The sequence below is a fragment of the Trichogramma pretiosum genome, unplaced genomic scaffold (genome assembly GCF_000599845.2).
Source record: "Trichogramma pretiosum strain Unisexual culture from Peru unplaced genomic scaffold, Tpre_2.0 scaffold37, whole genome shotgun sequence".
In the NCBI taxonomy this organism is placed as follows: domain Eukaryota; kingdom Metazoa; phylum Arthropoda; class Insecta; order Hymenoptera; family Trichogrammatidae; genus Trichogramma; species Trichogramma pretiosum.
The window spans coordinates 395234-467322 of record NW_019641622.1 but is presented as its reverse complement, the minus strand read 5'-3'; the positions used below and the strand labels follow the sequence as shown (position 1 = coordinate 467322).

The following is a 72089-nucleotide window of genomic DNA, read 5'->3' as shown; positions in this document are numbered from 1 at the left end:
AGAGAGATCAAAAGCAGGTATATAAATCCGCGTGTATTTTATAGGATTGTGCTTTTGATCAAGGCATTTCCTGTGAACTGCTGCTGCTGCTGCTAAAGTCCGCGATCACTAGCGCACGAAACACTACCCTCCCCGCAGATTTACCCAAGAACGTACACCGGCGGCATGGAGGCTATCGTATTTTTTTTCTTTCTTTCTCTTTTCTTTTTGCTCTACTACAGGCGTATCGTTAAAATATTTCGACGTCGATCGTCCGTAAATGTTTTTTAACCCCCTCTGGAAATAATGGATTTGACAAAGAGAGAAGGGAATATAGAGCGAATATATATGCCAGCGGAAAGAGAGAAAAGATTTTTTCTATCAATTTTTTTTTTACACATAGACCTGAGCTATATGCGCGCCGAAAGGTTCGATTCACAATATTCGCCCATTGAATGGATCTATGCGGCAACAGCAGCAGCAGCAGCAGCAGCAGCAGCAGCAGCGACGGCAGTTGGCTATACCCAATCGTCCGTAAGTCTTGCGTATTTAATTAGCCCGAGCGGATTTTTCGAAGTTATTTAGATTTATTTCGTGGCTCTACTGCGGCCTATATTCACGTACGTTCGCGAAGCTTAATTGCCAATTTTACGGAATGCAAATAGTCTTTTCGAGCGAATAGTCTTTCCGTAACATGAAAATTTCAACCATTATATCTATCCAGTAACGCATAAGAGCAACGGTAATTCCAGCTTATCCCTCTGTAGCTGCGCACGTAAACCGCACATATACTCGTAACTATACAACACTTTTCTCGTATATACCAAGGGTTTTTCCTATAAATATATCGCGTACGCTAAAGGTCAGCTCGTGCAGTGCTGCGCAGGATTTGAGCCTTCTCTTGTATATATCCCGGCGTATAGCGCCGTATTTGCGCACGCGAGATCGGCATGTGTTGGACCTGCGCTGCAGGCAAAAGCTGGCAATCGTATTTTTACACGATTCGCTCAGTGCGCGGAAGTCGAGGAGTCATGTGGCTGGGCGAGAAAAAAAGTCACGTGCGCTCGTAAACTCACGCTAGGATTTTCGCCCTCCTGCATGTGTGTACAGCGCCAGCAACAGCAGCACAATACAGCCGAGAGTGTACAGAGTAGCAGCAGCAGCAAAAAAAAGAAAAAGAAAATAAACTGTGAATACGCGGAGTCATGAAAAACTTTGCCCGCTCGCTCGCGCGCGCATGTCGCTTTTTTCGGCCCTATCTCATTTTTATTTGCCGCGCGCTGCACTTTGATTTGCACTTTTTACAGGTAAGATGTAAATAATATAAATGAATTGCATAAAAGAGGAGGAAGAAATAGGATTAGTAGCGTAAATTTAATATTTATCTGGTGGCTGAGATGTATAACCTATTACACGCTTTTAATAATATACGTCAAGATTGCGTAGCCACATAAGCGAATGCGGTAACTTTATATTTTATCTCATTAACTGCAGTTATATGAAAAAATTCCGCAAAAAAAATCTCGTAGAATTTGAATAAACACGCTTCGTCGTTATATACTTAGCGCAGTAATGAATATTAAATTCACTACTTATGGCGTTCATACTACCGCATAAAAGTTCGGGTTCTCGATTTATAATTATGCATGCTCCGTGGAAATAATCGACGCTCGCTATATCAACAAAATTTTTCATATAATTGTTCCTCTTTGCAAGAAAATCTTGCGCGTATATAATAATTTTGCGACGCATTCAAAGAGCATTGCTACAATGATAATGCTCGCGCGCACACAGAACACGAAGTACGTTCAATTTTAATACTTTTTATGCAACGTATAATCCGGCGTCAAATTAAAGCTCGACAGACGTTTTACAAAGTGGAAAGGAAAACAAGCGTCGGCGGCAACGACGAGTCCCAAAGAAAAACAACAAAAAGGACTCCTTCGGCGCGTGCTATATATATATATATCTATACGCGCGTATATGTATATTAACTTGATGAATTATTCGGCCTTATGCAAATGCGTATACGTGCAAAAGCAAATTAAAAACTGTATAATTACCGGCTAACAATGTGGTACTAATTTTCTCTCTATTCTATAAAACTATATGTATACGCGGGTTTTCGCGTGGGGATTAAGGGCACAGAAGCAAAGATAAAGAGAGAGAGAGAGAAAAAGGGAGAGAAAGGATACGCGCGTGGTCGTCGCGGCGTTCATCCGCAAACGAAAACGTAAACAAGAGATCAAAAGGTCCAAGTATAATTGGCTGTGTCAAAGAAAAATATGCATCTCTCTGCGGTATCTTGCAGGATGGGGAGCAAAAAAAAAGGAAGAAGAAGATGGAGTGGCCTTCAGCGCATTGTCACGTAACGAGGAAAATGATAATAAATTGGAAATACGTCGAGAGCTTTACCTTAATTAATTGTGAGTCGTGCGGAGCCGCGCCGTTCTTTATCGACGTTATCGTATACTCGGGTAAAGGGCGACACTACTGCAGCGCACCGGAAAAAGAGAGATACTGCGCTGTAAGAAACAATTTTTTTGTGCTGCGTCGAGCGCGTGTTATCCTTTCTTTCGCCGCGATAAAGAGCGAAGATTGCACGTGCAGTGTGCAAGCGCGAACTTATATATAGTACAGCGGAGCAGCGGGTGTACATTTTTTGCGCATGATTGATGCTTTTCCGTAGAAAACTTTTTAGCTCGGCACTGCGCTAGCACGAAACTCTCTTTCTCTCTCTCTCTCTCTCTTCGCTGCAGCTTTTAGACTCTCTTTGCGCGATAGTACAGTATAACGCTTTCGTAATATAACAAAAAGGAGTTTCTCAACTTTTTAAATATCGTTGATCCGTATACACATGCACACACTAGCACACCATTTGTACGTCTGCGCTTGCGAGCTTCAGCCGTTGGATTATTATATACACTATCTTTTCAACATTTTTTAATTGCTCTGGCACGCTCAAGATTTACGACTACTGTGCTGCGCAGCACCTATAGTCAGCTCACCCCCTTACATACGCTTTATATATTTATCGCCGCGAAAAAATACCGAGCTTTTTCAATCGTCTTTTATACGAGTGAAATCGATTCTCGGCTCTCGCCTCGTACAGTCGAGTTTTTATGCACCAACACCAAGTTCTTCTTTTTTTTCGTGCACTCTCTCTCTCTCTCTCTCTCTCGCCATTTCTCTCGCCCGACGTATTCAAAAGTGGCGCAAAGAGAGCGAGAGAGCGTAAGCGTGGAGTACGTTCACCCCTTGCCGCTCGGGCTTGCTTTCATTTCGGAGTCTTTGGTTCGAGCTGCTTTTTTTTCGCGCACTCAATTTTCGATAAGCACCCAGCGCGCACCGGTGCTACAACGCTCCAGCGCTTTAATGGATTATATGCATAAGATTTGCCTCTCGTTATGTGTATATGTTACGGAGAGAGAGAGAGAGAGAGAGAGAGGGAGAGAGAGTCATGTTACACGGTGTACAGAGAAACTCGCGGTATATTTAATGCCCTATGAATATTGTACTTAATGAAATTGTCTATGCGCGGTGTGCTTACAAAGAGGAGAGAGAGTTAACAACTATTTCAATGTTACACGCACTCATTATAACAGTTATGCGCGAGGTCACGCGGATACCTGCTTATAAGCGATATAGATAATGAGTCCAGTGGTGCAGACAGCGTGTGTGTAGCTGTACTCTGTGTCGTGGGTTCGCAATTAGGCAAACGATTTTCTAGTTTTACCATTATTTACCTTTCAGTATTTGGAACTGATACAAATTCTCTACAGTTTTCCCGTGTCTTTGATTAATTATATTATTTTGATGTATTACACATCAAAATATGTGTAGGTATATATCATGTGTATATACGAAAAGCAAATGGAATGAATTATGATTTTACGCTCATAATCATACGCTTATAGACGAGAAACTTAGAGAGGTAAGGGGCTTTCATAAAGGGTTATTTTGTGGGTTTCGAACCTGTGCAAACGCTCGCGCTCGCGCGAGCTTGATTTTCCACCCACACGCACGCACGCACGCACAAAGGTTCGAGAGATGGAACGAATTTAAAGGTATGAACGCGCCGCAGAAACGAGTCATGTTTATATATCTGAAATATTTATACGCTCGCGCATATTACGCGTTCACTTTAATATGCACATTTGAATTATACGGGCTTTTGTATACGGCGCTAAATTACTTCGCGCTGCAACAAATACAACGAACAATTTTGTTCTTCGCGAAAATTTTGCACGCGAGGGCGTCGTCGTATATTTGGCTTAAAACCGTTGAGACGCACGCCGATGGATTAATTTAAGCCAATAGTATATATCTGTGGTGGAAAGGCATAACGACTTAAGTCCATTTTTTTGAAAATCGATTTTATGATGAAAAACGTCTATATTTAGTGTCTATTTTAATGTACAAGGGTCATAATAGACGAATATAGCGTCTAGCGTTAGTTTCAGCATCGTGCATAACGACTTAAGTCCATTTCGCGAAGATTGGGAAAAGGCAAAACGACTTAAGTCCACCCTTGCGAGTTTCAAAATGCTATAGAGAGTCTGATTTTATTTGAAAATGAAAGAAAATGATATTAGATGTCAAACATAGCTCCACACTCTTCGAATGTTGTGAATTACACTATATGATTGTTACATTTGATACGCGAGGGGCAATTTTCTCGATTTTCAGTTTGGCCTTTTTTCGTTGCAAGATTTGAGATCTGACGGGAGTATAACGTTAAATGAGCTATCTTACCAATGTAAAATCATTAAATGAGGTTGTGCGAACAAACTGCGCGAAATTATCGATATTGAAAAAAGTGTGACCGCCAAAAGTGGACTTAAGTGCAAAGCGTGGAAAGGCAAAACGACTTAAGTCCATATTTTTTGCTCCCTATCATCGCTATGATGCGCCTTTCAATTTCATAAGTACATTGTTCAAAAGCTACCTCATAGTAGCTTAAAACATCATAGGTTCAGACCTCAACTCGTCCGCGTCTAGTTAGGCTGGCACAATCAACTTAAAACGCGTTTTTCTCGAAAATACGAAAAATGGACTTAAGTCGTTATGCCTTTCCACCACAGATATTATACATCGGTATACGTGTATCGTATATATGTACATCAATGCGTATCGAGGCGTTGGACGACATAATGCATCTCTCCTCCTCGAGGCTCGCGCAAGTGTATGACAACAAGCTCAGCCCCGTCAGCTGCGCTAATGCGTCTTAGGTACGATGTATAGACGTATACGCCACGGCAGGAGCCCAGCGTGTATATAACCAGCACGCGCGCACACACACACACACACACACATGTATATTATGGGGATGCATACAGGGAGATCGAATGGGGCCAAGTTACGCGTGAATATCGCAGGGCTGCTAGCTGCTTGTCAGCTGGATATGCAGCATAGAGCGAGAGCAAAATTCAAAGTATTCCGCGTAGCGTGTGCAGATTGATTAAGATGAACGATGCGCGCGTGTGTTAAACTCGATAGGCGTTTGATATGCGCTGAAATAATCTACCATTCGAGTGAAAAATAATAATCATCGGATATAAGTGTATACGTACGAAACAAATTCGCAATTATAGATTTTGATAGGAGCTTATCGTTCGCTATACAGGTTGTGCGCATCACGAGTGGAATGGTTTTATTGAAGATCTCGAATTATCTATTCCCAAATCGGCAACGGTCAAAATTGACAATATAAGTAGCACGAGAGCTCGATGTATGATTGTAAACGTTGATGAAACGTCGCTTTGGCGCGCGAGAGATAAATTAATAACATTATCTGTGCCTGGATGGATATATCGACTTGTTATACCTACCTTTGTATCAATCGTAGCCAAACCATCGCAATAAATAGTTTAAAATATAAAATACGTGGTGTATCAATGAAATAGCTCTGTAATTTTCGAGAACAGCAGATTGTAACTTTCGAAACCTTGACACATCTACTTATATAATGATTTGTATTTTGCTACTTGCGAATTTACAAATAAAAGTACTCGCCATTTAGTGGCAAAGGCTCAAAGTGATATTATCGTATTTGAAGTTGTTGAAAACTGGTTTAATTTTTTTGAAACAATTAACTTTTCTTAAAATTATATGGTTGTGTATTTTAAAACATTTTAAATGGTAATTTGTTATACATTATGTCGTTATTAATATCGAGTATTTTTACCATAGAGTAAAAGTTGCATTAAATTAGAATAGATACATAAAATGTTCCCAATCGTAGTGCTGTGCTCTCGCCGAAATTGAATTAAATCATTGCATCAGCATGGCCCAAAGTATTTGTTTTCAAATCGCGAACCTTGGTTAACTTTAGCCCTGATTTTTATCACAGCAATGTACAATATACAGCATGTGTACCGAGAAAATATAATTCTGTAATTCAAACGTTTTTGCACAATCATTCCAATTTTTATACTAGCGCGTACACATTTTCATCGTCCAAGCACATTTTTGAGCACGATTTTCACGCTCTCTTAAAGTTTTCATCGCTTAGTATAAAAGTACCATCTCTCGTTTGCTTGAGCACCTTGTTTCTCTCTCACAGATTTTGAAGGATAATTCGACGCGCTCAAAGGAAGAGCACATGCATCGCACGCTAGCTTTTTCATGTTTAATGGAAAGACGCGTGGAAAAAAAAGAGGTCTCGCCGTGTGTCTTACATATATAGTGCCTGCGTAAAATGAAATTTTTACTCCTCGTGGTCGTGCGCACGCGCGCTTAAGATGCCTATATGAACTGTGCCAAAAGGCGAGGGGGGGGGGGGGGGGNGGGGGGGGGGGGGGGGGGGGGAGAGAAAAGTTTACGCGAAATTGTAATTATAAGAAGAAAAATAAGAATTCGCCGCAACGTAAAAAAGTTTCAATATCTGCAGATTTGCTCAAGGATCCGTCGTTGCAGAGCTCGGATATCCGCTCTTTAAAATAGCAAAAAAAAATAGAAAGAGAGGGGCAAAAAGAGAAGCGCTTAAAAAGTGTCAACGTCGTGAAATATAAAACGAAAACGACGAAAAAAAACAGACAACATCCATTAGAAGCTTTGTCGGATGCCGAGAAGTCCACATCAGGACGGGTAAGCCGAAGGACGAAAATAATAAAAATAAAAACTCGTCCTGTTTCTCTTTCTCTCCCCGCACCTTTGACACGTAGAGAGAGAGAGAGAGAGAGAGAGAGAGAGAGAGAGAGAGAGAGAGAGCGCTGTGTGCATCAACGGGGCAAAAGCTGCTGCTGCTGCTGTTGCGCTGCCAACGGCCTTTCGTTTATTTTCACTCTCTTTTGCTTCCTGAATCTCGAGCCATTATAGCGCGTTGTGCTATTGCTACTTATTTTTTCGTTGTTTTTTTGCACATTCCCACCCGTGAGCACATTGACCAATACGCGCTTTAAATTTTCTTTTTTTTTTTCGAACACGTAATTTTCGTAATTACATATAGAGCAAATTACAGGAGAAAAATCCGCGAGCTCGCAAGAGTCAAGTTGTTGAAATGATTAAAAATTAAATCGATTGAAAAATGCGGGGAAGGCGCGCGCGCGCGCAAAGCACCTCGTAATTAAAGGCTTTTTCATGTTACTGCTGCTGCTGCTTTTTCCCTCATTCTTTTTCAAGTGTGCTACTTGAGTTGAAAATCATTTGAGAGCTCGTGCGCGGGTTCTCTCTCTCGTGTGGACATCGTGTTATTATTACGCGTACCCACTCTCGGCGTAAATAATTGTTTCATCATCAACGACTTCCATAGCAATCTGCATGCTTCTATACCTGCATCGTGTACAGAAAAAAGGGCGTTATCGTTTAAAAATGATTCACTCGATTGTATTTTGATTTATGTATTGTGGCGATTAACAGCGAATCCCACGCACGCGATTAACAAAAGGAACTATCAAGAATCGATTTACAAGTCTCTCGTTCTCCTCGATGACTTCCATATAATAAACACAAAACACATATCCTTGAGCGAGGTTTTGTGCCGCGCTCACTTAGAATTCATATTATACCGGCTATGGCGTGTGTAAGAGTTCTCTTCATTCATCAATAAACGTCTTCGCGTGCGTACATTCTTATATATTTTCGCTCGACGAAACAGTACATAGCACATACCAGCTCAGCACAATATTATACACATGAACTTCGAGCCATCATCTATCCTTGTCATTCTTTTAAAGGATATATAATATACGCTATAGCATGCGTGCATGCAATGTACAGTATACACAGTCAGTACCAAATAATCGAGCCTTTCAATTGTCCGCGCTCAGCTCTCTTCCTCTCTCTCTCTCTCTCTCTCGTACGGGGGAAATATTGTATATAAGCGTCGGAGCCAGCGGAAACACATCGTTAAAAGTGCATTAAGCGCTCACGCGGGCCGCGGGTCGGGGCCAACGCTGCCGCGCGCGCATCGTCGTCTACTCGTGATCGTATTTTAATTTGCCCACGCGAAGAGCTTTTTTCGCGCCCTACACTGCAGCAACAGCGGCGCTCATAAGTCAAGTGAAATTGCTGCCGCGAATATACCAAGTAGTAGTAGTAGTAGTAGTAGTAGTTGTAGTAGTAGTAGTATAGGAAGTAACTAAGTAAGTACGAAAAATGACGTCGCGCCGCCCGCGTAAATACCGCGTGGGGATCTGTGAGCTTTTGTAATGGTTCGATGATTGAAATAGACGTCGTGCTGCAAGCCCGCAAGAGCTGAGTAATTATTATCGTAGCTTGAGAGATGAGAGCGCGGATGGAATTAAAAAGTTTTAGCGAGAGCGTTAGCGCGCTAGGATTCGAGAAGGAGAAACGTTTTGACAAATCGAGAAAAAAATTGAAAAACATCCCTTTTCGAAAACGATGACGCGGAAAGATAAACATAGAAATATAAGCGAGATGGAGCAGAGAGAGAGAGAAGAAACTTATAAAGCCATCGCGCTCGATGGCCTAGATATACATAAGAGCGCTCCCGAAAAAAGATAGAGTACACACGCACAGTAGAGTGCAGCATAAACGCGTGAGCCCGAAAGAGAGATGATGGGTATATGAGGCGAGCTGGTGCGAGCTCGGAGAAAGTACAGCGAGGCAGCAGCTACACTAAGCGCGCGATAACTTTGATTGAGGCGCGAGTTTTACGTAGTAATTTCGCGCTGCAAGGCTCGTGCAGCCAATTAAAAGTTGAGCGCCAGCAGAAGCATCGGTAGCAAAACTAGTAACGACATTAGGCGAACTTCATCCTCGAGCATTTCAGCACACACTCGTGCGCCCATACGCTTATGCTCTGTGCACGGTGCAGCAGCACACACATGTACCTTTAATTGAGCTGTGCTGCTTTTGTGAATAAAGCGAGAGAGAGGCTCTGGGCGATGTTTGTATTTTTGATAGTTTATTATACACATCCGTATATGCATAAAGAAAGATGAAACGCTCGAAATTAGCTCGGGTGCTTTAATTCAATTAGTGCGAGACGTGTATGTGTAGCGCGCAAAATATGGTGCGCGCGATGACACATGCGCGACTCCTTTACGAAGGAAAAAAAAATTGTAATCGACGGGACATATTTGCGTAACGAAGTGGCCGTAAACTCCTTGTGCAAGCTCGAGGACCCGTTAGTTATATATAATATCCAATCAAGTTCGGGCGCACACATCGCCGAACAAATCCAATCGACGCGCTGTATATGAACGAGCCCGTTAATAGAGATTCTACGTGCGCGCGACGATCGAGGCCGATGCAGTACCTAACACACACACACACACATATACACACATAAACTTTTTCGTAATTCAATCGAGAAAAACCTTTCATAGCTCTGGGATGCGCGTGTGTTTGCCGTTTGGAGCCGGTGGGCCGGTTGGTCCGATTGTGTTATATACGCATATAGCTTCTGTCATTACCGAACGATTGCCCGAAGCGGATGGATGCGATGCGTGTTGTTACTGCTGCTGCATACACGCAATATATATTGCGCGCGTTTATTATTATATTGGACAAGAATATGACAGTTGGTACGTATGTCTGGCCCTCGGGCAATTATGCATAACATGTATTAATGTAATAGAATCTTTCTCTTAATTTAATTAACGCGGATGCGCGCGGAGAATCGACTCTTGCTACTAGCTAGCCTCCACGCTCCCGAGCGCGCGATTATACCCATATTTATCTCAGACGCGCATTCGTAATTTATCGCATCAAAAGTTTTTTCTTTTCGTAACAATCTCTTTGAGTCTCGCATTTTGTGCGCTTTACATATTTTTTTTCAATGTAGCAAGGTACTTGACCTTTTACATTTATTTTACTTTCACGTAGACTGGTAATTCTTATGCTTGTTAAAAGAAAGCTACAGAAAGTAAATAGAATGTATGTAAGTAGAAAGAGAGAGAGAGAGAGAGAGAGAGAGAAAGAGAGCCTTTGAGTTTTGATGTGCAGTCGTTTCAAAAAATAATAACAGCTGAAAAGCTGTTGATGTTACTTAGTATTAACATTTGGAACATCAAATGTTGAGAAGAAAATAATTAATCTTGGCACCGGCGTATTTCGAAAAGTTTGAAATTCATCAGCTTTAAATTAATCGAGTTTTACTAATTTGAATTAATTTGACATTTAGGGGTATTTATGCAAAAAAAACTTAAATGCAGGCCTTTTTTAATGCAATTTTCATAGTTCTACTTGTCAAGTTTCATTAAAATATTATAGAACCTACTGTTGATGACTTTAAAGCGTAGTTGACATAGAAAATTTTATTAGTATCACCTTTGCTTTTTAATTTTGGATGTATCAAAACTTTACGGATAAAAATGTTTACATTAAATTAATGGAGGAGTTGAGGACTTTTTCTTCGCAAAAACAAAATTTTATTTTATGTAAAATCGACGTAGAAAATGTATATAATTAAATTTTCGTGCATTTTTTGCAGTTTATGTAAAATATAAATCAGTTCTAATTAACTTTTTATGAAGATTCCATGCATAAGTACCTTAAATAAAATTCAGTATCAGTTTCTTTAATTCTAAAATCTGTTTCATTAATCCGCATAAACAAATTCGAGGTTTTCTTACAAGCTGAAAGAATAATTCCTCAGGGTAAGTCATGAAAGGGGACATGTATTTGGGTCAAAATAATACTTTTTTACAAAACCGTGCGCACGTATGTCACCGATCTTGACGCGCTTTTGGTATGTTATAGTACATGGTAAAAAGGTCCCAAAAAAAATTTTTAGACCCCCTCCCCCCTCCTACCCCCCACTTCCGGTATAAACGTCCATTTTCGATCTATATTTTTTCTGAGGACATGAAGCAATTAAAAAATCTGAAAAAATTCACAAAAATACTTTTCAACAATCCAAACAACCTTGAATTTTTTCAGATTTTTTAAGTGCTTCAGGCCTTCAGAAAAAATCATTGAAAATTTTGAAAATCGAGATACGGCGATATGAGCCGATATAGTTAACGGACATTTTTTCAGTTTTTTATTACATTGAAAAACATAACCTCAATTTTTTTCAGATTTTTTCAGATGACCTAACGCACCTTTTGAAGCCAAAAGCCGCTTTTTTTGACGAAAATAATTTTTTAGGACGGTGTGGAGCCTCGAAAAATCTGGAAAAATTTTTTTCTCGTTTTTTTCATCAAAATACCTAACCTCAAATTTTTTCAGATTTTTTAATTGAAGGCGATAGCTTCTAGAGCCGAAAAATGCTATTTTTAACAAAAAAAGGTTCCTAGAACCCGATGGTTCCGGTGAAAAAATTTTAAAATTTTTTTTTTGAATTCCTTGTCAAATTTTAATAAATTTTGACTCTTTCAAAAGTTTGATTGGAGCTTCCTAGCTCAATTTAGAGCATCAAAATAGTTTCATCATTTCTTAATGTGTCTTCAGAAACGTCTTCAGAATTTTGCATTAATCTTTGTCCTGCTCTAGATTGAGCTAGGAAGCTCCAATCGAACTTTTGAAAGGGTCAAAATTTATTAAAATTTGACAAGGAATTCAAAAAAAAAAATTTTTTCACCGGAACCATCGGGTTCTAGGAACCTTTTTTTGTTAAAAATAGCATTTTTCGGCTCTAGAAGCTATCGCCTTCAATTAAAAAATCTGGAAAAATTTGAGGTTATGTATTTTGATGAGAAAAACGAGAAAAAAATTTTTCCATATTTTTCGAGGCTCCGTACCGTCCTAAAAAAATTATTTTCGTCAAAAAAAGCGTTTTTTGGCTTCAAAAGGTGCGTTAGGTCATCTGAAAAAATCTGAAAAAAATTGAGGTTATGTTTTTCAATGTAATAAAAAACTGAAAAAATTTCCGTTAACTATATCGACTCATATTGCCGTATCTCGATTTTCAAAATTTATATAGATCGAAAATGGAACCGGAAGTGGGGGTAGGAGGGGGGAGGGGGTCTAAACATTTTTTTTTTGGGACCTTTTTACCATGTACTATAACATACCAAAAGCGCGTCAAGATCGGTGACATACGTGCGCACGGTTTTGTAAAAAAGTATTATTTTGACCCATTTTTATACTTGCGTACGTTCCAAAAGCTCAGATATTTTTTTGGAGAATTTAGTTTTTATCTGTTTATAATGTATGACTTTTTATTTAATTGGCACAATCTCTGGCTTCGTCAATTCTTCTCTGGCGTCGAGGCACTTTTAAACTTTCCAAGCAGCAAAATTATTTTCAGATCCGCGATGCCACGCTACTATGTACAAAAAAGAAGGAGAGACAGCGACCGAAGGAACAAGGGATAAAGAACCGGATGCGTATCTTTTGACAAGAGGAACAAAAAAGTAATGCGCTGAAAATTCGTCTATTTTGCAGGTGCGAAAAATTCCTTACTCAAGGTAAAAGAAAAGCCTTCTTCCGCTCCTATAAGGTGAATCTTTCTATTGTCCTCGACATTATTTAAGTGTTCAAGAGACAATTTCATGACAAAGACTATAAAAGGTGTGACACTATTATGCAGCGTGCCATAAGGTACTTATCGAGTGGCAACCCCTGCTTTTTTTTGAAATTACTTTTCAAATCATCTTTTAAAACAAAGCTTCTTCTGTAAAAAAACCTTAAATGTAAACTCACTATCAAAGCCCAATAAGATGTTGACTTATTGCAAATTCAATCACTTACCCTTATTTTGGCACAATGAGAAAAATTGAATATTACATTTGACCTTCGGGAAAAATTGACACGTTTCATTCGGTAAAAATACCCGTATATTTAAAATATTTTTCTGCTATGCACGACGGTTGTGAATCAGGCAAAAGTTATTTTTTGCTCCGAGCACGTTGCACGCATTTCTTCGGCTATTTTTATTTCATCGGGTGAAGAGAAAAAAAAAGTAAAAAAAAAGGAATAAAATGCAATATCCGTATTTCACACTCAAAGTATATTGTGTTACGTGCATTACGTATGTGCACGAGTGAGTATAGTCATGTTGATCGCGCTGCGTCCGTGTTTTTAGAGGCAAAAAATCTTTCGTCCACTTTGCTATAGAGATTTCGGTGTAAACTATCAGGTAACGAGAGAGAGAGAGAGAGAAAGAGACGAGTTATACGGCTACGTCAAAGTTAAGTTAGCATGGCGTGCAAAAGCTCGCACTACGCATCTCGATATATGCAGCGCGATCGTGAAGTGCTTTCACGAACCTAAACTTCCAACTACTATAATTTGATGAAAATCATATAGCTAACGAATCAGTGGCCTGATGAATCGATATAATTTGAATAAAGGATGGTGGATATCTTAAATTACACATCTTAAACGAGGTGCTTTTAGTGCAGCGCAGCGTACGGTGAAAAAGCGATGATAAGTTAAACACGTAGAAGTAATTCATCGCGCGATCGGCACTGCCACGCGCGCGCCGGCGGTCGGAAACGCGCCATAATCCCGAGGATTAAGATGTGCCTCGCTGCTGCAGCTGCAATTCTGAAGAATCGATTGCGGCTCTCTCTCTCTCTCTCGCCGTATCCAGAGATAAAATATTCACCGCAGCTGCTGTGAGTACAGTAATCAAGGTATAACTCGAAAAGTAGCTGCATACGCTCGCACACCCATACACACACACACACACACACACACACACACACACACACACACATACATACTCGCGTTTACACGATTACGCGCTCACGTGCACGCGCTCGGGCGCGCAAGAAGTGCAGCAGCCCGGGTTATTCTTTCGATCGTTACTGCGCGCGCGTAGATATATATAATGCTGTATTCGTTGCGGGTAAGAAAAAGATACATCACCTTGCGGCTGCTACGTTACGAGAGAAAGTGAGTGAGAGAGAAAGAGAAAATTGAATTTTCCAAGACCCGGGTGTGTTACGATTATTATATATTCACATACTCGGAGCGGCTAAAATTTCGAAAAATGGCAAGATTGCACGCGCGCAGTCATCGCTCTCTCTCTCTCTCTCTCTTATGTACATACACACCATAGCCAAAGTCTCTCGTTACGTCCTCGGGGATGTTAACAGAAGAGAAAGAGAGAGAGAGAGAGAGAAAAAATAAGCGAAGAAGAAAAGAGCGTCGTCGGGTATAAGGAAAAGAAGGTCTATAAAAAAGCATTCGATATTCTATATGCTAGTCAGGAGAAGCGCGAGCGAGCAAGTGTATACTATATAATACCTCACATATATATACGTGTATAACGGGGCGCGGGCGCGTAGAACCTATACCAGGGAGAAAAGATAGAGAGAGAGAGAGAGAAACCCGGAGCCGAAGCAACACTAGGTGCTCTTCTAGGTAGTAGTAAGCAACCCCCCTAGGGAAGTTATACTCCACCATCTCTGCTGTATATATACAAGCACCATCGTAAGAGTAATACCGAGGAAATTGATAAGGAGGACCTGGAAATGGATGATAGTATAGTGTGCTGCTGCTGCTTCTGCTGTATGGCTTTGCCCACCGTACTACTATGCATAGCCGCACCGCAGTTATATATATATATACGACACAGCAAGGTATACGGCACACCACCGCCCAAGTATTTGCGGAAAACGTCGAGGACGATGTAATTGCGGTTCATACAAGAGATACGAGAGAGTGAGAGCGAGTGAGGCACGAGACTTCCAAATCGTTTTTCGGAGATTTGTATGTATACAGGCGCGCGCGCGCGCGATAGACGAGGGGCGGTACGCGGTGTGGAGCTATATACGTAGTCCTCGGGTGTGTGTGTGTGTGTGTGCGTGTGTGTGCAAGTTTCGAGGAAATGAACTCGCTGCTACTTCTATATTTACACGTTTCGCGCGCAGCCATAGACGCGAACGCGCTTCTTTTCGCAGGCAGACACACGTGAATCGCGAGAATTCATTTTGATTTACGCTCTTCGCAATTCGGAGAGCGAGAAAAAGAAAAGAGCTGCAACATTTTTACACGATACGTACGGCATATTCCCCCGTGTATAGTATATATATTAGGGTGGTCCACTTTTTCAAAAATTTTTTGTATCTCGGGGGATCCATCGGAATCAGAAAATTTGAGGTTTAAAATGAATTTTCCCATAAACTAGAACTCAAAAAAATGATTTTAGATGGTGTCGATGAATTTTTGAAGTTTAAAAACGAGCTCCAAAAAAGAAGCAAAATCGGGCTATCATTCGATTTATTTCAAACTCTGTTTAGAGTGTAAAAATAATCTTGACAATACATTTTCTTATTTGTTTTTGTCAGCAGAATTGAATGCTGTAGTCAGTTTTGACCTAGGAGCACAATTTCATTCAAAAAAATACACTTTTTCGATCGTTCTTTTTCGCAAATTCCGCAAAGTTCATTTTCGAGCGAGTGGCAAATGAACAGAAAAAATCTAGAAAATTTTTTGACACCACCAATATTTAGGATTTTTCATGACGAATCAAATGGTATAAATTAGTATACACTTTGAAATTATTTTAATGCAGAAAAATACAACTTTATCCCAAAAAACGATATTAAGAAAAGGGAAAAATGAAAAATTATATTCGTTTCTTCAAGAAAATGGCTGAGTATAATCACTCATGAAAAAAATTGCATGCAAGTATCTGATAGGTTTTTTTCTCACCTTTCCAACGCCGGTTTCAGAAGTTAAAAATTCGCAAGATTCGCTGAGATACAGCTATTTTTGTACGATGCATTTTTTAGCTTAAATTCTGCTTCTTTGGTTTTTTAATGAATAGAGCTAGCTCAGAATTATTGAATTTAAAGCCTAAAAAATGCATCGTACAAAAATAGCTGTATCTCAGCGAATCTTGCAATTTTTTAACTTCTGAAACCGGCGTTGGAAAGGTGAGGAAAAAACCTATGAGATAATTTCATAGAATTTTTTCCATAGTTGATTCTACTTAGCCATTTCCTGGAAGAAACTAATACACTTTTCGATTTTTCAATTTTTCGTAATGTCGTTTTTTGGGATAAAGTTGTATTTTCCTGCTTTAAAATAATTTCAAGGTGTATACTAATTTATACCATTGGATTCGTCATGAAAAGTCCTAAATATTGGTGGTGTCAAAAAATTTTCTAGATTTTTTCTGTTCATTTGCCACTCGCTCGAAAATGAACTTTGCGGAATTTGCGAAAAAGAACGATCGAAAAAGTGTATTTTTTTGAATGAAATTGTGCTCCTAGGTCAAAACTGACTACAGCATTCAATTCTGCTGACAAAAACAAATAAGAAAATGTATTGTCAAGATTATTTTTACACTCTAAACAGAGTTTGAAATAAATCGAATGATAGCCCGATTTTGCTTCTTTTTTGGAGCTCGTTTTTAAACTTCAAAAATTCATCGACACCATCTAAAATCATTTTTTTGAGTTCTAGTTTATGGGAAAATTCATTTTAAACCTCAAATTTTCTGATTCCGATGGATCCCCCAAGATACAAAAAATTTTTGAAAAAGTGGACCACCCTAATATATATACGTAGAGAGGCTCTCGCTCGTTGAAGCGCAGCGACGAGAGACGCGCGCGCGAGATTTTGTTTTCACGAATGTGAAAGGTACGCGTGCACGAGTGTCCTATGGAATGCTCGCGTTGAAATTCGGCAATTGACTTTTCTAACGTACATATGCGCGCGATGGGCTCGAGAGAGGGCGATATACATCGCAGGGTGAAAAGAAATAACATATAGTGAAAATAGTTTTTCGTACTGAACGCGCAAAGCCTTTTTAAAACGGTTCACGGATTTTTCGTCGCTTCGTTTTTCAATTGTTTTTACTTTTTCTTTTGGCTGCTGCTACTATTGCGATTGCTACTACTACTACTACTACTATCCACTGCCTCGCTCTCATTAAATTCGCATGAAATGCATCGCTGAGCTTTTTTCCTCCTTCTCCCTCCCTCCCACTCTGCAGCTAGCTACGGACGAGTAATAAAGAACGTACTACGCGCGCGGCTTCGACGATTACTCAAAATGGACGACTTAACGTTCTACGAAATTGATGTAATATATTATCAAGAGCCTTTCGGCTTTCGGCCCAACAAGTGGTTGAGCTTTGCGCGCGCGCGCACCGCCTGGAGAGTTCATATAACTATAATAATATGTGTATGTATGTGTGTGCGTGTGCTACTTAGCAAGCTCGACACGATTCTCTTATAAGCAAGTTAGCGCAGCAGCAGCCATCAGATCGAAAGCTCGCGTGTGATGTTTTCTAAATAAAAAAAAAAAAAAAAGAAAAAAGACAACAAAGATGTATATGAATGTTCTCTTTTTCATGAGATTGCGCGTGATTTCTGATACACAGGCTATAGAGTGGAAAAGCAGTGGCGTACGGTTGAAAATGGAATACCCTATCCTCTGAATTCGGACATAGCGATAGGCAAGTTGATGCACGTATGCACTCTCGACTAGGTAAACACGGGAGCGCGGGAGATACACTGCAGTTTGTGGCATTCAAACATTTTGCTGCGAGCCCTATCTCTCAGGCTCCACTCTCCCAACTCTACTCTTTTGGTACATCTGTACACAACAGTTGCAGCGACTGTTGCTGCTGCTACTGCTGCTCGAGTATTACGCGTAATTCCAGAAATTTTCCTGATGCAGTTGCTAATTTCCGAGAGGCTATTTACATGCGGCTTTCAGCTGCTGCCACTACTGGTGCTACCGCTGCTATAGCCTTTGTGTGTACACAACGGAGCTGATACATATACGTATAGTTGAGAGAAAGAGCGCTAGGTTGAGCCGCGGGAATCCAGCAGGATTGAGAGAGAGAGAGAGAGAGACTGCGCTCTATATAGAGCCAGCCAGAGCACCATACGGTGGCGGACGAGCGGCGGGTGGCGTCGATGCGTATTAGCAAGAATTTCGTTCGGTGTCATTTGGATTCGGTGCGTGCGCGCGGATTGTGTGCAGCCAAGGCGAGTGCAGCCCACGCGTGTTTGCGCATACGCTTCGAGGATCTAGCCGCGCCACATACTGCTGCTGCTACTGCATCGGCTTTCTGCTGCTAGCACTGATGCATCGACGTGACTATGCCTTTGGAAATGTTCGATGAATTAGGTCGCGCACAGAGAGATAATTGTATCCCTCGGATACCGTCAGGCCACGTTCACGTACATACGTATGTATATATGAACTGTGACGCTTTGTCGCACGCTCAGTGGTATATAAAGTAGTAGGTATACTCGTGCAATCGAGTGTTTGCTCGCACATATACTCGCTACTCCGAGGATTCGCACTCGAGACAATTTTAAACTGCAGATAAACACACGAGTTGATGGAAAAGTAACACTCATGTATACTGGTGTCTAGCACAGCTGCTGCCGCTGCCCGCGCCGCCCCACATATAATCTCTCTCGAGCTATATGTATAATTTATGCAACACCCAAAAAAAAGACGTCCAGCGGTGAAGAGAGGAAGAGTAGTAGCAGCAGCAGCAAGCGCCGCGCTACACCCCGCCACGTCGTTTCTTCTAGCCTCATAATTTTCAAGAGCTTTGCCCCCGAAAAATTATTTCTCCCTTTTTGAGTGTGTGTGCGTGCGTGCGTGCGTCTGTGTACCCTTTTCTCTCGGTGTCTAGCCCCCAGTCCTCATCTTCTCTTACTCTTTCCTGTTTTTGCCTTCAGCTACTACGCCAAGCACGTGGGTGTGTATGTATACGCTCGTGTCATACCTTGTTCTTTTTTATCATCGCTTTTCTAGCAGTTTATTGCCTATTTTTTTGCTCCCAGCTTACGTTGCTAAAGGAAAAGAGCTCACTATATGACTCTGATGCTGCCCCGTGAGCTCTCGTGTGCCTCGTATGAATTTTGAGAAATAATTTTTTTCTTTTTTCTCGAGGCTAAACATTTTCCGTACAATTTTGACTTATGCTCCTGCCAGCATATAAATTTCCGCCCGGCTAAATTTAAAAATGATTAAAAATTACATTTTTTTACGCGTGAGCTCGCCTGCTCAACTCGTATATATGTGCACTACGCGTGCGTTCGTTTAAAAATTAATTGATTCATTACGCTTGCGAGCTTAATTTCACAACCTTTTTTTCCAAGAGAGGATTATGGATTACACGTGTTTCAAAGTATCTCTTTCACAAGTTACACCAGCTGTTGCCGCGCTACTGTTCACTAGTGGTGCCATAATCGCCGCGCACCAGCATGTAATGTAAATATACATCATATGGCTTTTTTGACGCAAAACATCTACAACAAAAATTAATATCATCGAGGAGCGCGTAACGAATACTTGACAAAATTAATTTGATTTCAATAATATCATAGTCAAGTAAAATTGGTAATGGTGCACAATTTGAGATTATAAATTTAATACGGAAAATATTTTAAGTTAGATCGAACTATGAGGATCAACCTGACATACTTGCTCTTATATATGTTCTTTTGAAAAAAAAATTAAAACGATTTTGCATTATTTTATTAGTTTGCTTACAGCATACATACGAAATTTATGTTCGTATTCCAAAAAATTATTTTACTCTCACTTTAGGATCAATGAAATATAGACTAATTACGGGCGAAGGAAAAGTATAAATTTTTCAGTTATTGAGAAACTAAATTTTAGTATTGGCAATATAACAACCTCGTCACTTTAAGTCAAGCAAAATGAGATCTTGATGTCATTGTCAATATACTACATAACATAATACCTGGAAAAGCACAGGCTATCAAGCTCAATTTCGAAGTCACAATTAGGATTTCTGTGTTCGTGCAACAAAGTAACAGCTACTCTCACCAAAACTTTTAAAAGTGCTAACCGCCGAAAACGTGCGATTCAAAGTTGTAAAAATAATTATGTGAAAATTTTAATGAAATAATTTTTTTTTCTTCTCTATAAATCATGAAAAATGATATCAATACGTTTTTCAATATAAAATCATTCTAATTTTCTTAATTATTTACTCATCTACCTCAGTTCTTATGGGAAAATACATTGGGAGCATAAAAGCGTTGCATTAAGAGATATATAAGTTGTTTAGCTGTTGATATTGAAAAACTTATTGATATAATTCTTCATGATTTATAAAAAAGAAAATATAATTATTTCATTAGAATTGTTATGTATTTATTTTTAAAATTCTGAATTGCGCGCTTTTAGCAGGTGCCACTTTTGAGAGCTCTAGACTCTCACTCTGCAAATTATGCATACAGCACCACAGACGGCAGCAGCCGCGTAGCAGCGCGAACTAAACCGCGACGCTACGTCAGTCTGACGACTGACTGCCGAGTCAATTTCCTCCTAATTTTCGCCGGGGACGATCGACTATCACACTAACAGTTCAAAATTTTCAAGTGTTTTTAGTAATAAATCAAAAAGTTGTCATCATGTGCGAGATCATCCTCAAAAATATCACTCCTTGTATTTTCGATATGGACTGATTGTTGCTTGGTAAGATTTTTGCTGTTTTTTGCCCTTTTGACTTAATGTGAGCTGTTTCAGTTGACACATATATAGATATAAAGGTAGCTTTTTCTTTACGGGTACACACCAGTGTTAAATTTTGTAAATAAAAAAATATGAAAATAAAATGTTAAAATTGAATTTTTCGTTTTAGATATAAAATTATGTTTTTCAGTATTTTTACATCAGAAAACATGTTTCTAGTACCTTTTATTATTTAAATTAGTTCAGCATGTACCCATAATGACTTATAATTCAAAAGCCCTATGTAGCATGAATCTGAATGGAATCTTTGACCAATCTTGATCCTACAGGTCTTGACATTTTTTTAATAACATTCTCGTACACTAATACATACTAAAATATAAAACAAATTTCAAAAATAGCTTTTTTCCAACGCTTATTGCCAGTTTTTGAGACTGGTAGATTGAATAAATAATTTAATCAAAAATCTGCTTCACTTAACCCATTAATGACGAAAATGCTTGATTTTTTGTTGGTTTTCGCAGCTATTTTTTTATAGTTTTAGGCCTTAAAAAATTTTCGCATGGACCTATTTCGATGTAAAATTTAATGCCTTTTCAGAAACTAGGCTCAAAATTTTTACGTCTTTTTTGTTCAAGTAGCTAAATTTTTTTATTACGCAAAAACAGTTTCTGTAAGGGCATTGAATTTTACATCGAAATAAGTCCAAGCGAAATTTTTTTAAGGCCTAAAACTATAGCAAAATCGCTGCGAAAACCAAAAAAAATCAAGCATTTTGGTTGTTAATGGGTTAAGTGGAGAACAATGTTATTTCAAAAATTTTAAAACCTTGAGGATCAAGATTGGTCAAAGCTTCCATTCAATCAGAACCATGAGTCATTATGGATGCATCCTGAACTAATTTAACTAATATAAAATGTACTATAAACATGTTTTCTAATGTAAAAAGACTTAATAAAACGTAATTCATTTAGACTTCATATTTCCCGGTGGGTAACGCGGAGAGTTTCTGCAACGTTGCTGCAACGTTATTAATTATATCAATCGCAACGTTTTTCTACGTTTATGAAACGAATTACAGTTGACGAAATATTGCGATAACTTTCCGTGTTGTCTGGATATAGACTTTGCGATAACTTGCAAATACTTAAGATTTGTTGAAACTATAATTAGATTATTATTGATGTTTGTGGAAAATTTCATGAATATAAAAGTGATGTCATATTTATATGTATTTAAATTAAAATTATGCAATAGTATGACGAAAAATGTCTTTTTTCGCACATTTTTTAGTGCGCAAAAAGCGTTTTTGGACACGTGTGTGCGGTAAATTGTCTCATTTTGGACACGGGTGTGCGGTAAAACGCCTCATTTAAATGAAAGTATTTTTCGTCTCCTATTGCATAAAATTTTGTATGCAACACGTGCCCAGCTTTTTGCGCACAGTGTGCGCAAAAAACACCCACTCGTGCCGGCATAGCCGGCACTCGTGTCTTTTTCCACACACTCGTGCCCAAAAACGCCTTTTGGGCTCTTGTTACATAAATAACTATTGTTATCTTAAAATAGGTCCTGAAAAGTTGTTGAGACATTTAAAGAAACACAATATCCCCATTGCTTTGGCCACAAATTCCAGTAAAGAGAGTTATAATTTCAAAACAAAGCATTTAAAAGAAATTTTTGATTTATTTCATCATAAAGTTCTAGGTGGTTCTGATCCTGATGTGAAATTAAGAAAACCAAATCCTGATATATTTTTGGTAGCAGCCTAAAGATTTCCTGATTGCCCTGATCCATCTAAGGTTTGTATTGAGATTTGTTAAAAATCTGTTTGACAAAAAGTACTCAATATTTAATATTGAATTTTAGTGCCTTGTTTTTGAAGATGCTCCTAATGGCGTGCAAGCAGCCGTGAGTGCTGGTATGCAAACTGTTATGGTACCTGATCAAAACCTACCAAAAAAATTGACACAGAAAGCTATAATTGTTTTAAATAGTCTAGAAGATTTTAAGCCTGAACAATTTGGTTTACCAAAATTTGATGTAAAAATTAGTGAATAATAAGAAATTTAACTTAAAATATCCCAGACTATCTGTCAATAGTAAAATTAATTTTGTATTCACATTAAAAAACTATATAAATGAAATTTTTAGAGGAATGCTAGCTTCTTAGTAAAACGTTATAGTTGAAATAAAATTTGTATCCCTTTAAATGCAATTTTAACCAAGCGAAACTCCACATCGGGCCTTAGTCCTACAACAACCTAGTGACCCAAGTCCATAGCCGAGTCGATAATCAGTGGCAGTCGAGCCTACGATCGCATTATGTGCTGATGCCTGGTTGCAACAGCTGATGTGAATAACTCTGTAAATTTCCTCTCGCACAAGCATATAATAATTTTAATAACAATTCCCTCGCACGCAGTGAGCGCGCGCCTTTTTCGCCTACTATATCGAAATATCTATCGACACTAAAGTTTAATAAATCATCAATAAAATGTAGAATTTGATTATTCCGCGTATATATACGACAGACTCGAGCTATGTGACGCACCCGCGAAAAATTATTGTGGTCGATTCAATCGTATCTCTCGAAATTAATATTATTCGCAATAAATCAACGTGATTTAGAGGCCGCAAGCAGCAGCAGCAGCAGCAGTAACAGCACGCGCGCACGCCCCAACCGACTGTCTTCGTGCGTGCTTTAACTCCGCAGCAGCATCCGCGTTATCGCGCGTCTAAAATTTCAATTCCAAATTTGCCAGCTCTGCTCGCTTGTGTGAAATGATCATATTCTCACGCTGCAAACGCTGAAAAAGAATCGATATTAAACAGATATTTATAGGTTGATTTCGAGATTAAATGGCTCATCGATTATTCAAAACCGCACGCGCGTGTATTTCTCGCGCGCGCACGCAAGATTCTCTCAATTGATTTTCGGCGCCTATACACGAATGTTGTGCGATGTGTATAACGTGCCGAGAGGGGTTGACTTATCTCGAACTTTTTCGTGTCGTGACACACACAGCCCCGCGCGCGCGCGTGTAAAAAGCGACGGGATATCCGTAGCTGTATACAAGGGTCGAAACGAAATGACGTTCTAGGCGTTGAGCAACCCCCTTTCAAGGCGGGTTGTTGCAGCAAAATTGAGCCGTATAAAGGATATAGATAGCGGCATATATGGTTGATTCTCCTGAAATCTGCTTTTTGCATGTCTTTATGCCATATTCTTAAACTAGTGAAGATGAGCCAAAACTGGCTCGGTCATTCATTCAATATTGTTGTATTCTTCATGATAGGACATAAAAATTTCAATTTTTTAGAGCCAGTTAAATTTGCCGTAAAGATATATATGCCAAATGTCACCTCCGTGGGATGTCTACATCTCAAAATCAACTCTATTTGCATGTACCATGCATTCTCATTAGCACCTGACCCTATAATAACTATGAGACCAGCTTCTATACATCCAGAGTAAAGTTTAAGTCTATTATAGGGCTTTGAAAAATGTTTTAAAAAAATTTCCCACGCAATTGAAAAATGTCTCGGATTTTAATCATGCTTCTGAATAATTTCAAACCTACCGCCTGCTTTGGGTCGCTAACTCATTTTTGATGTCGCTAGATACGTAAATGTCAAGTATTATAGCCCAGCTTTCGATTGGTGTAGGTTACGGGTTCAAATTTTACATTTTATCGATGCTGCGATAATTATTCTATTGAAAAATTCACGTGTGTCAAAAAAACGGTCACCTCCGTGGACATGAATATCTCGAGCTATGATCATTCTTTTTAACCGCTCGCCCCGTCAAAAGACTCGTTTTTCATGACCAAATTTCGGGTTGTGCGGAAAATTTTGTGCGTTTCTTATTTTTCTTACATAGTTGATCAAAGCAGCGATTTGTCACCTCCGTGTGTGTCACCTCCGTAACCGAAAATAGTCGATTTTAAGCATAAAATCGGACATAGTTTTCGTAAAACGAAATCTCAAAGCCCCAGATTCAATAATTATTCATATTTTATGGTTTAAAAAAGGGTAAACTAGTTCGCGCCGTTCAATATGACAAAAAAATTTTCACCATTTTTTCGTTTTCCATACCCGAAAAAGCAGATTTCGGGAGAATCAACCATATACGGAAGAGAGAGCAAGAGAGAGAGGCTCATAGGCCGGAGCTTCGAGTGTTATTTGTATTTAAGCTAGGCGATACTTTGGGAATTTTCATCTCGAGCCTCCCAGCGGGACAACACGTGCATCCATGCGCGAGTCGAAATAAAAAAAAGAGAGAGAGAAACGTTATCGATGGAAATTCACAAGACGTGTCTACAGTGAAACGAGCGAGTACTCTTAATTCGAGAGAACTCGAAACTATTTTTTTTTATCCGACCCCTTTCCGTGCACGCCTCTCAGGATGTACGCGGCGATCGAATATAATTCTCCGCGGAGCACATATTTCTCGAGAGCCATCGAGTGTGTAATAACTCCGAGGTGTATGGGTGTGTGTGTGTGTGTGTGTGAGTCAAGCGGCGTAAATCAAACGTCGCGCAGGATCGTCAGATTTTTATCCGCCACACTGCAGCAGCAGTGGCAGCAGATCTCTGGTATACGCGCGCAAAAGATTCATATAAAAAGCTTTTGGCACTCGTGCTTTTTTACAGAGTTTGTGAAAAATTTACCCCCAAAAACATCAAAGCTTACATCGCATGCAACGAATGTATACACCAAGTTTGTCCTGTATGTACACGAATTCGTGCGCATGCTGGATGGATTCTCTTTCTCCCCCCGAGGGGCTTTTGCACATCGAGAGAGAGAGAGAGAGAGAGAGGTAGGTATAGGTGATCGATCGGATATAACCAGCTAATGGTTGTCGAACAAAATGGATTGCCTTTAAACGGTCATGTGCTGCTGCTACACGTGCAGCTTCGAGTTCCGGCGAATTGGGACGATGCGGATCGTACGCGCAATGCATCCACTGTGTGTGCAGTGCAGTGCAGCGTACGTCGAAGACGAAGAATAGATTGATCGTTACATCTGCAGCTGTGCGTATACGTGGCAGTATGTATAATCCAAACGTAGCGAATGTTTAATCGCGTGCGATACGTCAGAGAACTTTGCCTCTCGGTGTATGAGGGTTTCGCCCATACCCACACATTCATACATAGATATACAGTAATACGCGATTGTTTTTGCCGGTGAATTATTCAAAAAGCTCGAGAAGCTCCGTATAGTCGATATTATATATAAACGAGCGCGTCATGCATGTGCTGCTGCTACTGCTGCTGCGCGTGCTGCGGTGACGCCGCGCTCATAACCGCGCGCCATACGTGAATTAATCATATATGAAAATCGTACGCCCATAAAAGATCGCTGCTGCCCCCGAAATTGCCTTTCATACTTTGTGATTAGATTGAAGAAGAAGAAGAAAAGAAGGAAAAAAAAAGAGAAATCGAAAGAAGAAAAATTCAATATTCTCGCTTATATCAGGGACGCATAAGAGCAGGAAGAAAAAAAGGAAAGGGATCGTCAACGAATATCGCGTCCCATTTTACGAATCTGCCATAAATAAGTCGACGCCACCGGTCGTACTGTACATGGGTGCGTTGCTGCGTCATATAACAATATAGAAAATGCGCGACGCGACTCGCGCACATGCGAGGGTTAAAGGTCACCCTGATTTATATATAAGCAAACATCATCCGCTTCTTCTTCTTTTTCCGTCTCGTATGCGCGTATATGTTTTTGCTCTCTCTTTTTTTTTCATCGCATCAGTCTAATACACTTTATTAGGTATAAGTGTAGCAGCAGCAGCAGCAGCAGCACGTCGAAGACTGTGCGCACCGAGATTTCAGGTAAATATAGACACGACCCGCGCGAGACGAGATTTTCCGCGCATATAGCATGTAATCGAAAAAAATAGCAAACAACGCTATGGGGGTAGGAGGAGGCAGGCAGCCAGGTACTGGAGCCTAGTATAATAGTCCCGTATTATGTGCTTTTAATTTTCTTGTCATTCAGCTCTCTGTATACCAACTACTACTGCACAAGCTGCCTCGAGACGCGCGCGAGTACAAGTTATATATATATGTGTATTTTTTTTTGCTGCAGTAGCTAACATTGTTTTCTCGGGTGCCTACACGCTACTGCTGCTGCCGCCGCCGCTGTCGCGTCGTGTGTCCGCTGAGATGAGAGTATCGCCGTCGTTGCACGGCTATGCTCCTGATTTCCCCTGTGACTGCGATGCGCTAATCTTCGTCAGGAGATGTGTCTCGAGGCTCTCTCTCTCTCTCTCTCTCTCTCTCGCTCTCTTTTTTCTCTCTCTTCTCTCTTTCTCTTTCCCGGCTTGGATGTAAAAATCTTTTCATTTTATCTCAGGTATGAGAGGTGTAAGTATTATGTAAGCTTCGTTCGTTCCCATCTCTACCTCTGCATTCCTCTTAAAAATAAATATCATTTGTATTGTTTTTTTTTCTGTGCCCTCGTTTTTATTGATTCTTTCCAGATATTCCAGAGTTACGATTATAATACAGATAGCGCTCTTTACCCATAAAATATGTCGTCTCTCTCTCACTGCTTCAGTGGAATAAGCTTTTAAAAAGTGTCAGTCTGCGTTCGAGGTAACAAGAAAAAAATTCGGACAGTAGCGCAGCTACGCTACTTGGACTCGATCCAAACGCTATCTATATATACCAGACGGCCACGCGCTGCATATAACGCAACCGGTGCCACGTACTACTACGGTGTGTGCTGCACCGCTGCTCGGCCCCGTTCGTCTATTATATAGGACATCGTTCTTTGTTCCAAAGTGCCACCCCCGCGCGCGCGCACGTATTGAATTCCGTGTTGTACATACGTGTGCTGATGCTGCTGCGGACTTTGTCTCGCGCCAGAAGCAGCAGCAGCAGCACTAGCTTTTACAATTCGCGAACAAAACGTGTGTAGATTACATCCTTTACACGGAAAAATTGCTACATCGTGTAGCTGCGTGGTGAACTAATTTCACCACGTTATATGCCGAAATCAAATTACATACAGTTGCGACGACTATACACGCGCGTGCACACGGGCTGGGAAGAAGCTTGACTTTCTAATTAAGAAGCGTTTAATGCTCGTTTAATTAAAATCGATTGCTGCAAATCGACGCGCAAGTAGTAGAGAGTGGCACAGAGAGTTTCGGGAAACCTAGGGCGGGTGGGCTGGAGAGAACTTGAAAGTGCTCTTATAAATATTCCGTACCGCTAAATAAGCTCCGCGGCGCCGAAAGCTCTGCTCGAGCTGTGTTGCTGTTGCAAGTCTGCGTAAAAACGTCAAACTTTAATAGCGTTCGTCGTGCGGCGAAAATATATACATTCGACGACGACGAAAAAAAAAAACTGTAGCACATTGAAAAACGCACTCGTGGGAAAATCTTTGCTACTGCTGAGTGCTGCTGCTGCCGAGCTTCGGGGGGCGAAAAGCACGCCGCGAGAGAAGAGGAGAGAAACATCTTAGCTCTATCGTAATAGAATCTAGCTTGCTGAGCTTTTTATTTATACGTGTGCGCTTGTGTGTATGTATGTGATACGTGTATACCTGTGTATACTATGTACGTACTACGTGTAGCCTAGAGAATTATGCGCGCGAGGTATTCATTGCCGTCGAGAGGCGCATACTTGAAATATCACGTGTAAAGCGTGCTGCTCTCTAGGCCTTGGGTATTATGGCGCGCGCGCGCGCACAAAAATACGTCGGAGAGTTAACATTTTCGTTGCGAAATTTAACTCGCGAGTTATTGCCGTCGTGGTGCTGCTGCTGCACACGAGCCGAGAGTGTATCACCACCGATACTATATTCTGCAGCTTGTGTAGCAGCAACGCTGCAGTACCGTGGTATAACGCAATAATATAAAGACCAGCGCGCGCCCGCGCAAACTTTCCGAAATGGCATTAAGAGTAGTACTGCCGCGCACGCTATACTATATATAAACCGAGCGAGAGAGCTGCAAGCTCTAGAGGAGCGCCGAACAACACCGCATGACCACGTTTAAACAATAAACCGCCATAGGTACCGAGGCGAAAAGGGCCGAGATAGTACGCAGTATTATACAGGCACGCCGCTGTTGCAGCAAGTCGTGAGGGGTGAGATTCTCCTTGAACCTCTTAAGGATTATTCTATCAAAGTTTGTCGAACTTCGCCGCCAGCGGAAAATCTCTCCTCTCTCTCCTTTTGAATCCTGCAGATATACACATTCGACCGTGTGGTAAGCGCAGTCGAGTGTTAATTGTCGCTCTCTCTCTCTCTCTCTGTTGTCGAATCGTCAAAAGAGTTATCCCAAATATTCAGCCAAGTTAGAGCAGTAAAGAAATCGTGTACTTACGACTGGATGACGAAAGTTTATTGTGTACACGATTCCACGAGCCCAAAGCCATTGCTTACCTGTAAAATACAATAGAATAATCAAGTTAGATATGCTGGTTATAACGTATTATGCGAGAACATTAAAATACGAGTTCAACGATCTGTCTGGCTAAAGAGTACGTCTAGCAGGCAGAAGTGCTTTCAAAGGAATCTGCTGCTCGATCGACTGCGAAAAAATTATCGCACTTCGCAGCGGCGAGCGAAAAATTAATCATAAAGCCTTTTTAGCGCGCCGATGCACCGCTATGCGCGACACACTGTGCAGCAGCAGCAGCAGCAGCCGAAGTAGTGCTGGTTGCCGCTGCACATAATACGAGTCATATTCTCAAGCGTCGTTGTCTACGTCGTCGTCGTCGGCGGGCGACGAAAGCACAAAGCTCGAAGTGATAGAGCGCGCGAGGTAATTAAAAGTAGGCGTCGCACTTGAAGTCATTAACGAGTGTCGATTCTCACGACTCGGGGATATATAATACGCGAACGCTTCTTTGCCGGCCTGAACTTCGTCTTTTTCTTCTCGCGCTCTTCTTCTTCTTCTTCTTCCGCTCTTTGATGCTTAATTATCCGAAGGCTAGTGGGTTGATGCGCTGCTGCTGTAACTATATATGCTCATTTTGGAGGGCTGGTACCAGGAGAGATGGTACTTTTTTACGACAACAACAGCAACAGCAGCGTTTAGCCAGCTAACGGAGTATAGTTTTTTGGGAGAGAAATGTTGAATTTACCCGGATATTTTTATGCGCATTTCGTCGTTGCAAAATATTAGACAGTAAGAGTTTAAGTGAGTTTTTTTTTGTCGAGCTGTTTGCTTATTTTTATTATTATGTGTGCCCAGCATGAAATTTTCACAAGAAAAAACTACTATACTAATTAGTGTTCAAATGTTACAAGAAACTTATGATGAGTTTTAAAAATAAAAATTTGATACTTTCGTCCGTTTCGAGACAGAACAATAATAATAAAATCGTGACTGTAATCTAATATATAAACAAAAATATTGTCGAAAAACGGGCTTGTGCTTTTATCCTAGCTAGAATCCGATCGGATGTGTTTACTTTCGAAACGAAGACTCAGTACAGTTATAACAGTACTCGTAACGAGACACATTTTTGTTCGACTTTCGCTAGTGTGAATCCGTTCTTAATGATAAATTAGCCAAGATAAAGAACTCCAAAGAAAATATAAAAAACGCTACAGAAGAGATGAAGAACGCTAAAGAAGAGATGAAGAACGCAAAAGAAAAAATGAAGAACGCTAAAGAAGAGATGAAGAACGCTAAAGAAAAAATGAAGAACCCCGAAGAAAAGATGAAGAACAATAAAGAAAAGATGAAAAAACCCGAAGAAAAAATGGAGAATTCTAAAGCAAAGATGAAGAACTCTAAAGAAATAATTAAGAACCCCGAAGAAAAGAAAGAAGAAGTAATATGCACGTACTGCAAGGCCACCTTTCCAAATAGTCACGAAATGTTGGTGCACTATGCATCTGAACATAAGTATAAAGGTCCCAAGTATCGATGCAATTGGTGTTACGAATTTTTCCCGACGTTAAAAAAGTTGAAAAAACACGAGTCGACCAATCACAAGGCAAAAACATTAAAATGCGACGAGTGCTACAGAAAATTTGTCTCGATAACGTTGTTCCAGCTCCACGTAGCCTTACATAAAAAGAAGTACAAAGAGTATTTATGTGAGACTTGTGAAAAAATATTTCCTTCAAAGAAAAACATGATGGATCACAAGTGTCCAATGGACAAGGCCCCGGTGTTGTTTTGCGACTTGTGCGGCGTATCGCACATAGGAGAAGGGGACTTTTACAAGCATCGAATGCAATGTCACCCGGAGGACCTCTACGACTGTGACATTTGCTCCAATTGGGCACCGCACGTCGGTGCATTCTGCGACAAAAAGACTCTGGCGCATCACATACGAGATTCACACATCAAGGTATACGAATGCGACATGTGCTTCGCGGAGTTCGGCAACAAGCGTGATTTGGCTGTGCACTGTAACTCACTGCACAAGCAACTAAAGTGCCCGTCTTGCGACGAAGTATTTGAGAGCTTTCGGGTCTACATCGATCATCGAGATGAAGTGCACGGGGGAGAAAAGTATCGTTGCGATAGATGCAAAAAAATTTACTTGACACATAAAGGTTTGAGACTGCACAAGGCAAATTGCACCGCTATATCGTGCACTCTGTGTGACGAAGTTTGGGATAACGAAATGGATATGTGGTTGCATCTGCACAGTACGCACGGCCCAAAAGCCAAATACTCGACAAAAGAAATCTAGTTCATAAGGGGGATGTAAAAATTGATTGTATCAAATACAATATTATTTTACTTTTTTTAATTTAAAAAAAATGTATGTTTTAGCGAATTTTCCAACGTTCTTTGCAACGTTAAAATTAAATTCATCGAATACACATGCGAATTCTAACTATCTGTACGATTCTCGATGTATCCAATAATTTAATTTTCTAACATTTTTATTAAATTAATGCAAAGTACTTCTCATCTGCAAAATTCATTCGTAAAACTGATTTCCCTCTTGTCGGTCTCGAGCGGCCACGCAGCGTCGGTGTGTTAAGCAAAATGACATCCAAACGCACACCTGCACGAAAAGAATCAAAAATTATGCGCGAGCTCGCGCAAAAATTGGTTTTTACTCCCAGAAAATTAGAACGAATTTCTGAAAAATCAACGCGCAAAAGTGCCACGCACCAGCGAGGGCAAACTCACAGGCATACATGTAGGATATAATATTTGAGCAAAGCAAGGCAGAATCGTGACGATTTTCTACTTGTGGCAGGTCGACAGACGCGCGCCATCGTTATATTCGCAAATGTGCGTTTGCCGCAGCAGCAGGAGCAAATTAATGACTCGAGACTCGGTGCCGGCTCGCGACTCGTTATCTCAGCAGTCCGACCCGGCGCTGCTCTCATGCTGATGTATATTTTCAACCTACAACCTTCACTGTTTGCCGAGTGTCAATTCTTTCTCTCTCTTGCTCTCTCTCTCTTTAGGTATAACGAGAGACAACGAATATATATATCGTACATATCCACACGTCTTGCCACTGCAGCAGCAGCAGCAGCAGCAGCGAACGGTATATACACTCGTAAATTTTTTATATTTCTATTCGCCAACGAACGAAGAAGTTTGTTCTCGAGATTCCAAGCGCGTTATTACTTCCTCTCGTCTTCTCTCTTTCTCTCATTCTCTCTCCTTTTTTTGTCATTTTCTTTTTTTCCGCAGTCTTGCACCTTTCTTTTTTTATTCGACACAGATTGCTCACTCTCTCTCTCTCTCTCTCTCTCTCTCTCTCTCACGGGTGTATCGTTCGATGCAAAATTGAACACATTGTTGATAAAGCGAGGGCGTATAAAAATAACGCGAATGTATTACGGCTCTCTCTTCTTCGTAACGCCAAGGCAAGGTATATAACCCGCCAAGCAAAGAGCGAGAAAATCCAATAACCATCCGGAAAGTACGACTCTTAACTTTATAGTGTGACCAATAGTTACGTATGACTGTGTATGTATGTGTGTGGGCGCGCAGGTATGTGCTGCGCTGCACTAGTGCTGAGAGAGGGAGAGATGGTTATAAGCATGGAATTGCTTCATCCTCGCGCGCGCAGCCTTGCAAGTGCCGTAGAGAAATAAAGATTTTTATGAAACACTTGGACGCGTCTTGTAATGGTGTTCTCGAGGTTTCTCTCGCTCTCTCTTATGTACGTTATAACACGTTATATATAGCTGCTTCTCGTAAGGGAATTTATATTCACGACGAATGTCGCACATATTTGTAATGTTTGCGAATAAATAGAATGGATGCACCGATTAAATTAGAAAACACATAACATTCACACCCCTTGAGGTCCAATCAACTTTTTTCGAGAATTTTTTGAGAATTTTAAAATGAAATCTTCCTTATATTCCGTTAAATTTAAAAGAAAATATGAATGATTGATAATCATTGACTTTTAATTCGCACTCGTAACAAAGATGAACAATAATATACATTGTTGTTATTGACTAGTAAGCTCACGTATGAGCATAGACTTGAAAGTTTCGTCGACATGAGTCTAAGAAACGTAGTTATACATAGTTGTATTTTAATTTAAAGCTATAATTTTTTTATTTAACATTTGTTTTCAGGTTAATTTCTCATTTTTAAATTTTTTGCGACTATCACGATAATTAACAAGGATATGCGTTTTAAACACTGAGCACTAAGCACATTTCGATTTCTTTAAATGGAATTAAGAAACGCATTTATGCACATGCGAGCTTTTCACTCAGTCCCTGGTTCATAGACTTTGACCTACTTATACTTTCGCGTGCTGTTTGTCGCTGAATTTTTAATCCAATTTGAATAATTGTCTCGTGAGACAATTTCATTCGGCACACACACATAAATGTTTAATAAACATCACGCGTGTGTATAAAAGATAAATTCGTTGTATGTGTGTATGTGTCTCTCTACACTTCGCTATCGTCGTATTAACCTACTTCAATCCCACTGCATAGAGATGCGCGTCGAGTTTGTATGCGCGTAAACATTTGATGCAGAAAAGATTTCTTTTTCATGTAAAAAAGACATCGAACGAAGTATACTTTCAAACTTGAGACACGCATCTTGCGCACATATGGTTCAAACGTTTTAAACAAGTGCTATTGTCTCGCTATATATACGACAAACATGTATCACAAAATGTATATTTTGGGAGTAATCATCATACACTCGAGGATGCATAAAGACATTGCCGTGAAAATTTCACGCACTTCTCGGGATATCATTGAAGTAGCAGTAATGATACGTAGAGTACACTTTTATAAACCGGGAAAACTTGAAAAAGCCTCTAGCCTTTTTTTTCGAGTTGGCTCCAACGAAACGTTTCTTTTACTGAAACAAGCTCTATTCTCGTTCATTCCTTATGCAGCAGGGCTGTAAAAAATAGCTCGCATAAACACTCATGTGTGCGCATATCTCGTAGTATACATTCAGGTAAGAATTAAACAGGGCGTTGTCAGATGGTCATAAATTGGTCACTTCGACGAACAGTTGATTTGAAAAAACTGCAAGCACGTGTATCTTATGTATTAAAAGTAATGAAAGTACTCATAATTAGGTCGCAGTGATGTAAAAAAAAAAATTATCGTGATGAGGTGAAAATCTTCGTGCTTTTAATAAAAGAAGCGTTTTAATTTTACAGTTTTAATTTATAAAAGAAGTATTGAAATTATATCTTTATTGTGGGTGCTGCAAAGCTTATAAAATTATTACGAGATGTGTTGTTTTAGATTGCAACACGAACTCCTAAGGGGATGCGTTTTCACCCTTTCAAATGCCTAAAGCAAACTGATGAAAAATTTTTCTATGAAAAACTTTATGTTGTCTTAAAATTAATAATACTCAGAGACTTTTTATTTAAATTTTAGGAAACGTGTTATAAAATATTTGTTTGTATACTCTAGTTTAAAAATCGCCTTATAACTTACATGAGTCTAAAACTTTGCAGGATCCAAAATCAAATATCAGGACTTTTATCAATAGTATTTCGATCCACTGCACTACGGGCAAAGAGCGAGGGAGATGGAGAGTAGAGAACAATCTAATAAATCCTCTCCCATACCAAAACGGATCAGAATTCAGCTGAGCAATTCACCGAGCTACCTCTATACATATACGCAACTCGCTAAACCCTAAAATCTCTATCTCTCCCTCTCCCTCTTGTCCAACGAACTTTGATCAAACTTTGCTCTCTGAAACCAATGATTTGACACTAACTACCCCCACAGCGTCGAATATCAATTTGCCCAACCTATTTTGGTTTCATGAACAAACGAATATAAATACATACGGCCATGCGGCGGTGCTGCCAGAGATTGTTGAAAATCTCGAACATCAAAGGTGATTTGCGGGCCGGAGCTTGTACTTTGTGATATTTGTATTGATTGGGATTAATCGAGGTAGAGAGATAGCAAGAGTCGAATACTACTATTTAATAAGCGTCTAAATTAAAGAGTGCGCATATGGGCACGTTTATGTATAGAGAACAGAGATTCTAAAGTAATTTGATACACGTGCTTTGGCTAGATTTCACGTTACTCTCGAATTTACATTAAAAAAAAAAATAGTATACAAGATACGTTTCCCAGCGATTAACCGCTTTCAATCAGTAATAAATTACCACCCGCGGGTGTGCATGGCTTTTCTCTTGTTACATAATGATTGGATATGGAAATAAAAATGCACAGTTACTCTATACGTTGAATGAAGAAGAAGGCGAAATCGAAATGGCCCAAGGGTTGGCTAACGATAAAATTATACATTTTCTGTGTCTCATTTGATTAAGTAAACGCAAACTTTATTGAAGCTTTTTATTTGCATGTTTATGTTATTTACAAATAAATTTTGCTCAAAGGATGACTTACTAATTGAATTTTACTGATAATAAATATTTACGTATGTTTGATTTATTTTGATATATAAAATTATTCATTAAATATCATGATAAAGGTGAGAAGATTAAATATAATAACTACATTCAACATCAGTTAAAATCAGTACCAAAGATGATGATTGCATAAGTGAGCGACAATATTTGCATGGTTATATTATTATTTTATTTGTCTTCAACCGACGTGGAAAAAGCCAATGTTCGGATTCAATACTTCGTAGTGATTTCCATTTTTGATGATTTTGTAACCCGCCGGCGGCTTCCAGACCATCTGGCAGAAACGTAATTTCTAGAAAGAAAGAAAATAACGGATCAGAGATAGAACCTCTTGACATAAAAGAAAAGAAGACTTTAGCGTCTATTACTACGCGTGGCACAATCGAATGAACAAAAGAAACCGGACGACAAAAATAGAGTATCGTAATCTGGACGCACACACGGCTCGAGTGTGTGCCCAGGATTAATAAACGCCACGTTTATAAAGTGCACATTCAAACAATTTGCGAAACTAGATCTGGATCCCCTAAGTACAATTGGCGCTGCAGCCGACGTGTATATGTAGTACATCGTGGCATCTCTCTCGAATAGAGTGCCCAACGCGTCATGCAGGTCATCAACGCGTGAGTGTATTTTACAACTTAAAATCATCAATCACGTGTATCGCGCGTATAGAAAAATAGGCACTTAACAAACTGGCGTCCTCCATTTCGAGAGCGACTGTGACGTATCGTACCAGGAGGATTTCCAGTGCTCGAATTTAGATTATATTTTTCGTGCCCTCGCGTAGCTGCAATAATAAAAAATTATAAATTTTTGTTGATTGTAAATACGTACTCCGCAAACTTTGGCGCTCTGCATGTCTTTGCAGTAGGCGACGGAACCTGCGCGGCAGATCGGCGGTCTCTCCGCGTTGATCTGGAAAATATTTTCATTTTTTTTTTGGTTCAAACGATTCAATGAAGCTCTGGCATCGAAAAAATTGATTAAAACAAAATAATACCTCAACGAAACATATGGCTGAAACTGCTACCAAAAATAAGCACAATATCGATTTCATTTCGGCTCGAAAAAAAGTGACGGATATACGTTCAAGAATTTGCTTTTTATGCTATTGATCCTTGACTAGTTGACATCGGCAGTGGAAGATTGAAATCGAAAAGCTTTTTGCGTTATGCAAGCAAAAAATCTTCAAGTTATTCCCTTTCTCATTGGACCAAATATTTCACGTAAAATCTGTGCAACGTGCAAGAGAGAAAGATAAAAATGTAAAAAATAAATAACAAGCTCGAAACACGAACGAATTTCTGAAAAATAAATCGACTTACCTGAATCGTGCCCACAATCCGCAACGCAACAAGAAAAACTGTGTGTATGATAACAATAATAAACGATCGACGGAAATCCCCAATCTCGGATGCGCAAGAATCGATCCTAGCGGCTCGAGCGATGCGCAATATACTGTCGAGTGCGAGTCGCAAAGATCATCACCGAGCTTGCAGGAGAAATAACACGATCGCTCACGTACTGCACGTAGGCGAGGGGGGAGTACAGGGCTCAAGTAGATATAATAATATGCGTGCTCGTATGCAGCCCAGAGTGTAAGAGAGAGAGAGAGAGAGAGAGAAACCTCAGGCCTCATTAGTCGATCTCTCTCGCTTATTCACGCACACTCACACAATGACACGTTTGTGGCGCACGTATAATGCGGGATATCCTCTCGCTTGATGGCCTCTGGGCAACCTTCCACCTTCGTGCGCGCGTTCAATCGTGTTTATTTCTCGCTCTTCTTCTTCTTTTTTTTTTATTATTTAGTGCAGCCGTCGAACGCCGGCACCGTCCTCCCGCTGCGTATAGTCTTTGCCGCAGTATCGACTAGTGCGGACGTACATGTTTCATGTTGTTGTTCAAAATAGTGCACATGAAAATATTCAAAACATTCTTTGTGCCCCTGTACCTGCCGTTTCAAAACACTTTTACCAAGGAATCTATGGAATTTTTCAAGAATTCAAATGGAAAAGGAAAATTCTCGAAAGCCGACTCGATTGTGTCCTCGATAATTGCGTGGAAAAATTCATAGCTGGAATGGCTAATTTCGAGCTCGAGCTTTATCGCCGCGCGTAATGTACTTTGAAAAAGAGGACAGCAACACGCAAATGAGGAAACTGCCGCACAGAGATCGTAAAATGTACATATTCTATCTCACTTCGGATGATTGGACCATGTAATTTGCTCTCTCTCTCTCTCTCTACGCAAAACAGATCACTTGTGTATACAGGTTATCGTATAATACGTATAATATATGCATCTACAGGATATGTATCTATATAGATTCGAGCGAGAATCAAGGCTGCTGCTGTTGCTGCTGCAGCTGTCGATAGGTATAGACGTGACTGGAATCGTGCAAGCGGGAATTATTGCTACAAGCTTGGCGCGAAACACACGTCAAAACTCTATAGACGCATCGTGGCCGTGATTGTTGTTGCTGCTACTGCTGTTCCTCCTCCTCACGAGGGTATTATATTTTAACAAATGAAAGAAGCGATTATAATACCAACTTGCGAATTAATAGGATTTTCCTTAGCTTTAAGGCTATTATACGTAATATTTTCCAGCTTTGCGCGAGGGACCAGAGAGAAAAGGCAGAGCTCTCGAGCGCCGCCGCCACCGCCACGATGAATGTAACTAATCTGTATAGCAACATATTCGCGTTACTCCAGCCGGGCCGCAGTCGTTGCAAGCTCGTTGCAAGCTCGCTCGCGCGCACCCGAGCTTTAGCGGCAATTCGCATCGAGTGTAATATAGTGCAGATTTGGGCAAGCCGCACCACACGCACGCATACACACACTTTACCCGGGGAAACTCTCCACAGGACTATGCGCAAGTAATTTATATTCAGCTTTCCTAGCGTCGCAATATACGCGCGTGTGTATACCGACGCGACTCTGCGTGTGCGTCTGTATATATACGTGTATATAACTTTTCTGTGCAGCGCACGCAATCAAATATGAATGAGAGTTTAGCACTTCGTTGTCGCCTTATGCACTGAGAGAGAGAGAGAGAGAGAGTGAGAGAGTCAGAAACGCCGACTTTCCAACAGACTCGCGCGCGGCCGGTCGCTACTGCTGGCCCTGTGCGAGTAAATAATTGTATTTAGCTCTCGCGCGAACGGCCATGTTTATTTATAATATTTCGACGATGATTAAATGGAAAATGTAAACGACAAGTTTTACCAAGTTTATTAATAATGATTTTCCGTGTGGTGGACTCTTAATTGTATACGTTCGCTCGACTGAGAGTTGCGACGATTGCCACGTGTAAGCACGTGCACTTTACGCTGCACAATAATAATCCGCGCGCTCGCGGGTGCGCATTACGATGATTGGCGACGATGAAAAAGAAAAAAACGAGAAGTTGTCGAGGTAATCGCGAAAACTGCGCAGTGAAAAAATATACACCGGCAAGTTTCTTATTCTTTTCATTCCTTTATTTTCTTCCTATTTTTTAATGCCATAACCAACTGTATTTTAAACTTTAAAGTATGCAGTTAGCCGGGCATTCAACAGTTTGGCCCGGAGGTAGTAAAAGTCGCGGAAAATGATTGTGTGTATAACGCACGAAATACGAGGCCGAGAGGCAGGCAGGCAACTTCATTTCTAAGAATGGTCGTAGTCGTCCTAGAAGCTGCTGCTACTACTTGTATATATCCGGACGAGTTTTGGTGCGCGCGCGTGAGCGAGAAACGATGTTATTCTCGCCTGGCGAGCTTCGTTGTCGTTGTCGTCGTCGTCCGCACGTATATATATATGCTACACGCTGCAAATGGAAAAAGTTCCAACTACTTTTGTCGAGTCCACCAGCGAATCAAATTGTTATTTCGCCGCGCAAGGAAGGAAGAAGGAGCGTGTTCATAAGAGAAGAGAAGAAAAAAATAACTGATTCGTATAATGAAACTGATGAAGTGCAAAAAGACCTTGATGATGGCGTATAATAGAACGAGCTTTCGCGTGCGTTGAAATTTTTTTTTTTCTTTTTTTTTTCTTTTTTGTAGAGAAGCACCGATACACGCCAGGATGAAGGATCATTTGGTTTTTTTTATTTTATCTTGAATCTTTCTAACGCTTGCAATGAGAGAAGAGTTTCCTTGAAAAAAAAAAAAAAAAAAAAAAAAAAAAAAAAAAAAAAAAAAAAAAAAAAAAAAAAAAAAAAAAAAAAAAAAAAAAAAAAAAAAAAAAAAAAAAAAAAAAAAAAAAAAAAAAAAAAAAAAAAAAAAAAAAAAAAAAAAAAAAAAAAAAAAAAAAAAAAAAAAAAAAAAAAAAAAAAAAAAAAAAAAAAAAAAAAAAAAAAAAAAAAAAAAAAAAAAAAAAAAAAAAAAAAAAAAAAAAAAAAAAAAAAAAAAAAAAAAAAAAAAAAAAAAAAAAAAAAAAAAAAAAAAAAAAAAAAAAAAAAAAAAAAAAAACAATGAGAGCCGTGCGCGCATACGTTAAAAATGTTCTAGTTGTTGAAAGGTCGATTAATTAGCCGAGTATTATCTTTACCCGAGGCCATTTTTCTTTAGTCCTAAGCATTTCGAATAAAAAATTTTTTAGCTTACCAAAGCACATAACTTTTTTTCTAGGTTATCGACATTGTCCTTTGCGAGTGCAGATTTATCGCGATTAGAAGAATTCTTTAATGAGATTATTTCCTTTTTTTTTCTATCTCCCTCCCTCTCATTCTTTCTTCCTCGGTGAATGTTCGAGCACTCCTCCTGAAAGCCTGAATTTATGTATGGAGTTTTTTTGCATGCGCCCTGTAGATGAAACATTGCAAAGGGGTAGGAGTATTGTAGTATACGTATACGAGAGAGAAAAGAGAGTTTTTTTTTAATATTTGAACGCGTACTCGCGTATGGAAAAGGCTTGCGGGCGGTTGGTGCGCGCGCGCTGCACTGGGAAAGTAAAAAGCATCCCGCCGCTCCTCGGCGTTATCCTTTAATGCAAAAATAGCACGGAATGCTTTTAAGTGATCTTTTGAAAGCTTCGTTGCATAAAGCACATTTTAGGCGGGGTTTCGCCTACTTGTTGGGTTAGAAAGTAACGTATTGTAGTCTCGCGCTTAGATTATGTTCGCGGTGTTTTTCTGGCTGACGTCGCGGAATTGAAACGATGAAGCACGAGTAGAAAACCTTGAAATTTTCATTTTTTACCTACCACTCGGCATTATATTAGTAAAGACTACAAAAAAAATCTGTTCATTAAGTATTAGAGTTTAGAAAAAAATTCGATTAGTATAGTCGAATGGATTGAGAATCGTTTATCGGCACCCGCGCAGGAGATTGACTTTTAAAAATGCAGCAACAGCAGCAGCAACACCCTAAGTTCGTGTCGCGTCAGAAACTATCATCTGTCAAGCGTAATGAAGATTGTCCCCTCGATCAGTGTTGCCGCCGATACATCTCTAAATTCCTGACTGTTCTAATAATTCATTTTCTACACGTACGAGTACACTCGAACGTTCGCAGCAGATGTTCACACGTACCAACAAATATTTATCGTTTACCGGCGTAAAACGATTTCATTATTATTTTCCTTCTTTCTTTTTCAATTGGACAAGTAAAGAGAGACGTTTCACAAACGATTGACATTTTTCATCGACTCGATAAATAATATGTGTGTTCGCAGTTGAAAATAATCCCCGAGTATCCGTGGCCTCGGCCAACTAATTGATATTCATGTAATCTCGGGAATTGACTTATCAGAGACGAGGGAACACAAAGCAACTGATGCGGATTTACCCGCAAAATCCAATGATGGTTTCAGAGGCACGGCTACACGACGCGCGAACGAGAGGGAAAGAAAGCCTTGACCCGGAAAGCGCACACAACTCGAGGCTAAGGGATCAAAGGGTCAAATAATCAGAAAGAAATCTCGTATTCGAAACGAGGTAAATAAGTACGTATAGATCTATTCGAATAAAAAAGTGTAAAAAAGAAGCATTAAATGAAGAAACATCTCTATGTTTGTGTGCGTGCTTGCAGACATCCACACCGACGTCGAACTGATTCAGGAGCTAGTACACGATAATCTTCCCAGATAAAAGAACGAGACGCAGCAGCAGCTCGGTCGAGAGCTGCAAAAAAAGAGGGGAAGAAAAAACTCCAGGGATTCGAGCTCGAGCGAGCTATTGAAAAGTCCAAGAAATGCGAAAAACAAACGAGAATTGCTCGAGGCGTCTGCGGCAACCCTCATATATACGCGCGTGCGGTCGCTCGGCGCTATTTAACGCTTTATTTTAGCAGCGTCATGCAACCGTCTCCTATATTACTGAAGGATTTGAAAGAAAAATAATAAAAAAAAAAGCCGCGAAAGAAGCCACGCTTGGAAGCAAACGTACGAGTATTTTTTTTCACCCACCCTCTATCTCTCTCTCTCTCTCTTCAGTATAAAGAGGGATATCTCCGCGCAATTGGTTCGTCGAAGACGCGCATACAGCAGCTACAGAATTTAAGCTTTTAATCTTGGAATGGAGCCCCGGGCTGAGTTCCAAATTTTTCTCCGGATATCCTCTACGTATACGCGAGCATACCCATAGCTGCACACGCAGCTAGCAATGGGAAAACATACACACACACGAGTACACAGCTAGACGAGAAAGATGAGGTTGAACATCCTCTCTTCTCTCTCTCTCTCTCTTCTTTTTCACGTGGCAGAAAAACATTCGATGTCTTGTCAGAGATTTATTCGCATGTATCATTTTCCTACTGTTCTGTTTTATCAGTTCTTTCAAAACAACATGTCATTTACTCCCCAGATCCAAGATATATTCGAGACACCTATACGTAGAAAAAGAAGTTGGAAACAAGGGTATTGGACCTTATTCTCACTCCTGTATCTCGCGACTGGATACTGTCATCCTCGCCACCGTGTTATATATATAGACGAGCTTGAGTCGCGGGATCAACACACAGCTACTACAGAGTAGAAGACAATTTAATTTCGACGATCGAGCTACACGAAGGCAGAGAACGAAGCAATCGACTATCAATCGCACACGCCCGACATGTATATATCTGTACATATCGATGGGTGACTAAGGCAGTAGAGGCTGTAGCAGCAGCAGCAGCAGTAGGCAGCCAATTTGTCGAGATAGCTTCCGCCTCGAATGCAAATTCTTCATGCTAATTAGAAGCAGCCGAGCCAGTTCCCTTTTCTCTTCCATGCAATGTCGTCTATGCGATCCACTGCATGGATGGTACAGATATATATTATACGCCGCGCTGCTGTTGCTGCAAATCTATAGGAGGCCATGAAGTGAAACAGAGAGAGAAACCAAGTTGAGCTGATATATATGTGTAGGCAGAGAACGACGACGACAGAACGTATCTCTCTGTGTCTCAATGAAATATTCCTAACCGCTGCGCGCGCGGGATGAAAGAGAAAGAGAGAATGAGAAAATTCATGTAATTGCTTGGACCTGCGTGAATATTCCACACTGGATATATTCGTTCTTTTCGTCGCTCTGCTCTTGATATGTGCGTGCGTAGAGGTGAGAACATAGGTGGCTCAAATATATTTCACTTTATGGCGTGCAATATGCTCTCATACTCTGTGTCTCTCTCCCTCTGCGGGGCCTTGGCGAAAATTCCGAAAATTCTTTTAATTGCATGCGGTGGGCAATTTAGCGCGGTGGTAGTGTACGTGTAAGCGCTGCAAAAAAAAAGCATCACCACCCGATGGAAAGTCGAAAAAATTTTTTTATGGAAATTTTAGCGCGGAAGAGCCATCGGCCAGATTGCAACCTGCAATAACATTATATAGCTTTCACGAGCCCCGTGTGTATCTGGGCAGTCAGCTGCTGCTGCTGCCCTCGTCGTCATTTTGCTCCGATAAAGAATAATGTAACAATTTTCGCATTTTTGCAATTCCTCGATTGCATATAAACGCACGCGTGGTAGTCTTTCCATAAGTACTTGCAAAAATTATGCTAAAAAATAAATTAAAGCTCGCGCTGTGCGCTACAGGCTCGTATGTTTGAGATAACTCGCGACGAATGTACAGCGAACTCGATGCAAATTAAAACAATAAATGACGTACGAAAAAAAGAAATAATAATAATCGAGAGCGCAAGTCGTATATTAAAAAATCCATGGGAGAGCTTACGCACACGTTCGCCTCGCCGCAACGAGCATATTTCGGAAAAGTTTATTCATTTCTGTTCTCTCTCTTTCCCTTTTTCTCTCTCTTTTACATGTAAAAGTGAATGCCAATGTTATATAAGCTGGAAAGTTGACGCAAGTTTTCGGCACAATACTGGGTTATATACTTTTACAATGTGAAAAGAAAAACAACAATTGAAATTTCGGTTGATCCAACTGCGTGAAACCAATTGTTTCGAGTTGATTTGCATTTTCAGCGCATACAATGAACTCGAGAGTGACCCTTGCTCTCTTTTTATTTATAAGTGGTCGAATGTAATGTTGGGACATGCAGTCGTAACGAGACAGCACGCGCCTTTCAACAGGTCGCCCGGCCAACACGTACAACGGCGTCCAAGCCTGTAAGTAGGCTTCGCAGGGCACGTAAGTAGCGGTATGCAAGGTTACGACGGCAAAAACTATACTTTAGAGCGAGCATACCGTGCGATGAGTTTTAGAATCGAGCTTCGATCAACCTCAGCCTAAAGAGCTCATTCAAGGCCAGAGCTTGTAAGACGGTCGACTGAGGCGATTTGGAGGCGGGCCTTTTTAAAATTATATACACTGACGAGAATTAAAACTCTGAGTTCAGTTGTTGGCAATCTTAATATAAAAACAATCTACGAACAGTAGTTTGTAAATCCATGTTATCGGCGATCTAAATTTAATTGATACAAGAAAATCGTTAACTCTTAATATAAATATTTAATTAACATTACGTAATTTTCAATTTCGTTTTAACGACTTCTACAATGACATGCGTAGAAAAGGCTCTAATGTTAGTTGATGATTGTACATGGCATTGAATCTTGAAGAGTCTAGAATTAAAGATTATTATAGGTATGAGTACATTTATAAATTTAAATTTCAAAAATTAATTGTATAAAATCACTAATAGAGAAGTTATTAATTTTAAAAATTCCTTTGATAAACGGCAGGTATGAAAGTCAACATAGTAGTTCTATTTATTGTCACTACCTTTTACGATGGGCAATTTCATTTCTATCAAGGTACTTTTGTTTATTATCCAAATTTACATCAAAGCAGTAATTAGCATTGTATCTATGGGCAATTTTGAATCTGCCCGTAAAATAGTAAAATTTTTTGTTTTGGTATCAGAAAACCGAAAATAATACTTTTGACTTTTGTGTTGTTTATGCTTAGGAGCTGCTAATGCCCATCTTGGTCTTATCAGCGGACTCAATGGCAATGCCGGTCTCAGTGTAACTGCAGATCTTTCAAAACCCAGAAGAATTTTGGGTGGCATCTTCAGCCACATAGGAAACAAATTAAGTTCAGGCAGTGGAATTCAAGCATCCGCAAACTTTGGGTTAGGTTCAGGCGGTAGCGGAAATAACGATTATGGCTTTAGAAGAGAATATCAAAATTCTATGCCAAATGAGTATCAATGGAGACCCGATATTTCGTATTCTGGATCGGGTGATTTTAGAGCAGATCTAACTCAAACACATCAGGACGGTAATTATCCTCGTGGACTCGAAACACAATATCAACCTCCTCCACCAAACGAACACCAACGGAGTAAAGAAATTGCGTATCCTAGCTCCATTGATTTCGACATCGATCGAACTCACTCATATCGGACAGGTAATTATCCCAATAACCGCAGAAGAGAACAACAACGTTCTCCATCGCACAAGCATCATTGGAATCGAGAAAATTCGTATTCTAACACCGGTGATTTTGATACCGATCTGACCCTCACTCATTCGATGAGGGATCATAATCGAGTCTCTGGTCATCGTCGCTACCCCCATTTATCTGATCTAACACTTCCAGTTATTATCTTAAACGATGTAGACAGTGCTAAAGATAAAACCAAACCTGACGAGATCGAAGGCATTGTCAACCAGATAGAACAAACAGGAAATGAATTAATTAAGGCCGGAGAAATTACAGCATCTGCTTACAATAATTATTCTCGTGGCTTCAGAAAAGAGGATAAAAATACTCCACCAAAAGAGCAAAGAAAAAATTACGAAAATGTTCCTTCTGCTAAATTTAACGTAGATCTGACTCACTCTCATAAGATGGATGATCACGACAAACCCAATGAAAACCTTGACCATCGTCACCGTTTCAAATTACCTGATCTATCAGAGCTATCGAGTCCCAAAATGTCAGTTTTAACTTCAGGGAGAGCTTACTTCTCGAAAGATGAGATGAAACAAGCCGAGATTGAACCACCTAAAAAGTCTGGTGGAAGAATTTTGGGCGAGTATGTAAGTCAGATGGGACAAGAATTGAGAAAAGCCGGTATACTTAAGCCAATCGCAGACGATGATTATTCAAATAACCGTACAAAAGAGAACCAACGTCCTCAATGGAACAAGAATCAACAGAATCCCGAAAATGTAGATTCTTCTTTCAATTATTTAGGAGCAGATCTTAAAGCAGATTTGAGCTTGTATCGTACGATAGGATCAGTCAACGGAAATGATAGGAATTCGGAAACAAGTAAGAATCTAAAATTACCTGATCTACCAGATCAATCGATTCCAAAAATGTCAATTTTAACCTCAAGCAGGACAGACACTTCTCAAGACAAAGTCGACTACGACGATAAAGAATCAACTAAAAAGGCTAGTGGAACGTTTTTAGGCGGTATCGTTAGTCGAATCGGCAACAAATTAAGGGGAGCCGGTGGAGAGCAAGCACCCAGCGATGGTAATATTTCTTACGACAACCGCAAACACAATCAACAAAATCCCGGAAATTTCGATTCTGGCTCTAGTCATTTAAAAGCAGACCTTGAAGCAGATTTGACCTTGCCTCGTCCCACAGGCAATATCAACGGAAACAATCGAAATTTAGATACACGTCAGGATCTAAAATTACTAGATCTACCAGATTTATCGAGTTCCAGAATGCCAGTTTTAACCTCAAGTGGGGCAAAGAATTCCCGAGACCAAACTAACTACGACGAAAATGAAATGACAAAAAAGGCTAGTGGAACATTTTTAGACGGTATTGTTAGTCGGATTGGTAACAAATTAAGGGGATCCAGTGGAGATCAAGCATCCACTGGTACTAATATTCCCCCTAATCGCAGGAAAGACAATCAACGAAATATCGAAAATTTCGATTCTGATTCTAGTCATTTCAAAGCAGATCTTGAAGCTGATTTGACTTTGTCTCGTCCGATAGACAATACCAACGGAAACGATAGAAATTCGGATACACGTCAGAATCTCAATTCCCCTGATCTAACGGATCTATCAAATCCCAGAATGCCAGCTTCAACTTCAAGTAGGGTAGACACTTCTCAAGATAAAACTAACTACGACGAAAATGAATCGACTAAAAAGGCTAGTGGAACATTTTTAGGCGGTATCGTTAGTCAAATTGGCAACAAATTAAGGGGATCCAAAGGAGACCAAGCATCCACCGATGGTAATATATCTAACAACCGCAGCAAAGACAATCAACGAGATCTCGGAAATGTCGATTCGGGCTCTGGTCATTTAAAAGCTGATCTTGAAGCAGATTTGACACTGTCTCGTGCAAGAAACAAAGCTCATAGAAACAATGGTAATCTGATTAATCGTCATCATTTAAAATTTTTTTGAACTATCAAAACATTTGAGTCCCAACATTTCAGTTTCAGCATCAAGCACGGCTGATATTTCCGAAGATTCAACCAACCCCAACGAGAGTGAAGCACCTAGAAAGACTGGTGGAAGATTTTTGGGCGGGATTGTCAATCGTATTGGAAACAAATTAAGTAGAACGGGTGGAATCCATGCATCGGCCAGCCTTACGATAGGTGCAGGTAAAGGCGGTAATCACGATCTTAAATATAATGAAAACTCAGGTCATCGTCATTATCACAAAATCGAAAATTCTAATAACTTCTTAAATACAGGGTCTGAAGAGGCGGAAAATTCTCGCAGTACTCATGATGAACCGCAACATAAACTTCACATCAGTAAAGTCTTCAACGCATTCATTTAAGGGGCCTACCGGTAACAATTCAGTTTGTAATAAGCGGAGCAATTACACAGCTCTTAAGAGAAGTTTAAAATAAAATAAAATACCAACAAACTAAATGTTAAATTTGGTCGAGTTTGTCAACATTTTGAAAGCATTCAATTAAAATAGCGTCGAAACTGTATGTATGTAACTCAAAAAGTATGTATTTCATTGTGCATGTACGTGTGTATCGGAATATACCCGCAGTAAAAGTGTTATATCTATAGATGGTATGCAAGCTTGACGAGCGTAAAACTTGTCTCTCTCTCTCCCTCATCCTCGCGCGCAGCAATTTAACTTCTTTGAAAGTTTTCCTTATATACAGAGGCGCGCGCGCGTTGTCGACGAAGTTTCACGAAAGAGAGTCTAGTGAGTGTGAGAAAAGGGGAGTTTGGGGATACGCGTTCTTGCAGATTCTAGTCGACAAGAACAAATGTCGAGAAAAAAAAGACGAAGAAGAAAGAACCGAGCAGACGAGTATGTGTATGATATACACACATAAAGTTGTAAAAAAAACGAAGGAAGAGCTCGGTACCGGGTGGAACTATATTGAGTTACTTTTTTATGGGTAACAATTATATGGTGACAAAAGACCCATCCGCCCGGGTTGAAAGATGTATTATAGGGCATTAATTAAAACTAGCTTAATATGAAGCTGGTAGTGCTTCAGCTAAGCTCAGTATACGTGAACGCGCTTGCATCGTCGGAATTATATATCAAAGTTTTCGTACCAACCACTATATATAGCTCAAAAAGGCGAATTAATTTCTGACTATATGTGCGGTTATACTTTTGTTGCAGAGACGACATGGCAGAAGCTTCTGCTCGCGCATGTACTAATAAGTTATAGTTACATTGTGATGCAGACGGATCATCATTAACGTATGTAGGCCTCGCTATTCAAATTTTCGGGACCGAAAGTTTTATCCAAGTACATCATTTTCAATGGAGCCGTGCACGCGCATGGGTGGTGGGCCATTGTTCGAGCATTAACTCGTGTAAATTCCGTTTAACCTTTGCACGGGTTATCCATACGGAACACTTATATAGACACGAGTTACATGTGCAATTATCCGGGTAATAAAATGAACGGCGCTCATATTATGCATCGAGTGCACAAACATTTCTAGTGTAATAAATATCGCGATCACCGCGCTGGAAAAAAGAGTCTTTGAGTTTTGATCCCCGAGTCGATCTCTTGCTCTCTGTAGCAGCCGTAATGTACATTGTATCGTGGCATTTACACCTGCAGTATGTACGAGTTGCTTTCGGAGATATCTACTCGTCTCGAACTTCGCCGAGCCAACTAACTCTTGCGGTCTCGAGTAAAAGGTAAAAAAACCGATGTACTTATGTACGTGGGGGGAAAAGTTTTATCGTACAACCGAAGCTTTTCCTCAATTTTCGAAGTTTAAAAAAAAGGTATAAGAAAAGGAAGGAAGGTGCGAAACTTTTACTCCCCACAAAACAACGATTATACGTATACACGCGCGTTGTACACATGCAAGGGATGGGTAGTATACAGCAGAGAGATAGAGAGAGAGAGAGAGGAGCACATGGACCAAGTGGCGTTGAACTAGCTTATTCGAAGTTTGAACGCGCGCGGTAATAGCTCGTCGCGTGTAAAGAGGGCAAAATTAATCGCAGCGTGGGCCCGCCCGAGAGCGCAGGAGTGAGAGAGATTTCATTGCTCCGAAGCAGTGATTAATTGTCATGTTTTTTTTTCGTTTCTTTTTTTTTCAACGGGGAAATTTCGTACACGTGCCTCGAGTACTAATTATAACCGTTTAAGCCGTCACGGCTCGCTTAATAATCCTCCCAAACTCGTGAGTAAGGGCAGAAAATTCATCGCACAGACAATTATTTTCATTTAACGTTACGTACTGGGAGGATGAAAAATTATTCAAAAAATGACCATTATTACACGGGGGGTCCCTCTTACAGAAAGGATCGCACGCGCGCGCGCATCGCTCTCAAAGAAAACGTGTTGGCGCAGAGATACGCTCGCCCTGCGCAGTTCTCTCAGAGCTCTTTATGTGTACCGAGTTCGAGACCAGAAAGAGACCCGCACGGACCCGGGCGACGACGACGACGACGAGCCGTCAAAGAAAATACGATTAATCCGCAGAGAAGTCGGAATAGAACGTATACAATGCGCGGCAGCAGTTTCTAACGCGGAAACGGAGAAACTTCAGAGCGTTGCAGCACACTCGAGGTTTGTTCAAATGAACGGAGGAGCTGAATTTGGTAATTGGGCGAGAGAACGCAAGAGCCAGGGCTACGTTTTGCGCGCGCATACTGCAGTCCACGTCGTAATTATGCTTTATATACACTACTACTGCTGCTGCTACTGCTGCTGCTACGTGTAAAGAGTGCGAGGTAAAGGACAAAGGCTTCTGAATTAACACCGCGCGATGCTGTAAAATCATGCGAATTTTACTCACACCAAATTAGCAATTGCTAAATTTCATCAAAACTTGATAAAAATTAAAACGTACTACGACACAGTTATTAATGCAATGTAATGATACGCACGTATTTACATGTCTAAGCGCTCAGTGCGCAGATGTAACTTAGTAATAGTCGAATATATAAAATGATCGCGGCCATTAAGATGAAATAATAATGTATATTGACGCAAAGAGCCATAATAGTGCATAATTTTCGCTTTCGGCTTGGACGCACAACGTGTAATACACGGCGAACGTTTGTCGGATAGTGAGACAAAGAGAGAAAGAGAGAGAGAATCCAAGAGTGTATTTGTGCGGTACGATATTACACGCGGCAAACATTTCTGCAAGCACACATGAAACTATATGTGCCATGTGCGTAGTATAATGAGTCTCTATGCGGTCGTCGGGCGGCATTTATAATAAGGGCGTACAATATGCACTAGCACGGGCCGCCACTACTACTGCTGCTGCTTTTGACTCTCAAGGAAATTGAATTCGTTGCTACGTTGATAAGGTTTTGCGAGTCACACGCAAAAAAAATTCTTGATGCGCTGCCTCGTTGATACGTCAGTAAGTACTCGTTGTCGAGCGAGCTCCAAAAACCCATATTCACGCAACCAATTCGAGGTACTTGGCAGCAACCCTTTGCATCTCTCTCTGCTCGTCTAGCTCTGTCTAGCTCTTTTTCTCCTCTCGTTTATCAACGCACGCGTGTAGCCCTACTATATAGCTGTCAGAAACTAGTTTCTCTTCTCTACTTTTTTATTCATATATAAGAGAGCTCTGGCCGTGAAAAGCTGTGGGCTTTGTGACGCGCGTATCTCTCTCTTTTGCTCGTGGTATATTAAACATGAAGCAATGTCATGCAAATCCGATGCGCAAGCCGCAACCCTACGTGTATATTTACATATACACACACTTTTTCCTATTTGTTTCCTTGCCTCTCATCTTAGTGTGTGTGTTTTTTTAAAGTCTCATGCTGTAAAGTAGTGGTGCGACGGGGATGATAATAACAACAAACGATGATCGGCCAGGCGAATCGTTCCAACAATTATAAGTACGCACAGGTGCTATTACATGAAAAGAAACTCTTTGTTATTTTAGGTTTATATGTGTATAATATATAATAATATAATCTGTGTACAGGGAGCGGATAATCCTTTCTATATGACTTGCCAAACGGCCTCGTTGAATTTGTGCGTGTGCACACACATAGAGAGACGCGTATACGCATAGATTGTGGTCGTTGTTACACGGTAAAACACATCCACCGCGTTAAATATTTTCCATGTGCAAAACTAGTGTGTGGGGTGAGGTGGTGGTTCCCTGCTCCCTTCTCTAATTCTGACTTTCTGGCGATATTATCGTTCTGCGTGCGCGAGCAGCACCCGGGATTTTACTACCATCCTATATACCATGTACCTATACCTATAGCCGCACACACAACGTGTGCTGTCTCTCTATGAGCCGCCTTATATATATATATATATATATATATATATATGTGTATGCCGCCGCTGCAGCTTGTGCTGTTCAATCGTCCGTGCGTGTATCCATGTATTTACACGGCCGCAGATGCTTATCGGCAAATTAGAGCTTGGCTTGCGCATATAATACGATTTCGCGAGTTCTGCATACGTATGTGTGTAAGTATATCCGAGTTTTTGTCCACGATCGATTTTTGCGCGCACCCACCCGCAGTCGAAACGAGCGCGACGGCCATAAGCGCACACGGACTGCGTCTGGCTTGTGTTTTTTTTTGTTCTCCTTTTCATTGCTGTCGAAAATTCGTTATCTCTCTCTTTCTCTCTACTTCTGCGAGCGTACGTGCGCTTGCACGTTTTCGTTTTCATCGCGGCGAGTATACATGTACAGGGAGTCGCATTGTGTTCGCGTATCGCCGCGCGTGCACTATACCATGATTAGCAACAGACACGGTGTATATATACGTATATAATACCGGTTTCTGCGCTTCATCAAAGAGATAAGACGATTATACAATGGTCAAAACACGGCGTTGTACAATGTATAAATCTAGGATAACGTATGAATGGACGATGTAGCCTCATATACACATCGAATGATCAGCGCCTGTGTATTAGTTGCACGATTCTCTTGCGATCAACCGTAGAGATACGAGTGGATCCGAGCTCGAAAACGAGTGTGGCGCGACGCGGGCTATATTACATCTTACTCATCCGTAATGAGCTGGGTATGTATGCCTATAATGGGTGGAGAGGGTTCGAAGAGGATGTGTATTACGCGGGAGGATTCGTCATATAATGTGTACGCCCAGGCCCGAGTACACGGCAGTCACACACTCGGCACATTCGTATACAGTCTCGGGTTGTTATGCACATTATGGTATTTGATTCGATTTCAGATAAGAGCGTCGGGCGGCATATAAACAAGCGCGCGAGGAAATAACAAGGTAAGCGCACAGTAGAGGGTCGCGTACGTTGCTGTTGCTGTTGTTGCTGCGAAACACATGACGCGGCCTGTGTGTGCACTTATACTCCAAGGGTAATCCAAGGGACATATCTGCGAGCGAAAGAAAAAAGAAACATATATAATTGCGAAGCTGCAGATATAATAGTGTAGAATAGAAGGCGCGCCGAGCTCGATATAAGTCCTCGCTACTTCGCATAGATCAGGGGTCGTCGTTGTGTCTCTGGTTCATACGCGTCGTAAGAAGACGACACGGTAACGATCGCGAATCGATGCTGCCTCGCTTCTTTTTTTCTTTTTTCTCCTCTTTACACTTTGGCCTCTCGAAGCGAGAGATGACTGTAATAGGAGTCGTTTCAAGAGAGCGAAAGAAGGGAAGAGCAGCTCCATCGCCTCTATTCATCTTATAGCGCGTGCGCTCAGGCTCACCTCCCATACGGAATCGACAAAAGCTTAATATTATATTATAGATATATAAATCCTCCTTTCGTTCGAGCACACATCATTTATCCATCTATTTCTCCCTTGCCGCAACTTTTTGTATAGAAAAAAATGTAAAAAAAAGAAAAAGGAAAACAAACAAAAATAACGAGCGTGCGTTGCGTACGCAGTTCGCTCGAACTAGACACATTTTCATCGATTGTATACATATTTTTTTATATAAATATAATTATATTGTATATTGTACCATAAGTGAACATGCAATGAAACTCGGCCTGTCCCCTGTCCGAAATTCGATTATTGTTCGACGGCACCGAATTGCGTTACGCACTCGAACTCAGCGCCATAATAAACGGTGCTTTTTCTCAGCAATGCGCCAAACGAAGAAAGAAGATCGAGAGTCCTACGAGTGGAACTGTACTGCACATTTTGAGGTCCAGGGCTCTCTCGCCGGTCTTGAATTTTTTCCGCACGAGCGCGTACACCTAAATATAGACGACTGCTTCACGGTTCCTAAATGTGGCGCGGTACACGTAAAAAGATAGAGGCACGTGCTCGTGGTTGAATCGCAGGGGAATATGTGTGTGAGTATGCACCCCGCGTACATGCGGGCCCCTTTTAAGCACGTGAATTCGACGACCTTTTCTCTCGCTCTTATCCCTTGTTTGTACACAAACGAAATATTGACTTTTCTCTTGATTAAAGCTATACTCGAAGAAGTTACAAGTTAAGATTTTGCGTAATTACTTATAGGATAATAAACTTGTAATTTGTCTTGTTATTCATTTAATAAAATTGTTTTTATTAGGCATTTATTTTTTTAAAAGTTATAGTAGAGTATTTTTATTAATAACGTTCAAATTGAAACTTACAATTGTGTACATGGTTAAAAAACCATAAATTTAATGCAGATTTAATTTGAAATCAGACATAAAAATTAAACTGATACTAAATTTTATTTAAGGTTCTTTCACATGAAATTTTTTCTGAAATTTAATGTCTAAATTTTATAAAATGCCACAGCAGTTACAGCCAACCTTCATCACTAGATGGCAAGTACCTTAATCTGTAAATCTGCAAGCGGCTAATTAAAAATATTTGTATAAGACGAAGCACGATTTGCACAAAAATTGTGTTAACGTTAACATTAATGTTATAAATTTTAAATAAACAAATTGAATTGAATCGAAGTTTTACATTTCAATGTGTTGAAAATTAAAAATAACTACATAAAAATTGACGAAATATGGTGGAAGGAAGTTTCTATTACTGATTTGAATCTAATATTATGTAAAACAATAAAAATTTACGCTATTTAAATCAAAGTCAAAGAAATTTAAATTGGATTTATTGAAAAATTCATATTTAATGATCCATGAAAAAATTTGTTTACTTTACAATTATTTCAATGATTTCACAAGAAGTATAATTCATACATGTCAAGAAAAAAACTTCCGTAAAAATTACCGTAAACCTATGATGATAATAGTCGAGACTTCGAACCTACCTCGTAGCTGAATTCAGTAAGCAGGAAATACAAAAAATATTTCAAAAAGATTTTTGTATGAATTCAGTATCAACAACGTAGCATTCGATATTTGTTTATTCGATCAAAATGTATATGCCGTGGCGCATATATTTTTCATTTTTATTTCTGTCGTCCCATCTCGCAAAATGCACAAACGTCCTGCGCGTTGCTCTCTTTATGCTTCGCACGCACGAACGCGTGCGGGTGGCGCGTATGCAATGGGTATAATACCCGAGAATGGACCAAGAGTGCGAAAGAGGGAAGAGAGAGAGAAAGAAAGAGTGGCTCTAAGGCTTCGGAATTTATTGAATTATTGAAAACGGAGAAAAGTCGGCGGGGTAGCAAAGGGTAGGAGGGAGAGAGGATAGCTTTCGCGCACTTATCCATAAATCGAAGGGTATAAGTGCATATATAGGCGAAAGCAGCAGCAGCGACTTTAAATCTACGCGTGCGGATTTCGTTTCTTTCCTGGCCAAGCGTATATAGATGTATATTGGGTTCGATTGTGCCCTATTGCAGGGAGGGAGAGAAAGAGATGATTCATCACGGCCGGATGGTTGCACTCGAATGGAGAAAAGACGTTTTCTCCATCGTTTGGACTTTTGAGTGGATTGAAAAATATATAGATGTATATTCCTGCAAAATCGCTTTGCATAAGTCTACTTGAAAATTAAAGACTTATTGGAAGATTATTTTCTTATCGTCGTTTCTTTTCTTAATTTTCCATCCCCTCGAGCGGGACGCAGCCGTCTCAGCATTCGAACTGACAAAATGATAATAGCTTTTACACCCGCTCCTTGTCGGGACCACATGTTTTATTCAGCGACGAAGAAGAGTAAAAAAAAAATTGAGTTAAAAAAAAAATTTTAGTTTTGCCGACTGCGTCTTCGCCATGAGGACAAATCATTTCAGCGCGGGTCGCTCCAATACCAATTTGATGATGCGATCTTGATTCGGGATAAAAATGTCTAAAAAATATTGCGTTTTTCTACCAAGCGATCCACACACTCGTCAGACGTATAGCATTATAATATGAATAAAAAGTCACGCGCACGGCTGCAATCGTGCGCGTCGAAAATAGCCCCCGGGATAATATAATATCTCGCAAGCTTGTTTAATCAACGCCAAAATGTTTATATTTTATTTTTGCGCGCTCGCGTATGTATAATCGTTAGTTACGTTAGAGTCTGCGTATATAGCTGCAGTTGGGAAGCTTCTACGCGCGCCACGCGTGTAACGGATAGCTGTAATAAGTTTTGCTTAAGCACACACACACACACATATCGCTATAGGCGCTGCAAGCCCACACACCCACACACACGCACTCACGTACTATAGTGATCTGTGCACACGCGCCTCATAAAGGGGTTACACGTGATTCGGTTTTGAGTTACCGCATATAAGTTATTTAACCGCAAAGAGCCCCTAGGGAATTTAAAATTTCACGCTGTTGATCTCAACTTGATTCTCACTCGGTCGTATAACGATATATATATATACTCGCACGCACGCTGCACACATGCCATCATGCCGAGCTAGAGAGTTTCGGAAAAGGCGCGCGCATTTCTCTCCTGTACCGTGTATATATAACGCAGCACCATGCCTAGCAGAAGCTATCTGGAAGCTCGTTAATTTTCATAAATGCACGGCGCGGCCGCAAGTTTTTCGTTAATTAATTTTGTAACGCGCTCGCGCGAAGCCAAACTCGCTCTCTATGATTTTAATTTGTTTGCATTTTGCATTACATTCGCGCGCGCCTGACGAATTTGACGAATTTCACTCTATTTATACAGAAAACTTTAAAGTTTTTCTATTTAATAAACTGCCACGCGCTACAACACCGCGGAAAAGTAAGCCGTATCGGACGATACGTGCCCCTCTTTGTCGTTCTGAGCTGTGCGTTGCACGCGCGCAAACCATTGCCGAGACTCGTTCATTAAACGCGTTTGCTTCTCTTAAATACATTGTATATCAAACTCTCTTTCTCTCTCTATTTGCAGCTGTGGCGTCTCGAGAACTAAACTCGCAGCAGCATTTCCGGCCATTTTATCCGACGATTAATTAAAGTTAAGCTGACAAAAAAAGGAATGTAAGACCGCCTCGTTTGCTTGGCCTGCTCACTGTTGTATTTGAGTTACATTTGAAATATCGACAATTTGTTCTCGTCATCGTGTGAAAAACGACGTGCGGAAATCGAGTCGATTCTTCACTCACTTTGTCTCTCTTCCTATGTTTTACCTTTCTTTTTTTATAGTCTAATAAACTGTATATGATTCCAGTCAATGTGTCCCAAAGCTTTCAACTCTCTTTATCTCGTTGCCTATATATCCGTATGTGTGTCACCATATACTATTTAAACCTACTTGATGAACGCGTCACACAAAAATAACCGCATAAATTGATTATCTATATTTGAGTTTCGTCGCCATTTCCACAACTCTCTGTGTGTTTGTACAGTCGAACATAATGATTTAAACAGCCCATTGCGTGGCTAATAAATAGCCATGTCGCATCTGCACGATATTCGCGCGCGTAAGCGTGCAGATTCAATTTTAATATTATATTTACACGCGCAATATTATAATCCAATACGCAATCCATGGACGAGCATGTCCGTAACAAACATCGGCGTTTGACACGCATACACGCGCGTATACATATTATATAGAGCAGACTTACGAATTTTCAATGGATATAACGAGATTAAAACTGGCTTTTACACGCGCGTATATAAATTTTTAAAGCGAAAAATACCACACGAGTGTAGACATAAAGGGACAATTCGGACTCGACCTAGAGGGGTGTCGCTTCGTCTCGGACGCCCGATAGATATGGAAACCCCTTTCAGTCTCTCTTTTAAACATCTGCGTATTATATGGAGCTCTAAACCATTAATCGCAGCACACCGAGCTGCGGCTCGGGCGTAACCATAAATTTCGCGCCTGCTGATGTGTCTACTCGCCATAATGCTATATGTGTGTATTGCTCGCAGCTCGATGCAGTGGGGGACACACACACTTGCATCGCGGTTATATTAGCAAGGCGTATTACATGTGTGAGCGTGGGTGTCTGTAATTGACAGATGACGAAAGCTACCGGTCAGAGCAAGAGACATCTGCCTATATTCGAGCAAATTTGAGGTCAGGGAATATTTCGCTTTTCCGTTGTGGATTTCTTTTAGAAAACATACGCAACGAATTGTCATATTCTAGATGAAAAGGATATAACAAAGTTCCTTTTAATGAAAGTTTCGGGGTAAATATGGGCAAAACCGCACACGAGTGAAGTCTCGATTTAATAGAAACGTTTAGCAGCGAGAGATCGAGTTTGCTTACGAGAAATTCGTACCCGGAAAAAGTAATATCAAATGTTACCCGCGCACATATGAATCAGAACATACGTACACGCAAAGCGTCGGATATATCTAATGCAAAAGGAAAGGAAAAACAACTGAACAAAAAAAAAAGAAAAGAAAGAGTAAGAGTACAGGTAAGAAGGGGAGGTTGAGGGGTGCGCGGCGCGGAAAGGGAAGAATTTATAGGGCACTTGCGCGCAAGAAGCGTGCACACGTGCATATAAAGGGTGAATAAGTCAACGGACGCGTATATATACATACAGGTACGTGGCTAAAGGGAATAAGAGAGAGAGAAAGCGAAACCAAATCGGCCGTGCGTAAAACATGGCCATGGGGCTACAGGAAAGTCCCGAGGAATATCCCTGGCGAAGTTTAGCCTGGCAGAGACTCTTAAAATTTTATTGCGCGCAACTCGCCGACGAGGCTAAACGTTTGTTTACGTATTACATTATATATTATATTACATAAAATTATGTGTATACGCTTTACATGGCACCGTGTATAATAATTCATAATATGTATTTTATATATATATTTACTCGGCGAGTTATAAACGCGTTGCAGCTGCGGTAGTTTGCGAGCGCGTACGTCGTTTGCGTGCGTGCGTGTGTGTTTTTTACGACACTGATTCGCGATTATGGCGATTTATCAATGGCGGTAACGAGGATATATATAATATATAAATAAGAAAACATTTCCTCGCTGCTCGCTGGTAAATACCTCATCCGACGTTTACGTCCGTACAGTGTGCAAGAAACAAGGTGATTAATTTTCACTTGATTCCGCCTGCGAGAATAGTACGTAGTAGTCGTGTCACGGTACGAACCACGCGCGTCAGTTAAGACGACAAAATTGCATGAGACGCTCTCGAGCAAACCATGAATTTTGTATCATCGTCGCTAGAACAAATTGTACCGCTCGAATTTTCTCTGTATGGCTAAAATTTGTCATGTTCTTCGGCCGAAGAGTAATGCAGTACAAATTCTTTTGAACTAATTCGACTGGCGCGACAATATCGCGCACAATGAAAGAGTTGACCCCGTGCGCTGCCGTTGCTATATATAACACGCTCCTGCGGCGTAATAATTCAAACGAATAAATCCGCAGAGTTTCATATAAGCGTTATAAGCGTTGCGGGGGAGCAGCAGCAGCAGCACTCCGGGGCCCTCTTATATAAATTTTCCTAATGCGCTGCCGTACATTATCCAATAATTCGGGAATTTTTAAGAGAGATATGAAAAAAATGCCGATTTTTCGCTGTCGCGCGTGCCCCCTCTCAAAGAGAGAGTGCGAGAATAATTTTTATCCTTTTTTTTCAACTTTCTCTCTACGACTTGGCTCGCAAACCTTCTACGCGTCTGTCTGTTAAAGGGTCAAATGTATTTGTGGTGTATAAATGCAGAAAGCACTTTACGCTTATAACAGTTGTCCAATGCAATGGATTGAAGTGCCGCAGCGCGAGCTCGATAATTGCGCACGAGATACGCAGTGGGGCAGGCAAGGTCGGATTTTCGAATATGCATTCGTGTATCAAACTAGCACTATCTTTGTCTGTATGAATCCAATGTCTTTAGGTAGTTCAATATATTTTTATTTATCAATATTTCAGCCAAAACACTGTTCTTTGACTGATATACAATTATTTTTACTCTGCCACTTGCAGATTTATAGTTTCGAAGGCACTGAAGGTGGTGAAGTAAAGGCTCCAAGTATTTTATGAGGTTGGAACTAGTCTGAAACTGTTTTTTTTTTCAAATTGTTTCTTTCGGGTCACTTAAAATGCACTTGCATATTTATGGTAGAAAAGTAGTCAAAAATATTGTCATTTTTGTTCATTATGCCATTATTTATGTTGAGTATTTCTATCGAGAATTTTTCACATACATTTTGTACGTTTTCGATTGAGAGTTATTTCAATTTGAAAAAAAAAAGTTTCATCGCACGCTATTGATTTATTTTTTTATCGAGTACGTTCACGACTAAAAATAAGTGCACCTTATAATGTTTATAAATAGCGTATCATCCATAATTTAATTATTCAATATCAAACATTCGTTGAACTAATCTCATTTACCGATCGAATGGCCCGCACAAAGGCTCGACAAAATTCTCTACATAGTCGACGACGACGACGACGACGTCGAGCCGATAGCACAGCAGCAGCAGCGGATCAGGATATATATAAGTAGCAAGGCCAAAAGTAATTAGCAAGGTTGCTGCTGCTGCTGCTGCTGCCGCCGCTGCTCTACGGGAATCCGTGCACACGCGGGTGGCTAGGCTACTAGTTAGCCATAGCCCCAATTACAGGCGCCTTCTCTGCGTTATACCTGCTTTATACTGCACTGCTGCTGTTGCCGCTGCTACCTCCTCGTGTTTTATACTCTCTGCTTTTATGCTATATATATGGGTATACAGCGAATGCAGCTGCGATATATACTCGGATTATTGGAATTTCGCTCTCAGTTTTAAAGGTGCCGCGTATAGTATCATATTGTATAATACGTTACCATGCAGATTTATGATTTGTATTTCTGCGCGCGGGGAGGATGAGAAACTCACCTGTAAAATAAAAAAAGAAGAACGATTAATTAGATTCGTCAGAATTTTCTTCGTTAGAAGATTTCTGTTACTTTTTTAAATCATTTTTACAAAGAACGAAAATTGCGTTTTTTTTGCCAAAGTCTAACAACTTCGTATGAGCCTAGAGCCGAGAAGGAGGGAAAACGAAGTAAAATTAAGCTTGCACCTTGCGAGATTTTTCTCTCCTGAAAAGTTATTTGAACCGACTGGCGCGCTCGTGCTGCTGCTGGCTGTTGCCCTGCCCACCTTTAGGTAACTCAAAGGGGCTTCTCCAAGAAATTAATAAACAAACTTTCGTCTTTTTATGAAAGTTTAAAGCTTTTAATTTGATATGGGGATATGAAAGTTTTTTAATTGAATCTATCGATCATAATTTCGCGAAAGAGCGCGCAAATTTGTAATTATGTAACGACCCTTCCACGCTCGTGTGCGAGTGTGTATATTTGAACAAGCAAATATATATAATTACAGAGGAAAAGGGAGAGTCGACGAGGACTGAGAGAGATAAAACAGATGGGTCAGATCGTGGTTTGGTACTTGAAAAGAGGCGGTGTACGCGCGCGTGTGTGTCATACAAAGTTGACCCTCTCCAAAAATCGTTGCCCAGCGCGCATACTCGCTACCGCTACGGAGAAAAGAGAAATAATGGAGAAACAGGATACACCACACAGTATTATATACTTGTAGCATAGGAGCACTCAAGTTAAATTTTACACTGATGGTCTCTTGGTGGTTGCAGCACGCATACACACACGCGCGCGCGCGTGATTCATCCCTATATGCATACATACACGCGTATAGCGCCGAGGGCCCCGTGAAAATGGCGATGATACATTTTTATTGGGACATTCGGGCCTCTTTATTGCAGCGCTACGTAGCGTTGCGTTTATGGCATATGGCTTGATTGAAATATCCATTTTTCGGCCAAAATTCGAGGAGTAAAAATCATTGAATTCTCCCGCTCGCACGAGTCGCGGTACGTACATTGTGCACGCCCCATAAATAATCAGAGCCAAAAAAAATATTTATCATAGACGAATCGATTACTCGATCGATCCCGCAGTGTGCGGTATATACCATGATGCGCATTGTGCACCCTGTATACCGTCATCTGTCCGCACGCCCTAAAATTTCGTGCACATAAATAATATATTATATCTCTCTATTACACACGTACGCCGGACACATTATAAAGTGGCACGAGCCCATCTGTGTGTGTATACGCAGTCGAACAAATAGGTTTTCTGTGCCCTTAACTCACCTGGCAGGGGGTTGGGTTTTCGGAACTTTAGCCCTGTAGTGCATTGCATGCGTGTGGCATATAGTGTATATACCGTACTATATAGATGTACGTGCAGAGCAGCGCACGGGGATGAAATCGAGCCGAAATGTGATATTATCGAGGCGTCCGCTATACATAAACGCATAGGAGGGTGTCGGTTGCAAATGGAGCGCATTTTCGAACTTCCGCACGCGGAGATGTGCGCCGTTTTTTCTCTCTCCTTCCCTCCATGGGCGGGGAAAGAAGAAAGAGAATCAACAAAGGGGCTGCTGCTGCTGCTGCTGCTCGGATAGGTGAGAAATTATGGTCCTTTTTCAAGCGGTTCGGCGCGACACATTCGAGTGGTGCAGCAGCAGCAGCAGCGTTCGAGGCACACAGTAACGATGTGCCGCACTCAAAAGCAAATTGTATGACCCTCGAAGAATTTTATCTCTCTGGCTGGCTGGTAAGCGTTTTGTTATTTCGGCCAAACAAAATCGCTCGCTCGTCGGTACGCGTCACGCCGAATGGGCAATTCGAACGCGCGACTTACTACACATCGGCCCCTGGAAGAATAATGGAAAATTTATCGGGCCGCTTCGATCGCGCCTCGACGTCGCGGCCAATTTTCGTGCGCGGAGATAGCACGTAGAGGAGAGCTGACTTCGCGCGGTGCTCGCACCCATTAGCCGCACGTCCAAAGCGATCTGTATCTCGTGTGCATGTCTGTAGGTGCAATACCGCGCGGCGCTTTCATCTCTCTTTACACGCTGATGCAGTTGTAAAAGGACGCGAAAGACAACAAGAAAGCGTAAGATAAAAAATAAAAAAAAAAAAAGAGTAAAAAACTCATCAATCAACAAACATCATGAAGAACTCGAATCACATTTCCAGCTTCTTTTTTACTCGACTACTTTATTACAGGGTTCGGGCGCGCCAGAAGTGCTGCAGCTCTCGCGTATAGCTGCAGCAGAGAGCTACTGCTGCTAGTTTGACTTTGATTTGTCTTGCACCGAGGTCTATCTTGATAAAGTCGGAGGAAGAAGTAGAAGAAGAAGAAGAAGAAGGAAACGAAGTCCGCGAGAGCAGCAGAAGCAATGGCAACCTTAGCAGTAACGGTGATGGTAGTAGTAGTAGTAGTAGTAGCTCGTAATAGTACATAGCTGAAAGGTGTGTGTACTTAAGAAAATTAGGATCCAAGCGAGGAAGAGAGAGAGAGAGAGAGAAAGAGAGAGAGAGAAGGCGAGTTTTCTTTGCCGTTAGCGCAGTAGCAAGAAGATCTTCCTGTTAGAATTTACAATTAGGAAGTACAAGTCTTGTGGCTGTGTGTGCGAGCCCGCGCGCGCGCGGAGGCAGCTATATACGTGTGTGTCTTTGCGCTATACTATACACTCTTCCTTTGCCGCGCGTCTTATACCTCTCTTCTCCCAAAAGATAGTATATAAGGGGATAGTAGTGCCTATTTTCCTCTTTCTCTCCCTCTGATGTGGTTGAAATAGAGGTTATATTACTAAGGAGAGAGACGTATACGCAGGTATAAGTCTCAATCCCTTTCTTCATTTTGAAATGTAAGTCGCTCGCGAGTAATTTGTCACAGAGAGCTGCTGCTGCTGCTGCTGCTGCTGCTGCTGCCGCTGGAGTCTCTACCTGTGCGCGCACCCCCACTGCTGCTGCTGCACACCTATACATTGTTTAATTGCCTTGTGCAAATCTTGTACAGCCTGGGTTGGCGGTTATATACATGCACGCCAAGATCTTTGTACGTGTGTGTGAATGCGCGCTATATTGTACGGTCTATAGACAGAACAAGTTTTCCCCGGAATTTGCGTAGAGAGTAAAATGACGTTGTCGCGCTCGCGCGGAGATTAATGATATCTATACGTTTAAAGGCTGCCGCGCGTCTCCGTCTGTTCATAATTCGAATTGTTTTTTTTATTTCGTTTCGTACTTCACCTTTGTTAGCACTTTCAATAATTAATGATTTTCTTGCCATTTCGTTCTATCTATCTATCTCTCTCTCTTGACTCGAGTCGTCTCGCTTGTGTGTGCGCGTTTTTTAGCGTCGAAATCGATCGAAACGAGCTACTCGGAAACTTTGTATAATATTCTTTTTAGCCTTGCGCGCGCGATATAGGTATACACTTGCTCGAGCTCCTCGAGCCTCGCTTATCTCGCTCGATGTTAATTGTGCAGCGAGCCGCACGTAAAGAGAGAGAGAGAGGAAGAGAAAAAGACTGTACGTATATATCTACGAGGAGGAAGATAAAAGAAGCTTTTATGGCTAAAGTCTTGCATCGATCTTAGCTCGGGCGGTGGCGGGGGCAGCAGTAGATCGAGGATTGTCGCTTTCGTTTGGATCACCGAACGTCTCGCTTCTTCGTCTTCCTTTATCTTTAATCTTTTCCTCTTCGGACGAGTAGACGACGAAGGCCTTGTATAGTATAGCCCGCGAGCGAGCGAGCGAGGGATGGGAGGATGGGTATAGAGAATAGAATGAGGAAAGCGCAGCGATTTTTATACGCCGAAGATGCCTGCCTTGTTACGCTCGCCGGGGCATGATCTCCTCCGCTTCCTTTTTCTCGTTCTCTCGGTTACCACCGGCGCACCGTCACCGCCCGGTATAATGTACACGAGAGATCCACTTGTTTCCTCGTCGCGTAATAACAATATCAATATAGAATAACTCGAGCGTAAGAAAATTCGAATATATATTTTAACGAAATTACAATAGTCGAAAAAAGCGCACGAGCCCGGGTGAAACGTTAGAAGCGAAGCAACCAATTAAAAAATTCACCCCCCTCCTCCCTGTGTGTGAGCGATCGCGCAGGCCGTCTCGTACGTATACGTACACCCCCTTCGTGACTCGACGTTATTCCGTGCACGTCGGTCATTCCTCCTCTCCCTCTCCCTCTCTCTCTCTCTTACTCTTATGGTACTATACTACAGCAGCTGCTGTTGCTGCAATTATGCGAGCGCGCTTTTAATGATGTCCGAGCCTAGGAGGAGAAAGAGAGAGAAAGAGAGAGAGATCGCGCAAAACTGATCGCGTTACCACCACCACACCTACTCTCTTCGAAGCTGACTTCGACTTTTCGCTATATACCTACATGGAGTTTAGCCCGCGCGTGTGCACAGCTGATCGCAAGGCTTTATACACTATACCCCTTCGATGTGGCTACATGTAAGCCGTTTCTGTGTGTATACGAGCGTACAACTCCGTGCACGCTTATCTTTTCATTATTTTTCGCCACTAATGGTGATTAATTGGCCTTGTGATTCGATCCCGGCGATACCAGTTTAATATTCTTTGTTGTTTTTTTTCGAGCTTTAAAATAGTAGTACCACTATGAAAAAAATCCACGTAATTCACCGATGCTATACACACGAGATGTCGGTGTTGGTCGTCGTGATTTCTTAATCCGAGCCAACGCGAAGGTTCTCCCGCTGAGCATGAAGCGATGTTGGCATGTGTATCGAGATCGAAGCTCGGAGTTAACAAAAAAAAAAAAAATTTGCACGCGTGGTAAACGTGTTGCGCGCTCCTCGACGAGCTTTTTCGAGTGAAATTGATTTTGTAAGCGCAGTATCTCTGCTTTTTATAATTGAGACTTTTGATGAATAATTTTAATTGCGAATTTTTTAAAATAAATTATTTTAATCGGTTTTCGGAAAAAGAATTTTTTTATGCACTTTGTGTACTTAGCAGTTATCACAAAGCGCAGTGGCGTCAAAGCGAATAAGAGTCGGGAAATATTTTTTGCCTTTCAGATGTATATAGAGCTGTATGACAGATACTTGCCAGAGCGAGCGCGCTCCTCGATCAAAGCTTATTACCGTTGAAAATTAAACTCAAAACCCGACCTTTTTTTACATCGAATTTTTCGAAACTTTTTAACTTATTGAAGTTTTCTATCATTGAATCTGTGTACAACATCGTTTCCAAGCTTGGTATTTATGGGCAAAGTCGAGTTCAAAGTTTTGTTTCATTTTTTTCCACCCCTCTACGTATACGTTTTTTAACTCCGCAAATCAAGCTTTAAACGCAACAAAGTCAATGATTAAGCCATATAAGAAGATTTCAACTCTCGAGTCATAAATATTGTCTAGGCTGGGTACATAGCATGCAGTACATGTGTGTATATACATCACATAATATATAAACGGAGAGAGAGAGGGGTATAAACGTTGTACCGCTCAGCAAAGCGGAAAAATTACTAAAAGCTCGCGACTTCGTCCGCCCGCATACGACAGAAAGAGAGAGAGAGAGCTAGATCGTAATCCTCGTAACCACACCAGCAATTTGTTATGTTTATAACCCACGAAAATGCTTTTCTCTCTCTCTATCTCGTTGAGCATGTTCTCTTCGCTTACTCTTACCATATAGTTTATATGTACTAATCGTATCATGATTTATGCTCTTTGGTAAAAAACTATACTATAAGACATTGTAAGAAAATACACATTTGGGAACAAAACAAGTTTTCCTTAATTTAAAACATTGAATGATTTATTCAAGCTTTTTATGCTTAATACATGATACCTGACTCGGTCGTAATGGCCAACATTTTATGTCTGATTAGCAAAAAAGATTTTTGATCATGCAAGAGCCATTAGAACTGAACATTTCTTGACCGAAGATGTAGCTTTTTTTATATATTATAATCGATAATAAAAAAATTCGTTACATCGAAATTTTTTAAGATCGTATTTTGACTTATACAATCATTTGTACTTTGTCACTTGCGCATTTACAGATAAAGGTAGTTGCCATCTAGCGGTTGAGTCATGAGAACCTATATTGCAAGTCACCGCAGAAGCGAGTTTTCTTAATTATACAATTCTTTTCACTTTGCACATTTACGGATCAAGGTACATTATCAGTAAAATTACCAATAACAAGCCAATTCATGGTAATGTATTTAAAAACATTTTAAACTATAATTTTTGTTACGAAACCAATATTTACGTTAAAAATTTCTACCAGGATGAGTGTTGGCTTATATCCGTTAAAATATTTTCATGCAATAAAAAGGAATGTTTGTACAAAAAAAGAACATATTTTTGATTGTATGAGTTGAAAATTCTTATAAATATCTTAAAAATTTATAAGTACGTACAATATTGATTTCAAAATTACAATAAGTCTATCACAGAACCTATTTTAGAGAACAAATTTAGAATTATAACGCCAAAAAAGATATTTTCAAACTACTTATCTTATCGAACTTATTCATAAAGACTGAATCCCTTATGCACAAGTTTTTAAAATCAGATTTTTTAAGTATGAAATATGAACAAATTTAAGAAAATTAAGAAAATTCTATTGGTGTTTCAGAATTTTCCAGATCGGAACTGGTGAGCTTTTATTATTCTACGTATATTAAAAAAAAACAATAAATCAATAAAAAAATATATGGCTATTTTATAATTATGTTATGTAATTTTTTTGGTCCGGTTAAACGACCAAATTCATTGATTTCTCGAGGTTTGTTATAATCGGTTTCGTCTAAATTTTTTCTCATAGAAAATGAATTATTACAAATCGAAGTTAAAAAATATCACCCGTTGTTGATCAACTTATGGTATGGAGAGCAAAGAGTATGTGTAAACGCTCGCATCACTTCTTGGCTCAATGGCCAGGCTAAAACCACCCGGTGGAATTAGACTAAAAGATTCTTTGCTGTACGAGAGAGGTGAACATGTCTTCTCGTTGGGCACTAAGTTGAATTTCGACAGCAGAAAAAATAACATTAGCTTCGTTTGCATTATGGCGAAGCGATTGTTGCTGTAAAGTCTCGGGTTAATACCCAAGCCCAAACTCGAGACATCATTTACGGTGACTTCTTTCTGGTAATACCTGTCCGGAATGAATTTGTCAGCGTCGTTGTTGTATTTGGGATCTCTGTTTATCGATACAGCGGGAATCCACAAGCTCATGCCCGGTTGAACAACGAAAGGCTCGGAACCTTCCAAAGCTGGCGGAAGCTCGAAGGCTTTGTTGCACGATCGGCCGTTGAAGGGAAATTGAGGATGTAGCCTGATAGACTCCTTGAAAATGGCATCGAGATACAGCATTCTCTCGAGGGCTTCGAATGTTATTTCTCCTTTATTCCTCTTCAAAACGTCGTCGATTTCTTCTTGAAGTCGTTTCTGGATATCTGGATTGATGGCCAACTCGTGGACTATTATACACATTTGGGTGGAGGTAGCATCGAAACTGCCGCGAGATAATGAGTAAGTCACAATTTCAGGGACTTCTTGGAACTTCAAATTCTTTCCCTTCTTGATCTGAGCGACCTTCATCAGTGAGATTATGTCCGGTCGACTGGCTCCTTTCTCGTCTTGAGTTGCGATCATAGTGTTCACGATGCAGTTAAAAAAACGCTTGACTCGGTTGCTAAAAAGTCTTAAAATGTTGAACCACTTCATTAAGTTGGGAAATGATCTGATGATGAACAATTTCATGGTCTTATCATCACCGCTGGTCGTGACCTTTTGACCAAAGACTAACGATTTATTTTTTGGATTTTCGAAGGAATCCTCGATGATATCATCATAAACACATATACCTAAGATGTCATTAGTAAGCATTTCAAACATGTTCTTGGTGTCGATCGTTTTACGAGCCTCTTCCGGCAGATCGCTCAAATAATTAACGAAATTTCGTCCGTACTCCAAAATCAATTTGAACTTTTCCTTTAACTCCTTGGAGGTCCAGGACTTACAGTAGAGCGCGCGAGGCCCTTCAAAGAGGTCGCCGCCTGTGTCAGGCACGCCTCGGCTCAAGAACCCGCTTTCTGTTATAATATCTAGATCTCTCACGACAATTACAGGTCGCATGAAGTTGAACGCCCCGATGTACTTGGCTTTCGAATTGTACTTGTAAATGTAGTTTATCGTCTCGCTAATGTGATTGATATGAAACACCGCACTGGCCATTGATCCGAAAAACGGTACTCCAGGCACGTAGGGTAAGTTCAAATTCTCGAAATACCGCAGACGCTCATATAAACATAAATAGATCGCGTACAAAACGACGCCGGCCAACAGCCAAGCTATTAGGTCCATGTTTACCAATGATGAAAACGATGATTTGAGGCACAATGAGAAAAATTAACGTCCAAGACGCGACCGAAGATTGTCGCGAAAATTCTCCCTTTCTTCTCCGAAAATTCGTTTTGTTACTTTTTATTTGATCTTGTTTTTAAGAATATTATTCAGATAAGTTAAGATGAGTTACGCTATCTAATTAAGCGTGAAAATAATAGTTCACAATCAGCTGGTTTAAAGTCTTCTTGAAAATATATTTAATAAATGCACAAGCAGGGTTCATTCACTTTTAATTATTTTTTCACAAGTCGTAAAAATAAGGCTTGTTTTAACTTCAAGATACTTTAAAAAATTAAATTAATTAAACTAAAACGACAAATCTGTAAACTGCTGTATACGATTGAGATGTAAATAAGAATAATTGCCGTTACAACATTGCCAGCACAGCAACATAATTGAGTTACGACAACAAATGAAATGTAGGTATTGTAATGATTGTTATATTGGTATTATATTGTTATATAGGTATTGTTATATTGGTATGATTTTAAAGTTTTCTGTGAATGCTAGGTTACAGTCTGCTTTGAAAATTATCAAAAATATCTAATAAGATATAGATATATTTGGGTCTAACCTATGCATAATGTATATAATTATTTGAGTAGATGATTGATCTTGTAAAATTTTGATTTGTTAATTTTAAAACATAAGTAGTTTATTCAAATCGAATTGAGCAAATTATGATTTCTATGTTTAGGCTATAAGAACAAAAAACTTCTACAAGCATTTATCTGATGCAGTTATCTAACCATTCCACATTGATGCCTCGTGCAGCTCTATATGGCAACAGAACGAAATATATTCAATTTTCCTTGTCTGTAAGCTGCACCAGGTTCAAGTACTATCCAACAGTACAGGTGTGCGTAAGCGTCGATGAAAACTTTCATTCATATATTTTCAACCTCCGAATCGTTGAGCAAAACCGAAGAACGATTACATAGTTTACGTCGAGCTGAGACGTAGTCTCGAAAAATAGTGTCTATATTCATTATGTAGGTTATTCGTCTAGCCCAAAGTATGTAACTACAAACGCACATAAGGGTCACACGTATGAAGCACATAAGAGGCGGCGCGCACGCACGACAGCGGATGTGGGCATTCATTGCAAACTTCGAACGTTATTACACCCGCACACAGTCTCGTGTGCGTGCGATTACGCACGTTCCGGTCGTAGTCGTCATCGTCGTAGTAGTAATAATCGTCGACGTTGCCTTTTGCATACACAAGATCGAGCGCCGCTGCCATCGCCGCCCTATGTACACACTCGCAGCTGTTACCGGTTGCTGCACCGTCTTAAAATCATAAACAATACGCGCGGCATATAAAGTGTCTTAATTATGAGATGGAGTGCTATGACGTTTGGATGCCGACGAGCTAGAGAGAGAGAGAGAGAGAGAGAGAGAGAGAGAGAGAGAGAGAAACCTAATTTTTTTTTCTTTTCAACGTTTTGCGAAGCGCTCGTAAAAACGAGCATAGCAAAAGTCCGCTAGGCGTAACGACATGGTGTCGACGACGGCGACGACGATGCCGACTATACGTAGGCAACTGAAAAGTTATATACCACTGCCGAGCTCGTCAAACTGACTGTATAGAAATAATGAGCTCCGGTTGCCTTTTTTTTTTAAACTTTTTTCATCACCCCGTACAAGTGTCCTTTACCTTGCTGTCTCTCTCTCTCTCTCTTCATGTCTCTTCATTTCTCTTTCTCTCTCTCTCTCTCTCTCTCTTTCTTTGTCGCAAAGAGCGCTGTGCTTTTTACTGGTAAGATTTCTTCGAACCATGTACAGGCGCGCGCGACCTTTGAAAATATAGCCTCAGTTCTCTCTCTCTTTTTAGCGTGTAAAAGTTGAAAAATTTAAAGGACCTGAAAGATTTTTCGAGGAAAAGAGGAGGAGACAGAGAGTGAGAGTTAAACAGAGAGAAAGGGAGAGAGTATTAAAGACCAAACCCTCTGGCATATACCAAAAACTTTTCGAGTGATTTTTGTGTATGTGTGCATCAAGCCGTCAGAGAAACGCTGCACTTACACGGATAGAATACGACGTAGCAAAAGCACGAGCGTTACATACACTTTTTCGTTTATATCTTCTACTTCTTCTTCTTCTTCGTCGAGCTTACAGCATGCAAAGTAAAGTGACTACATAAGTTTGAGTTTTATAATTTTTTACGCGCTCACACTTGCGCGCGCAAAGAAAAACTTTTCTGTTTAACGAATATTTGCGAACTGTATTATATCCCCTTCTCCCTTTTTTTTTGTTTTCCATTTGGTAAGTGTATTTTCGGAGAAAATATTAAGTATGCTTGCGTGACACGGCTAGCGTTTTATCATCACTTAAAGACTGTGCGTATACTTCTTTTTCTTCAGCGGTGCGACCACCTTCTCTCTCTCTCCCTCTCTTTCGGTCCTTCGAAAGTTCCCCGGGCTGTGCATAGAACGATGATTCGGTTAGTATAACAATGAAAAGCGGGGCACGGAGATTATTCTTGAAGCCCAAGTTCTGAATGTCATTCTTGCGCTCAGCACCGGGTCTCTCACTCCCTTCCAAGCTCGCTCGCTCGCACTCACTCACTCACTCTCAGTTCTCAGGCTCGCCCCAGAATTTCGCAAAACTTCTTTACGCTTTTAGAGCACGCAGCGTAGCAATTAGAGAATTCAACTTTCAAAAGCGAATATTATATTATATACGCTTTTATACATAGGCATGAGAATCGGAGATATTTCTTCATATTCGTATATAGAGTAAATGTAAGGGCTGCGCAGCGTTCGAGCTTCCGGGAAAGTTGTAAACTCCGAAAATTGGTTCCACTTAATTTACCTTCGAACCGCATTTCTATTTATTATCTCCAACGAAAGAGACAGTAACCTTTCCTCTAACCCCTCCCTCTCCGCCTTCATTATCCTGCGACATATAGCGCGTAAAAAGTATTCAAGCTCGATAAGTTCGCACTTGCTATATTTCCGTTGAATATTTCAAGCCTTAAATGAATTATAAAAAGTCGCTTCATTTCTTCTCTAAAAACGAGTGATTTTATTATTAAAGATTCTTTAAATTCTCCCTTGCAAGCGTTATATACAATATACTTTACATCATTAATTGTTCTTCGATCGCGACAGACACTTTGATT

At 40.4% G+C, this 72089-nt stretch overlaps 2 protein-coding genes, 1 long non-coding RNA gene and 1 pseudogene across 7 annotated transcripts; 3 read left to right on the top strand and 1 right to left on the bottom strand.

The window, feature by feature from the left end:
* The first annotated feature begins 22331 nt into the window (after window positions 1–22331).
* On the top strand, window positions 22332–31448 carry LOC106656798 (annotated as a pseudogene).
* Window positions 31449–37940: 6492 nt separating this feature from the next.
* LOC106657003 lies at window positions 37941–42224 on the top strand. 2 transcript variants are annotated; one of them, XR_002763458.1, is made up of 3 exons: window positions 37941–38502; window positions 41420–41551; window positions 41638–42224. It is a non-coding gene; the product is annotated as an uncharacterized LOC106657003 (long non-coding RNA). The 2 variants fall into 2 exon arrangements; XR_001339497.2 differs by having other exon boundaries at window positions 41282–41551.
* A 2335-nt stretch (window positions 42225–44559) lies between these two features.
* On the top strand, window positions 44560–47864 carry LOC106656968. Of its 4 annotated transcripts, XM_014378191.1 has the most exons (6): window positions 44560–44634; window positions 44733–44804; window positions 44959–47064; window positions 47143–47346; window positions 47417–47596; window positions 47681–47864. In XM_014378191.1, the coding sequence occupies exons 2-6, from the start codon at window positions 44735–44737 to the stop codon at window positions 47767–47769; spliced, it is 2649 nt and encodes an 882-aa protein (XP_014233677.1). In that variant the 5' UTR covers window positions 44560–44634; window positions 44733–44734; the 3' UTR covers window positions 47770–47864. The 4 variants fall into 4 exon arrangements, with proteins under 4 accessions (XP_014233677.1, XP_014233674.1, XP_014233676.1 ...); XM_014378188.1 differs by having other exon boundaries at window positions 44959–47346; window positions 47423–47596; XM_014378190.1 differs by having other exon boundaries at window positions 44959–47346; window positions 47417–47587.
* Window positions 47865–67176: 19312 nt separating this feature from the next.
* LOC106656970 (cytochrome P450 9e2-like) lies at window positions 67177–69320 on the bottom strand. Its single transcript, XM_014378195.2, has one exon. The coding sequence runs from the start codon at window positions 68919–68921 to the stop codon at window positions 67431–67433; it is 1491 nt and encodes a 496-aa protein (XP_014233681.1). The 5' UTR covers window positions 68922–69320; the 3' UTR covers window positions 67177–67430.
* Window positions 69321–72089: the final 2769 nt, after the last annotated feature.

What these genes read in the sequence shown, in the direction of transcription:
- LOC106656968 (XM_014378187.1), top strand. Translation starts at nt 44,735, where the DNA reads ATGAAAGTCAACATAGTAGTTCTATTTATTGTCACTACCTTTTACGAT. An exon ending in GCAATTTCATTTCTATCAAG is followed by an intron (nt 44,805 to 44,958) that starts GTACTTTTGTTT and finishes GTTTATGCTTAG; the next exon opens with GAGCTGCTAATGCCCATCTT. An exon ending in GATAGGTGCAGGTAAAGGCG is followed by an intron (nt 47,597 to 47,680) that starts GTAATCACGATC and finishes TCTTAAATACAG; the next exon opens with GGTCTGAAGAGGCGGAAAAT.
- LOC106656970 (XM_014378195.2), bottom strand. Translation starts at nt 68,921, where the DNA reads ATGGACCTAATAGCTTGGCTGTTGGCCGGCGTCGTTTTGTACGCGATC.